Source organism: Apium graveolens, chromosome 9, assembly GCF_009905375.1.
Source record: "Apium graveolens cultivar Ventura chromosome 9, ASM990537v1, whole genome shotgun sequence".
Classification (NCBI taxonomy): domain Eukaryota; kingdom Viridiplantae; phylum Streptophyta; class Magnoliopsida; order Apiales; family Apiaceae; genus Apium; species Apium graveolens.
Genome location: NC_133655.1, coordinates 26,416,540 through 26,477,487, shown reverse-complemented (window position 1 = coordinate 26,477,487; position 60,948 = coordinate 26,416,540). Strand labels below are relative to the sequence as shown.

Genomic DNA, 60,948 nt, shown 5'->3' with positions numbered 1-60,948 from the left:
TTGTTACAAAAAAGCAGATCTTACTGATATTAGTCTTCATATAGTCTACCACAGGGTATCAATATCAATATCACAACTCTTATTCAGCAAGAGTGTGTAGCTTCTTCTTTATGTCACAAATTCTCAACTCTACCACAGGGTGCATAATTTCAAGTTTTAGAACCGTACTTATATCATTTAAATAGTCAACACCCATCAACCAACACATATATGTTACAAGTAATCGGAGGAGAGACTGAGACTATGACATAAATCATACCTTAGCACATGAAAAACCAGCCGTAAGAGTGTATCAATTCTTAGCTTCTCAATGTACCAAAAACTCCTAGCATCTACAATAAAAGATAAATTGAATTATGTAATTAAAAACCAAAGACAATCACCAAACCATCAGCTATTAGTAAAACAATACTTTACACAAGAATACTTTCAGTGTGATAAAGAAACTTGCAAGGACCTCTCTGAGTAGAAAACTCCTTAATAATTAGTACACAACTCAAGCAACCAACCCTATTACCCAAATCGACTGAAAAAATAAACAAAAAATTTAATTACCGAACTGAATACAAATCCCTAGCCAGTCAAATAAAAAAACAATTATAATCGAAGCTTGATGGGAAGGAAGATGCTAAGAAGTTCAAAGCCCTAAATATTACCTGCAAAATCAAACCAAAAATTAAAAGTTAGAAAGTCTATCGGGGAGAAGAAGATGTTGAAAAGTTCAATTATCGGGGTGGGAAGATGTTGGCCAAAAAAGAGAGATGATAAGGAGGACAGAGGATAAAGGTGAATGAGAGAGGCGAGGGTGAGTGAGAGAAAGGAAGGTAAGGAAGAGAGAGACTTGAGAAAAGGGGGTAAATATTGGGGTAAAAATTTTGCAGGGGAACCAATTTTATTAAAGCGGGAGAAATGCCGCCCAATATTTCACATACTAAAATCTGTATAATTTTTTATTTTTTTTCTTATTTAACTTTTTTTATTTTAATTAAAAACTATTATTTATTAAATAAATAACTGAAAAGAGTTTTTTATATTTTTATATAAAATACATTTTATAATTTATAAAATTTTATATTACATTCTTCCTTCATTAATTAACCAAAATATAATTTTAATACTAATTTATGATAATAATTTCACTTTAATATTTTTAAAAATTAAAAAAAGTACATAATGTAGCACCAGGTGCTTGTGTTACATGTTATGCAACACCGTCGTTTCAATGCACCACTAGCTTTATAGCTATTGTAACACTAATTGAGAGGTGTTATAATAAGACAAAAATTTCTTAGCTAATGTAACGCTACTTGTAACACTTGCATTACAGTAGCCCACTTATGGCGTAGTGTGATTATGTTCAAGATTTTGAATAAAATAATGATCTTGATAGAACATAATTCATAAAATAATATGATTTGTAATGTTTTTATGCAATATTTTAGTTGCAGAACATAAGTGGTCTCCAAGGTCTTTGATATGGATAAAAAATGCATCCTAAAGACACATTAAATGTTGCATTAATTGCACTTGGGCTTCTTGTCCGAAAAGTCCAATACAGACCTGTCTGGTCCAAGCTTCATAGCAGACCTGTCTGGTCCAAGGCTTCGTAACAGGCCTATGACGGCCCAAACTACCAAGGCCCACCAACAGGGGTCGTCCAAGTCCACGAACACGAGCTATTCACGGACTAGGCCCAATACGGCTAGAAGAGCAGATACATGTGTTCCAAACGGACTCAAAGTCCCACTTAGAAGGTTCTAGATCTTCTTCCTCAAGAGGACTCCTAATCACCATCTAAGTTGGAGACTTGTCCACCAAGTCTCCCAACAGAAGTCTAACCCTAGACTCACCTCTATATAAGGGGCTCTAACCCTCAATCTAGAACTACGTTTTTGGCTTGATTCTCTACAACACAGAGATACGTAGGCATCTTGCAAGGATCGATAGTCTTGAATGCAAGAGCAGTCATTAAAGCTCAAAGCTCACCAACCCTAGCATTCAATACTAAAGTACTCAGGTTTTTATTCCACAATATTTGGCGCCGTCTGTGGGAAACTTACAAAAACCATGGTACACACGGAGCAGAAACACTAGTGGGACATACACTCCTATCCAATCGCGAACAATCGCATCAGTAGCGGAAGTACCACCACACTCAACTTATGCCTCCACCCAAGGAGGAACCCTAGTAGGGGCAACTGAGGCTCAGCCACAAGGGACGAATCCCCCGGCTCCTCAAGGGACGAACCCCCAGCTTTAGCAGCTGCATGCACCTATGAACTCTCAACCCCTTGGGTATGAGTACTCGATAATTGTGACTACTAACCCCCCTTACGGGATGCCTCTATACCCCGAAGTTGGAGGGAGTGGACACTCTGGTAGGAGTGAAGCACAAGGGCGGATGCCCCAATAAATACGTGGCTTGGCTCCTATTCCGGAGGATCAAGAATTCTCTGGGCCTTATACTGAAAGAGACTCCAAGTCATCGGATGACGATGTTGCGCCAAGAAGGAGGCATGCTGGTAAGGAGCCGATGGCTGACACTGAACAACGCTCCAGGAGCACTAAAGGGATGACCAAGATGTTCAAGAAAGGATCAGGGCTCATGAAGAAGAGATCCGAAGGCTGAAGCGAGACCTGGAGACACATCTGGACCCAAGACCCCTACTCGCTCCAAGGTGGAGAAATCCTCCTCCAATCATAGACATGGATGGTCCAATACCAAGAAGGGCAGTTGCCCCAAGGGCTGATCCAAGTGATCTTATGCCCCTAGGAGATCCTGATAATCCAAACCCACCATTTACTGATGAGATAATGAATGCTCGTATCTCAAGGAAGTTCAAGATGCCCAACCATCAGAGTATACGATGGTACTAATGACCCCGCTAATCATGTTAGGACGTTCTCTAACGCCCTGTTGTTACAGCCCGTGAATGATGCTATTAAGTGTCGGGCCTTCCCTCAAACCCTATCGGGCATGGCTCAAAGGTGGTACAACCGTCTGCCCCAAAACTCTATTGGATTCTTTAAGGACTTGAGTCAAGCTTTTATTAAGCAGTTCATAAGTGGCAGAGTACATGAGAAGAGCTCAGCATCTCTCATGGGTATAGTCCAAGGAGCAAAGAGGTCCCTGAGAGAGTATCTGAATCGATTTACGAAGGAGGATTTGAAGGTCCCTGATCTTGATGATAAAGTAGCTATGATAGCCCTGCAGCAAGGGACTAGAGACGAGTTCTTTAAGATGTCCTTGGCTAAGCGCCCTCCCGAAAGCATGCTGCAGCTCCAAGTCAGAGCTGGGAAATATATTAAGGTGGAGGAAAGTATGAAGAAGATAGTTGTGAGTAACGAACCTAATGGGAACAAGAAGCGGAAGACGGATCAGGAGTATGATGTCATGGACAAGTATCCACAAATTGGCAAAAAATCTGACTCCTCCTCTTCTAAGAAGAATCAACAACCAAGGTTCGCTGAATATGCAAGGTTGAATGCTCCAAGGAGCCAAATCCTTATGGAAATTGAAAAGGACAAAGACTTTAAATGGCCGAAGCCACTAAGGGGAGATCCCGAAAAAAGAAACAAGAGTCGATATTGCAGATATCACAAAGATGTTGGTCATGACACTAACGATTGTAGACAAATCAGGGATGAGATTGAGTATCTGATCCGAAGGGGAAAGTTTGGACGTTTCACCAAGGGTGAAGAGGCCGGAGGCCAGAAGAAAGATAATGATCGAAGAGATGATGATTGAAGAGGTAACGACAGAGATCGCAACCCACAGCCCCAAGGGCCAGTAATTAATATGATCTTGGGAGGACCTACAACAGCTGGTACTACAAGGAACTCTTGAAAATCTTATGCAAGAGAAGTAATAAGCATAGTCAGAGAACCATCTAAGCATTCTAAGTCAGAGGTAACGCTTGAATTTGGTGACCCAAACCTTGAAGGTTTGAAATTTCCTCAGGACGATCCTCTGGTTATCAATCTGATAATTGGAAATTATCCTGTTATGAGGGTCCTAGTGGAAAATGGAGCTTCCGTGGACATTCTGTTCCATGACACATTCATAAGAATGGGCTACAATGATTCTCAGCTAACTCCATCCGATGCACCCATCTATGGGTTTAACCATGTGGAATGCAAAGTCGAAAGAGCAATACAACTTCCCGTAATTATTGGGGAAGAGCCTAGAGAGGCCACACAGATGTTAAACTTTCAGGTTGTCAAGGCAGCCTCTACTTACAATGCTATCATGGGTAGGACAGGGATCCACGCTTTTAAGGCTGTGCCCTCAACCTACCACATGGTACTGAAGTTCTCCACTAGAAATGGTGTTGGAGAAGCAAGGGGGGATCAAAAGATGGCCCGCAGTTGCTATATTGCAGCACTTAGGCCTGATGGTACAGGGGGGCATGTCCTCCCCATAGAAGACATGGATGTCCGAGAGAATGACGAACTACGAGAAAATCCAGTTGAGGACTTGGTCCCAATTCCCTTAGACCCAGAAAATGTCACATACGTCGGGCATCTTTGGATAAACCCTTAAGGGGTCGAATGACAACTTTCCTCCAGGAGAACAATGATGTATTCGCTTGGACAACAGCTGATATACCTGGGATTGACCCAAACTTTATAACTCATAGGTTGAACATTGATCCAACTTGGAAGGCTTTAAAGTAAAAGAAGAGAACTTATGCCCCTGATAGGCTGGAAGCCATTAAGCAGGAGGTCGAGAAGCTTTTAGAAGCTGGATTTATTGAGGAAGTGCAATTCCCTGAATGGTTGGCCAACCCCGTAATGGTTAAGAAGGCCAATAGAAAGTGGAGGATGTGTATTGACTTCACTTACTTGAATGATGCTTGTCCCAAGGACTGTTACCCCCTACCAAGGATTGATACCCTGATCGATGCCACTGCTGGACATGAGATGTTATGCTTCATGGATGGCTTTAGTGGTTACAATCAGATTAGAATGCATAAGGATGACACCCCAAAGGTATCTTTCATAACTGACTTTGGTGTATTATGTTATCTTGTTATGGCTTTTGGACTTAAGAATGCAGGAGCTACTTACCAAAGACTTATAAATAATATATTTGCCCATCTAATTGAGAAGACTATGGAGGTCTATATTGATGACATGTTAGTGAAAAGCCTAAGCAAGGCCGATCATATTAGTCACCTCAGAGAGGCATTTGAAGTGCTGAGGCACCATAAGATGATGTAAAACCTAGCCAAGTGTGCTTTTGGTGTTGGGTCTGGAAAATTTTTGGGTCATATGGTCTCTAAGAGGGGAATAGAGGCCAATCTTGATAAGATCAAAGCCATCCTAGACATGGAATCACCACGCTCCATCAAGGACGTTCAGAAGCTGACGGGAAGAATCGCAGCTCTAGGGAGGTTCATCTCCAAGTCAGGAGAAATATGTCTGCCCCTTTTTCAAAACCCTTAAGAAGGTGAAGGACTTTGAATGGACAACTGAGAGCCAAGAGGCCTTTGAACAGCTGAAAAAGTACATGACTGAAGCCCCTTTGTTGGCTAAACTAAGTCCGGAGGATACTCTTTATTTGTACCTCGCAGTATTTGAATAAGCCGTGAGTGCAGTCCTCGTAAGGGAAGAGCAGAAGCTCCAGAAGCTTGTATACTATATAAGCAAGGTGCTCCATGAAGCAAAATTGAATTATTCCACCACGGAAAAGTTCGCACTTGCTCTCATCACAGCCTCAAGGAAGTTGAGACCATACTTCCAGGCTCACAAGATCGAAGTCCTGACGGACCAACCTTTGAGGAACATTCTTCATAGCCCGAAGGCCAGTGGAAGGCTCATCAAGTGGGCGGTTGAGTTAGGAGAATTTGATATCAAACACAAGCCTCGAATGGCCATCAAGGCTCAGGCCTTAGCAGACTTCGTGGTCGAATACACCATTAATGACCAAGAAGTCGGGGGGCAAGAGATAGTAACCCCAGAAGGAGGAGAGAAGGAGAAGGAGGAATAAACAACACTGAAAGAATATCGGGTTCTCCATTTTGACGGAGCATCCAAAACAAAATCTAGTGGCACAGGCCTAGTATTGCAAAGCCCTAATGGGTTTATGATTGAGTATGCTTTGAAGTTGGATTTTCCAACTATAAACAATAAAGCAGAATATGAAGCATTGATAGCCGGCTTAGGATTGGCTAGAGTCGTGAGGGCCAAAAACCTGAAGGTATGTGGGGACTCGAGACTTGTAGTTGCTCAAGTTAATGGAGAGTTTGAGGCCAAAGATGATACTATGGCTAAGTACCTGAGAGCCGTGAAGGGAATACTAACTCAGTTCGATGAATGGTATGCAACACATGTTCCAAGAGAGGAGAACACTACGGCGGATGCCTTGTCTCAGTTCGCCTCGTCTGAAATCAAGAACTATCCGAGAAGTATTTACTTCCAGGTCTTGAAGACCCCTACTATTCATGTCATAAATCTGATAGCACCGGTTGGTGTGGCAAGCTGTTTGATAGACTCGATCAAGACCCACTTAGAAACTGGGTGGCACCCCGATGATGCCCAAGAGGCATGCAAGCTGTCAGTTAGAGCGTTAAGGTACTCTTTAATTGAAGGCCTTATTTACAAAAGGTCCTTTGTTATTCCGTACTTGAAGTGCTTAAGACCTCTTGAAGTAGAGGAGGCACTTAAAGAAGCCTATGAAGGGATTTGTGGAAAATACCTGGGGGCAGGGCCCTCACTCACAAGATAACTCGATTGTGGTTCTACTAGCCAACTATGCTGGCCGATGCAAAGGCTTATGTGAAGAGATGCGACAGATGCCAGAGGCACGCTCCGATAGTACGACAGCCCCCAGAGAGGCTTACATCGATCAACATGCCCATCCCTTTTGCAATATGAGGAATGGACATGCTTGGACCATTTCCTATAGCATCGGGATAAAGGAAGTTCATTGTGATAGCCATAGACTACTTTACAAAGTGGATTGAGGCTAAAGCACTAGCCAAGATAACCACCAAGAACATTACCCAAATTTTCTAGGATAATGTGATATGCCGATATGGAATCCCACGCATCCTTGTCACGGATAATGGGAAACAATTTGATAATATAGAGTTAAGAGAGTACTGCGACGATAACAACATAAAACTTTGCTTCACCTCCATTGCACATCCTCAGGCAAACGGGCAAGCGGAAGTTGCTAACAGAATCATCCTTGATGGACTTAAGAAGAGGGTTGAATTCTCGAGAAACACTTGGGTGAATGAGCTGATGCCTATACTATGGGCATATCGAACCACCTGCAAAGTGACAACTGAAGCGACCTCATTCATGCTGGCTTACGGAGCCGAGACAGTGGTGCCCCTTGAGATCACGCATGGATCCCTTAGGATCGAAGCTTACGAACCAGATACAAACGAAGAAGGCATGAGGCTCGCTCTCGATCTTATTGATGAAGTCAGGGATGAAGCCAATACCCGTAATGCAGAGTAACAATGAAGTGCCTCCCTCTATTATAATAGACGGGTTAAAGAAAGGTTCTTTCAACAGGGATATTTGGTTCCGAGGAATATTGAGGCATCAGGAGTAGGGGAGAGAGGAAAGCTAGCCCCCAATTGGGAAGGGCCTTATAAGGTTAGGAGGACACTGGGACGAGGATCTTACAAGTTAGAGACCCTGAATGGTGATGAAGTGCCTCACACTTGGCATGCTTCGAACCTGAAGGTTTATTATGTTTAGGACATTCACTACATGTTCCTAGTACTTAGCATTAGTTTTATAAATTAGGTCGACGAAACCATTTTATGTTAGGGTTGAACCCATTTCTTAGAGATATTATCTATTTATGCAAGTGTATTTCTATCATCTTGTCTACCAATTTATTTAAGTACGAGCATCCAAAGAATGCAAGTCCCGAAGGACCAAATGCAGAAAATAAAAGACAAGTATGAAATGAAATTAAACATAGTGCATAGATAGAAGATCCCGAAGGATCATAAGTTAAAGTCCCAAATGACCAATAGGTTACAAACCAATAAAAGTTCAAATAAATAAGTTCTGAAAATAAAAGCCACATACGACAATCAAGGCCATGCAAGGCCACATCATTCACTCGTCAGAAGAGTCCTCCCCCTCGCCATCCGAGCCTTCCTCAGAAGAAGAACCACTGCTCCCTAGAATCGGCTCCCTCATCTTCCCTCGAAGGGCTGCCATGGACTTGGGGCTACCCGAAGGGGCTTTGCCTTTAGAGCCGGAACCGGAACCCGAGTGACTGGAGCTCGACTGGGGCCTCAGGCGAGGAGTCGAGGGCACAGATCCGGAAGGATGCTCAGATAGGTCCATAACAGGCAGCTTCTAGGGGAAAGATAGAAGGCTTGGATCTACCACATCCGGCCACACGCCTAGAGCGTCTTTGACTCCCCTATTCCAACCTATCGCCATGTTAACAGGGCGCATCTCGTCATCGTGCTCACCCATCATTGTAGTGAACCTAATGGATCTGTGATAAGCAGCCTCGAGGTCCTTCCATTTCCTCTTCCTCTTCTCTTTTGAGCTAGCATATTTCTTCTCCATGATGGCCAGCTTGCCCTCCACCTCATGGGCCCTAGACTCCCACTCCCCTGAAGAGATAGTCATCTGCTTCATGGAAGCCTGCAGTGCATGGTAATTGCCTCTTATTTTCACAGCCTGAGTAGAGGAAGCTGCGAAATAGGCATTGGCCTGACAAAGAAAATATGAGTTTAATTAAGAAGGGTCGAGCCCCTAAGGAATGATTCCTATAATATTTTCCAAGTACTAAGGAAAAGAGAACTTAAGCGAAAATTTGCACAACTAGAAACATACCTGATAGAGGGCATGAGCTCCCAGCATCTCCGCCTCAAGGATTTCTCACCAGAGGACACGGACAAGAGGTCGGGAGGAGTAATGCAGTTTCTCGACCACTCGAGAGCAAGAGTCGGGTTTCCAAAAATGGAGTCGTTAGAAGAAATACCCCATCCGGCTCGAAAGGGGTCCTAGCACTCCCGTCAAAATACTTGGCCCTCTTAAGGCCAGATCCTGACGCCTCGAGGAAGGCAGGGACCTTAGGGATATGGTTGGCCTTCTTGATGGCATCTCTGGCCATCGTACCCGTAACAGCATCGCTCGTCTTGGCTTTGGCGTCAAGAGCCTTAACAACTGAAATAAGAAGAAAAGAAACAGATGTAAGAATAAACTTGAACAAAGAAAGGGTAAACACGGATAAATACCCTCTATAGAGAGGCAGCTAAGGCCAACCTCGACAAGCTTGACTTCCGTCACGAATTCCCAATAACGGGTTCTCCCGTCATTGTCAATAAGAAGATCTCGGGCATGAAGCTCAACATCAGAAAGGTTGAGAATGAAATGGGAACTATCGATTGGGCTACTAAAATCACGTCTGAAGTATGCCCCCCAGTCTCCATCCTTCCACTCAATGACCACGAACTTCTTGTTCCAGTTGTGGTTTGAGTTATTGAGGGAATTGGTGTTCACCATTTGAGGAACATGGGCTCGGTATTGAATCACTACCCAACCGGGCCGAGTCATAGGAGACGCCTTCCTCATGAAGATACTACGGAACATTGTCACACTTAATGGGATGCCTAAGTCATGGTATCTAACTATGAATAAAATGATGAAAGACACCCGTTAGGGTAGAGCTGGCATGGATGGATCTTGAGTTCGGCTAGAAGCCTCGGAATGAAGGAGTGCAGGGGGAACCTTAGCCCGGAGTTAAGGGCTACCTTGAACACAAACAACCTTTGGTGGAAAAGATTACAATCCCTCTCACTTGTCTTAGCTCTACGAACCCTTAAACAGTCGGGCCAGGGGTAAGTTAACTTAATCACCTCGACATCCTTCTCACGAAGCACACTTCGATGATGGAATGCATCGAAATGGACGGTACTAGGGTACGCGTCCGCTCTCTCATCCAACATACTCTTCAAACTGTTCGAGCAACGATTAATTGAGAAGGGGGAGACAAGAGCTATACCTTGGAGTGAGCGTAGAGTAGCCCTCTTATGCATAGCTTCCTTTTCGGAGAAAGAGGACTTAAAAGGGCCTTGTCCACCTGACATTCTTGAGAACTTGAAGAGAGTTCAGAGCTTGAAGCAGGTACCTCGTTGAAAGAACACCGGGTTTAGTGAGGAAAAATGATCAAAAGGCAATAAAAGATGACATAATAAGCGAGAAAAGTGATGCAGGACACCGCTTATCATATTAGTCTTCCGAAAAAAGCCTGGCTGAAACCAAATATAAGTCGTTAGTTAACTAAAGGATTATTATGTTAATCATTATGATTAGCAAAATTAGTTAATATTAAAATAAGATTAGCTTTTCAGCTGAACTCGTGAGTACGAGAACGAAACGTTCTCCTCCGTATCAGAGCCATGAAGACCACAATTTACGTTCAGGGAAGCCCCGGCCGACCAGGAAACAATTGGAGGCCTTTTGGCCTACCAGGAGCCTCTGTATCAGAGCCATGACGGCCAAAATTTGTGTGCGGGGAAGCCCCGGCCGACCAGCCAACAATTGGAGGCCTTTTGGCCTACCAGGAGCCTCTGTATCAGAGCCATGACGGCCACAATTTGTGTGCGGGGAAGCCCCGGCCGACCAGCCAATAATTGGAGGCCTTTTGGCCTACCAGGAGCCTCTGTATCCGAGCCATGACGGCCACAATTTGTGTGCGGAAAAACCCCGGCCGACCAGCCAACAATTGGAGGCCTTTTGGCCTACTAGGAGCATCTGTATCAGAGCCATGACAGCCCCAATTTGTGTGTGGGGAAGCCTCAGCCGACCAGCCAACAATTGGAGGCCTTTTGGCCTACCAGGAGCCTCTATATCAGAGCCATGACGGCCACAATTTGTTTGCGGGGAAGCCCCGGACGACTAACCAACAATTGAAGGCCTTTTGGCCTACCAGGAGCCTCTGTATCAGAGTCATAACGGCCACAACTTACCTCCAAAGTGGCCTTGGCCTACCAGCCAACAAATTGAGGCCTTTTAGCCTATTAGGAAATCCTGTAAGAGAGTCATGAGGCTTCAAAAGTTATCACGGAGACCCTCTAGGGAGGTTGTAACAACCCAAATCTGGGGTCAAGATTTGGTGTCACTAAACAATCTTTACATAAAATAAAAGAATATTTAATTAACCCCTTGAATCTGGATCGTTTACAGGTTATGGTATGAAACAAGAATCTAACCTTCTAAAATTCATAACAACTACAATACAAGTGTAAATACCTTTATGCTAACGTCCTTGTCATATTTTTCTAACATCTTCGTCCTCTCCAACGGAGATCTCTATAACTTCTGCTGTCTAACGAAAGCTATTCACTTTTATCCTTATCTGCTTCTGAAAGAAATAAGAATTTACAAAGCAAGAGTGAGCCAAAAATGCCCAGCAAGTATATAATTTGATTTTCAAATATTAATATCAAAGGAAAATTTCCAGACAAAAGCTTAAAACAATTGTAAAAGATTCTATTTATTTGAGAGAGTTGAGCGAATACACATTGGTTGTTACCAGCCTTTAATTATAAATCCAAAAATGACAAGCGATTTCCAGATTCATCTCCTGAATCTGGGTTTTGTCCGGCTTTTGGAATCATAAAACATTCGAGAGAGAATGCTGATAATAGCGATCAACAACAAATTAGACTGGACACTAGTTCGCACCTATATCCTGCTGATCAGCCATGATACAGTGCAGATCTATACCTACCTGTATAGATCTAGTCGGGTACCCAGGCTCTACGGCCCATCTCAAGGATCCGGTTATATCCCGGTCCTTAGGATTAAGAACACTTAATCCCACACATCACTATCCATCCCGTGGAGTAATTTGATGTCAAATCATTTTGAATTCAAAACATCCCAATTCAGGGTTCGCAAATAACCCGAAAGAATGGGTATTTGCTCAAGAGAGCAATCGATAATATAGGAACAATAATGTTAAGAACATGCATAACAAGAGTAATTGCAGCGAAATATAAAACATTTACCTATTGTGAACTTAGAATAGGAACGAAGAGAGGCGATGGTGATTGACCCTGTGCGTGTACTTGTGTGGTGTTTTATTATTATTTTTCTTTCTTTCTTTATTTTCGTTGTTATTTCGTCTTGTTCCTGGACCGCGAATGTATCATTACGCATCGCGTGCAAAAAATATTCATCGGAAATATATATATAATAATTCAAAATGCTTCTAAATATTTCTTAAAATCTCCAAAGATTGAAAATTAATAAAATTACATTTTTAAAACATTTTAAAATTGCACATCAGACCCGCGTTTAACAATTTAACAAATAGATGTGTGGGTGAATAAAAGCCAGAAAATTGTTGGAATAATTTTAAAACTTTCGAAATATTTAAAGGTTAATAAAATAAAATTTTCATAATTTTTGAAGCATTTTGGAATTAAATATGGATTTTACAATTAACTGAAATCAGAAAATCATTTAAAGATAAATAACAAATAAAATGTCGGTTTCTAAATTTTATAAATTCCCAAAAATAATAAATAACATTATGAAGCAGTAAAATAATTTTAGAGATACTTTTAGCATTTATAAGAATAAATATTCAATAAAATCATTTTAAAAACAAAATAATACCATACAGTTTAATAGTTAATTATACAAATAAGGTTCACATCCAACAATTACCCAGAATTAACAATAAGGTAACACACAGCTAACAGACTCATCACATATTTTATTTATTTAGTAATTCGAGAATTACATTTACGTATCGGATCCGAAAATAGGTTACTTAGCCGCTAAGTAAGTAAAAAGACGATACGATTTTAATACCAGACTTGGATAATTATCAAAACAGAGCTTCCTATAAAACACTTTATACGAAAATAAGATAATAATATCTCGCCTTTTGGGAATACGGATTTTTATCGATCTATAAAATGATTAGCGTATCAAAATTTTTACACCGGGACTCATACAGGTCAAACCGTATCCCGGATTGGAAAAGTCAAAACATGAAAAGTGTTCAGAATTATCAGATTATGTTATGAAGGAGTTTTCGAAAGAGTTTCGGGTTGTAAAAACGCAGAAACGGTTGAAGTGGAACGATTTCTGATTCTAAATAGTAATTTTATAATTACGTAAAAATAATCATTATTAATTCTATAAATTCTTATAAAATCATATAATAATCTAAAAATTACCAGAACAATACCAAAATGATCTATATAGAATTCTGGATAATTAAAAATTAAAATATCCTAATTCTATCATATATCAACACCCAAAAATTTATATTAATCATCAAATAATTTACCAAAATTCACATGAAAAATCACATAATAATTATTTATTGATAAAAGTAATTACATAATATTTCCCAGACATTACAGAGGGCCTTGGGAAATTTCTTGAAAATGATAATTCTTAGCAGAACCAAGTTTCGTGAAGATTAGAACGTCTACGAGAACGAGTTAATTGAGGTGTATAACATCCTATAAGAGAAGTTTAGACAAATTTAATGGAGTACAAGACTTCCTACAAAGGGAAAGTTCAGTAGAACACAGAGTGTTCCGCAAGAACGAGTACAGAACGTCCATCAGGATGAGTACAGAACATGCGCTGAAACAGCCATTGCAGAATCCTGAGGAACTCAAAGGCAACTTTGAAATTAATTTCATGGACTATCAAGGACCACAAGAGCATAGTAAGGTGAGTAGAAACCTATAACTCTTAGTGAGAAGATAAAAAAAAAGTGGGGGGCAGGAACCCCTGTGCAACCACCTCCAGGCCAACCAAGAACTGGCCGACCAAGAGGTGGTCGACCAGGAGGCTCTCCTCCAAAGTGGCCGAGTAGCCCACAATTGGGGGCTTGAGGCCGAGCAGAGCCTCCTGCCCCAGGAGGTTCTGCTCGACCTCGAGACCCCCCTTCGAAATTTTTTGAAAAATTTCGAAAAAATTGAAAAAATCAGAAAATTTTTGAAAATTTTTAAATTTTCAGGAATTTAAGATTAAGAACAGATTAGGGCCAATTAGTGAAATTAAGCCCAGATTAAGGCTGATTAGTGTATATTAAGCGTAATTAACCCAAATTAGGGATAATTAGTGATTTATGTGATGAAATTAGCCTAGATTAGGGCCGTTTAACCCATTCACTCTTGTAGTTAGTGTGAATTAAGGATACTTAGTGTCTTATGCATACTGATTAGTCTTAATTAGCCCCGTTTAGGGCATATTAGCCTCGATTAAGGCCAATTAGTGCATCATAGCTTAAAATTAGGCTCTTTTAAGCCTAATTAGCAACCTGTACATAAAAATTAGCCCCGATTAGGGCCAATTAGCAGTTTTCACCCTATAATTAACCTTGACAAAGGTTAAGGGGTGATAAACGTTCACTTTATAGTCCCGATTAGGACCATTTAGTGTTGAACACCATCCAAATAGCCTCTACAGGGGCCTTAAGTGTGACTACTCACACTAATAAGCCGTTGTAAACGTGTAGGTCGCTCCATACTTTACGATAACGCGGCGATACCCATGAAGGGCCAATACCCATGAAGGGCCGATATCCATGAAAGGCCGATACCCGTGAAGGGCCGATACCCGTGAAGGGCCGATACCCGAGAAGGGCCAAAAGTACCCCGAGTCGCGATTAGACCATTATAACTTCCACGAAAACTCGAGCAGTATTCACGGAAGTTGGGGGCGAATGATATGGATAGAAAATACATCCTAACGACACATTAAATGTCGCATTAATTGCACATGGGCTTCTTGTCCGAAAAGTCCAATACAAACATGTATGGTCCAAACTTCATAGCAGACCTGTCTGGTCCAAGGCTTCGTAACAGGCCTATGACAGCCCAAACAACCAAGGCCCACCAGCAGGAGTCGTCCAAGTCCACGAACACGAGCTGTTCAGGGACTAGGCCCAATACGACTGAAAGAGCAGAGACATGTGTTCCAAACGGACTCAAAGTCGTACATAGAAGGTTCTGGATCTCTTTCCTCAAGAGGACTCCTAATCACCATCTAAGTTGGAGACTTGTCCACCAAGTCTCCCAACAAAAGTCTAACCCTAGACTCACCTCTATATAAAGGGCTCTACCCCTCAATCTAGAACTACGTTTTTGGCTTGATTCTCTACAACACAGAGATACGTAGGCATCTTGCAAGGATCGATAGTCCCGAACGCAAGAGCAGCCATTAAAACTCGAAGCTCACCAACCCTAGCATTAAATACTAAAGTACTCAGGTTTTTATTCCACAATAGTCTCCAACAAAAACGTGGTCTCAATAAAATTTGATATATGTATATATATGTGGGGGGGTCCACTCATGTGCTATTATACATAATTCTCGGCACTCATAACATCTTTCTATTAATTAATTATTATTTTAGTATTTAAAAGTTTATGGCACAACACTCTAATTGCATGTCAACCCTGTGGCACGGTACTCTGATTGCATGTAAACCCGTGTACAATTACTGTCTTTCTGTCCTGAACTAAAAACACAACACGGTCTATCATTTTGAAGTATCGTAAGGGACCATTATTTTGGCCTTTTACATTTTTTGTGCTATATAGGTCATTTTGTCATAAAAGAACTGATATCGAGAAATCTTATACGAAATATAAAATTAAAAGTTTTGGAAGTTTAACTACTACAAATTTTCACTGTAGTCACATCATAAAATTTTGTAATAGATAGCCACAAATTACATTAACACAGTAACACAAGATGACATATACACAATAAATTTGCTAACTACACGTCATCACAATGAATTTAAGAATGACATTTAATGCGAGAACGCTGAAGTTAGACCGAGACATTGTCAATTCCATATAGAACAAAGTTCAATCATCTTACAACCATAAATATCAGTTCTACACAAATTACAATGAACATCATATTTTTAACTCAGAGATCATGTAGAACCAAAAAAAGAATCATCAAAGTTAGAAAAAATAATCAAATATGACACGTCTCAACAATCTAAACAATCATCGAGTGTAAATGCTTTTACTGATATTTTTCAAAAACTTTAACTAAATTATTAGGAATAATGCATTTTATTTCTAACAAAATACGTGCAAGTTAACATTTCAAAAACTACGTACAATTTTAAAACATTACTAGAAAATAGTTCATCTCGATTTAAGCCATTTTTAGCGTAGAAAAATGAAAAATAATTAAGTCTATGTTTTCGAAGGTAAGGAACTAAGGAAGAGATAAGATAATCGTTGATGAAATGAGACGCTGATTAATTTTGAAAAATCCCAAATCAGCAGGCATCTCCGGCGCAGTTATGAGCATCAAGCGTGTGGGATGGATCGGTACAGGCGTAATGGGTCGTTCAATGTGCACTCACTTACTCAAAGCCGGCTACAATCTCACCATCTTCACTCGCACCAAGTCCAAAGCCCAACCCCTACTTGACCTCGGTGCCAATTGGGCCCCATCTCCCTCTGTTGTGGCTTCTCTATCCGACGTCGTTTTCTCCATCGTCGGTTACCCTTCTGACGTCCGCCATGTCATGCTCCACTCTACTTCCGGCGCTCTCTCCGGCCTTAATTCCGGTGGAATTCTCGTTGACATGACAACCTCTGACCCCTCTCTGGCCGTTGAAATCTTAGATGCTGCAGCCGCCAAAGGTTGCTTCTCAATCGACGCTCCGGTCTCAGGCGGTGACCGCGGTGCTCGTAACGGGACTCTTTCGATATTTGCCGGAGGCGATAAGAAGGTTATAGATACATTATGTCCTATTTTTAATCTTCTTGGTAAAGTTAATTATATGGGTGAGTCTGGTAAAGGTCAGTTTGCGAAATTAGCTAATCAAATTACAATTGCATCTACTATGGTTGGTTTAATTGAAGGAATGATTTATGCGCATAAGGCTGGTTTGGACTTGCCTTTGTTTTTAGATGCTATTTCGACAGGTGCTGCTGGTTCCAAATCGCTGGATTTGTATGGGAGTAGAATTCTCAACAGAGATTTCGAGGCCGGGTTTTATGTTAATCATTTTGTTAAAGATTTAGGGATTTGTTTAAGGGAGTGTCAGAATATGGGTATTGCTTTGCCCGGATTAGCCTTGGCGCAACAGCTTTATGTTTCGCTTCAGGCTCACGGGGAAGGTGATTTGGGTACTCAAGCCTTGATTTTAGCCATGGAGAGGCTTAACAATGTCGAGCTTCACTCTGTGCCTGCTTCAACTCAAATGCCTTAGATCTGTAAAAATTGAGAAAACTAAAGTGTTGTACTATGCTTACTCAAATGTTTTTGCTGGTGGTAGATTTGAAGTGGTAATATTACTAATTTTCAACTACTTTGTACCATACACTACTGCCGTTTGCGGTTTTCTTAAGCAATAAGATGTTGGTTGGTTGTGTGCATCTTGTTATCTTTGTTACAGTTGAATTTCAAGTTAAGGATTTGCTGGCTTATTTAATCTGATTTTGGTGTAATTTTAATATTTTATACTACTGCTGTGTCTCATAATATCGTTGTGATTTACTGGCTTGAAGTTTTTCTTGATGTGTTGAACATGGCTGTTGAAATTGGACCAGGACTAGTCATCAATTAGTCGCAAACTAGTTGGCCTTACAAGTTACAAATGTTTCAGCTTCCTTGACAGTCAGGTCTTACAAGATACGACCTGACAGTAGTAGCAACTTCTATTGGTATATGAATTAAACAAGCCAACAACACAGAATGTAAATTTGAGTATTACAGTATTAAGTATACAACCAAAATACCTCAGTACACAGAGTAAAGCCCAAAAAGATTTACTGAGAGTGTGAGAATCCTAAATTCTCCTGGTATTTACTAACAAGAAACTGGTTCATGATTACAATGTTATGTTTCTGTGTTTCCACTTTTTAAGATAAATACAATCTACTCATTAGCGGTTTTAGCTGTTTGCTTGCTACTCCTACATTATACTGGTTATAAATCGGTACTTGCTCCTTTCCTTGTTAGATATGATGACTTTCCTTATTCCTAACAGTTGTCATATTGAAGCACAGGAGTCAGCCTGGTTTCAAGGACTGATCCTGAAGTTACCCCTTGCCTTCATTATTTTTGCCTCCTAGATTTCTCACAAGGCTTTAATCAAATATGTTGTGTTTAGAGCAGCTGCAACAAAGTTATGGTACATGACATGACACCCTTATTGGTTGTTTGGCTCTTCTCTAAGCAACAGGATGAAGAAGGAACACATGTCCAGGAGCACATGCTCGCAGAGGAAAAGCAGGATGAATTATTGGAAACTAATTTGATTAACTTTGCCGTAATTAAAATTAGTTTTTGTCAAACTATCAAGAAAGCAGTGTTAGATTGAAAGAATCACGATATACGATGATGATTGAACCTCCAGATCAGTGGCCTTTCCCTGTTCTTTTAATGCAATTGAAGGTTTCCCGAATTCGGGAGCAACATAAATGACAGCATAAAGCAAGAGGTTAGAATTCAATTGGGCACATATGATCTAAATTTGTTATTCCTTTCATGATGAGTTGATTCCATTGATTAGGTTATATATAGACTGCAACCTCAGACACTATAACAGGGGAACATTGAGTTTATGGTAGTACTAAAATTTGTCGTCTAAAGTCTCACACAAAAATACACTATTACACAACATAGTTGTATACAGTTCCACAAGCAAAAGTCAACAACGAAAAAACAAAAAAATATGAATTGAATGAAAGAAAATCAACAAAACAACCGGAAAAAACATCTTTACAGAAGATTGTCACTCAAGATATCCACTTGACTGCTAACTCATGCCAGATGCAGAGGTGTTGCCATATCTTCTTCATCCGCATCACTATCACGTCTATAACTCTTGTTTGTTGTCAATCCAGATAGCAACTTTCTTGGTGATGCAGGCGTGTCCTCGCCAAGTAAGAGGGATACCACTTGTCCCATGTCCGGCCGTAGAGTAGGCTTGGGGTTACAACATGCCAATCCAATTTTCAGAATTGATTCCATTGCTTCCTCCTCATACTCCCCTCTAATCCTCTCATCTGCAATCGCCAGTAAGTTCCTTTCCTCGTATTTATACTTCACCAAATCAACCAACAACAAGTCATTATAACTATCGGGCCTCATCTCTATAGGTCTTTTTCCAGTCATTACTTCCAAAACAAGGACACCATAGCTATATACATCACTTGCAGCTGTAGGAGATACTGAAGTTGCCAGCTCCGGAGCCATGTAACCTAGGGTACCCACAACACGTGTTGTGTGGGGCGCCTCACCATGTGCATACAACTTTGACAGCCCAAAATCACCCAATCTTCCTTTCATCTCACTATCTAACAAGATGTTACTTGACTTTATATCTCTGTGCACGACCAACTGATCCCAACCTTTGTGAAGATAATTTAAACCCTCAGCAACATCACCAAGAACCCTCACTCTCCCTTTCCAATCCAAAAGCTTATTAGGCCTATCAAATATCCATCGATTAAGACTTCCATTAGGCATATAATCATAAACAAGCATCAGTTCATTAGCCTTCCTACACCAACCTCGCATAGGCACTAAATTCTTATGTTGAAGCCTCCCAATACTTGAAATCTCAGCCATAAACTCTCTCAATCCTTGCTTGGAGTCATGATTCACACACTTCACCGCCACTTCTGTACCATTCTCCAACACACCTTTATACACTTTTCCAAAACCACCTGCGCCAATAACCGCATCCCTAGAAAATCCATCCGTACCATTATGAAGCTCTTCATAAGAAATCCTATGCGGCCAATACTCCAACTCCCAATCCTCCACCTCATCTTCCTCAATCTCGACATCCCAACACTCCCTCCAAATCCAATACAAAGCCCCCAACCCTACACAAACAAAAACAACACAACCAACAACAATCCCCACAGTAGCACCCGTCGACAACTTAGACTTACTCGGCCAATCATTATCAAATAAAGGCAAGCCCGTCGTATTAATATCCCTAGCAACACCCGTGTCACTAAAACTCCAAGCCAGAACTCTCTGACGTTCAACCCAAGTAGTCTTAGAAGCCGAAAATCCAACATACATTTCCCTAGTCAAATATTCCTCAATCCTCCAATTCCTATAACTCAACAAAGGCCTAACAGGCTTATCCAATCCAACAGGCGCAATCGTAACATTAATCTCAAACTTGTCCCCACTAAACTCAATCCAGGTACGAATATTGTTTCCATTCCTCATATTAACAGCTACAAACGTCCCATTCCCATCATAATAACCACCCGTAGCTGTCTTCACAGACTGAACATCATTCAAGTCAATCCCGACATGATTCCCATCAGGATCATTAAACTCATCATTCTGTCCAGTATCAAACTCCACAGCAAAGATTGGTCCAACAGTAGGCACAGAATCATTATTAAACATCCCAAAGTACTGTCCAGAAAGTGCACCAGGCGGATTCGTAGAGTTCGACAACGCGAAAACCAGGCCAAAACCAGGGCTGGACACAATTTCAGGTATTATAGAGAACACGAACTGAGTTGAAAATGATGTGACATTGCTGGCGGGTTTTACTGAGATTGGTGAAGGGTAGAAGCAGCGACCGATGGAGAACTGGTCGGAGTCGTTGGTGAAGAGGATGGCCGATGAGTCGAGACGTGCGTCGTCGTATAAACGGAGGTTAGTTGTGGCATTGAAGGAATTATAGAGAAAGTCAAGGGTAGAAATGGGAGAGAAGGAAAGGAAGAATAGGAGGAGCTGGAGAAGAGGGGTCATGTTGTGAATGTAGCGACTTCTGTCAATGTTTGTGTTTATTTGTGTGTTTGTGTGTGGGGCTTGTGCTGTATTTTTAGTCAACTATCCTACTTTTTATTTTTTGTGAGATGGTCAATGGTTTAGAATGCTCATTAGGCGGCTAAACTCAAATTTATCTGCTAATCAAATTATTTTGGTTAGTATCGACTTCAATTCTTACGGATACAATCATATATAAATATTTTAATCCTTCCCGAATCTAAGAAAATTAGTTTCAAAAGTAGCATATCTAGATTTGTTTGGTCTTATTTAACGATATTGTTGAAATACATGCAAATACAATGCATGTGATTTTTTTACAATTAGACGTGTAAATATATTGAGACATATATTAACACATATACTAATTATTTATTATGATATCATTTTTTAAATAAATATTATAATTAAACTAGTACCTAAAGGTAATACCAACATGTAACTTACCGACCTCTTCACATATGGGATTAAAGTCTCTATACCAACAAAAATTATAGGTATTTAGAACTAAAATATTCCTTAATTGTACTTGATTGTTACAATTTAAGGTTAGATATATTTAAGTCCAGAATAAGAAAAAAAATTAAAATTTAATTATAATCACTTTTTAGATAAATATTCAGTACGCAATCTGCTACCAATTTCGTTGACATATATTTTTGAACTCATTTTCAACTTCAACACGTATCTATAAAATTTATTCATATTTCGATGACACCATAATCAACCTCCACCGGATAAGACCACGCGTTACAAAAATAGAGAAAGAGAATATTAAAAAGTTTTTTAGGCTCTTCCCCTGTATAGATATTCATTACGTAATCTTTTACATGTTTATCTTGATCTATTAACCGCAACCTATATTTGACTACAACACGTATTGGTGTGTATATGTTTATACATTATATATATATATGCATATGTACACACACATTATACATATGGTATATAATTTTAGACAGATAAGCGAAGTATGTGTAATAGTTTGTATTCGTGCGAAACGGAGAAATGCACAATGAAAATAAATAAAATTAAACAAAAATGAACAACAAATAAAGAAATGATTTATTAAATCTGAACTTCAGTACAATATTGTCTTCTTAAATTTATTTGTCCCTTATTGTATGTGCAAGATGAATGTCTATCAGGATAAGACGAATTATAATATTTGTTAATCTCAGAATCAACAATTAAACATGATAGTTTGTAGAGGGGTTGAACAAAAGTTATAAATTTTCAAATTGACTAATTATAAAATTTATAACTTAAACCACAAAATTGATTTTTTTTTGAAAAACAAGAAAAGATTTTATTACGATAAATCAGACATCAAGACATTCATTAAATCGATAAGAACATTCCTCCTATCAATTTCTCGACCTGGATGTGAACAAGTATTCTTGGCTAAATAGTGAGCCACCATATTTGCAGATCGTTTAATAAAAAATAACGATATATCGTTTAGACTTTGCATAAGCTCCTTACACTTCTCAATCACCATACCAAAAGGAGAAGACATAACAACCTTACTTCTGATTGCTTGTATCACTGCCAGGCAATCAGACTCGATCACCACTGATCCTCATTATGTCGATTCAATCCAGCTTAATGCCTCCCTAAATGCCATCGCTTCCGCTAACACATGCGAGATAACTCCATAACATTTCATAGATTTTGCCTGCATCAGACTTCCTTCACGATCCCTTGCCACCATCCCCATTCCATAAGCCAGTTGATCTTTGAAAATTGCAGCATCGATTGTCACCTTGATATAATCTACCTGAACCACAAAATTGAAATTTAAACAAAAGAGATCATTCAAAAACCTTGATATAATCTACCTGAACCACAAAATTGAAATTTAAACAAAAGAGATCATTCAAATTTTTTAAATGATCTTGTATAGTTTCACGTGAGAATTTTATAATTATATGTTAAAGAATCTGTATTATAGTAACATAGTTGCTATCTTTCAAATTTTTTGCTTTTACAAAAGATTCTAAGTGTGTGTAATAGTTTGTATTCGTGCGAAATGGAGAAATGCACAATGAATATAAATAAAATCAAATAAAAATGAACAACAAATAAAGAAATATTTGTTAAATCTGAGTTCGGTGCAATACTTCTCCTTAATATTTATTTGACCCTGATTGTATGTGCGAGATGAATGTCTATCATGATAAGACGAATTATAATATTTGTTAATCAAATTGACTAATTATAAAATTTAAAAACTTAAATTGTAAAATTGAAATTTAAACAAGAGAGATCATTCAAAAATTTTAAATGATCTTGTGTAGTTTCACCTGAGAGTTTTATATTTATATGTTAAAAAATATGTATTAGTGTAACATAGTTTTTATATTTCAAGTTTTTTGCTCTTACAATAGATTCTAAGTTAAAATTATAAATTTGTTCGACTAATAGAAAAAACACATATGTACAATATATACACTAGAGTTAACCTTTATCCATCTGTTAGATAATGAATCACACACAGAGGGGGGTGAATGTGTTTTAGTATTTTTCTGTTTTTCTTGAATGGTTTAAAGTGGTGAACAAAGTAAATTAAATCTTGTAGTGAAATGTGTTAATACTGAAATTAAACAAGTAAGAACAGTGGACACAAATCTTTCAAAACTCACTTAATTTTATATTAAAAATTAAGAATGTTTTCCTATAAAATTTCTAGGCTCTTTATTGATAAAGAGTTTAGCTTCTTTCTTGAGAGAATACAAGATTTTTCTTATCTAAATTGTTACAACTAAACAAAGCATCCAGTTTTTACTTTATAGAACAGTAAACACTGGTTATTACACATCATGCAACAACATGTACTAAACCCTATTTTTAGATAATCAAATCATTCTATTTCTGACTTAGTGTATCTTTGCTAATCTTGCACGTATGTGACTTTACTTTGCCAGTTAATCTTGGCCTTTGATCTTATACTATTCAAGCTGCTTTTGTAGACTTGTCAATCCAACTGATTAGATTGTTTGTTGATTGATAATCTTGGATATTGAATTGGTCTGTATTTTGTACTTTGAGTTTTACCTTGAGATCTCTAGTTTTGTATGTAGAGAACTTGACATCTCGATAAGTATATTGGCTTATCGAGATCTCTAATCACTCTATAGATGTTTTGACTTATCGAAGTCTCTGAGTTCTCTATAACAGAATTTGGCTTGTCGAGATCTCACATCTTCATGCCTTCACTTTGACTTATCGATAACTCTGAGTTCTCTAGTGTCAAATAGACTTATCGATATCTCAAAGTTCTCTAGTGAAGAAATGACTTGTCGATATCTCCAATCTTTATGTCTTCAATTTGGCTTGTCGATATCTCTGAGTTCTCTTGTAGCTTTTCCTGACTTGTCGATATGTCATTCTGGAGTTCTCGAATGACTTCTCAATAATACTTAATTTGTGACTTGTAGAGATCTTGACTTAGAATATTTTTCCCAAAACAGATTTATTCAACTCCAAGATTCTTCACAATTCTTCTGAGGTATGATCTTCTTGATCTTCTTCCAGATAGAATTCTTAGACTTGATACTGTTTACAGAAAAAGACTTCAGTCTGCCCTTGAATATTTTTACAGACTTAAGGATTACAATACATAATGCAAACATAGATTATCATACAACTTACTTAAGGTTGTCATATTTACTTAGTCTTGTTATTGTACAGGCATGTCTTGCACAACAATCTCCCCCAATTTGTGAGAAGATTGCTTAACACAAATTCATGCATGTTAACAAGACTAACCCCAAGCTACAATGGAAAATAAGACTAATACATAAAAATTGACATAATTACAACATTTATACATTAGGTAAAGACTATTTTTGCTTTTGTTTCTTCTCTAATAAGGTCTTTTAAGTAAACAAGAATTTCAAGTTCTTCTATTATTGGTGTCCTTCTAGAGCTTCCACAAGTTTGAGTCTTTCTGGATTTGGATAGCCATTTAGCAAGTCAATCCTAAATTTTGTGAATTTTCTAGCTTTTACATTTATAAATTTTACATCCTTAGAAATTATGCTCATTCCTTTTGCCTTGAGTTCTTCTGATCTTTTAATATACAATTCAATCTCCTCATCATACTTCTTTATTTTCTCCTCATATTCAGCTTCATTCATTGCTCTTCTTTCCTCCCTTATAATCAACCATTCAACCAACACATATCTCCATGCTCTTGTAGCAGTATCCTTATCCTTCAATAAATTTATCACTCTCTTGATTTTTGTGCGGGAGAGAGAGTCCATTAAGTTGCAGCCAAGAATTGTGAAGGATCCATCTTCATAGTAGATTCTTACTTCCCTTAGAGTTACACCCAGACTCTAACTATTTCCCCAGCTAGTTGTTGAAAATAATCTTCATCTGAGATGCACCAATTTAAAGGTAGAAAATCATTTTGCTTGAAACAATTCCAGATGGCCCTTTTAGTGACTTCCACTTTTTCAGTAGGATTAGCCTTCTTAGTTTTCCTCCCAATAGAATTGTAGTTAATTTTGAGTGATGGCTTTACAGAGGGTAGGTTTAAGATTTTCTTGAGAAATGTTTGGCTTGAGGTGATTGGTATCTTTAGAAGGGTGTTGGCAGTTTGTTTGTAAAGGAATTTAGGCTTAGAGGTTTGAGGTGGTTTGATGTTGGAATTTGTTGGCTTTGAAGGTTGAGCTTGAGTTGTTTGGATTTTTAGGGTTTGTTATGGTTGTGGTCCTGACTCATCTTGCTTTTTATTCCTTCTCCTTTCATCCCCTTTCTTCTTCTCATCATCCTTTTTCTCTTCTTGCTTCTTGTCCTTGCTTCCAGTTGCTTTAGAAGATTGACTTGGATTTGATCCAGAAGGTTTTTGTTTGTCATCCTTCTGCTCATCATCATCCTTGTCATTTCTTAAATTGTATTGAGTATTTGGAAACATGGTGCCAGCATTTACAAGATATTTGTCTAAGATCTTTATCATCTCCACATCCTCATACTTCTTGCTCCTTATGTACTTTAGATAAGACTGCAAAGTCATGATCAGCCTCATATTTGATCTGACACAGTGTTTATGAACAAGGAAGTGTTGCTTTGTTTGGTTGTTGGACATATGTAGACTACTCCTTTGTATAGATATAGATAGGCGTCAGGAAAAGCTGCTATCTGTGCATTTTTGATCTCATGGAGAAGTTGAGTGTCTTCTTGAATAACTGGATTTACTTTCTCAATCATTACATCCAGTTCAGATGCTCTTAAAGTTTTGAGATTTGGAAGAGACACCTGAAGACACCTGTCCACACCACTATTATTGATATTCACAACAATTCTCTTCTCCAAGAAGTTATCAATTCTCACAACCGCTGCCCTGATGAAATTGATGTTCTTGGCCAAAGCTTTCTAGTAGGTCATGTAATTGTTTTGAAGAGATATTCTTAGGACTGCAAGAAGTTCACTAAATTTCTAATCTTGATTGGGTCCTTCTGCATCCTTTAGAAGTCTTTCTTTTCCAACATCAGCTTAAGTACTTGAAAAGCTTTGACCAACCTGAATAGGCTCTTTAGATTTAGATTTAGCATCTCTGGATTGTTGAATCCTAGCCTCAATCTCCCCCTTAGTCTTGGTGACAGGCATGAGTAGAGGACTTGGTAATCCTGACCTTATTTCTTTAGGTAGAGAGGGCAATGGTATGTTGAGCATCCCCATGATGGCCCCCAAAGTAACATAATTCTGCATTTGGAAATGCTTGTGAGAGTCCACCAGGGTCTTGATACCTGATTATTAACTTTTGACTAGAGAAGTCAAAGCTTGGACTTGAGCATTTAAAGAAGCATTTGAGGTCTCTAGTGAGGCAATCTGTGCCTTGAGATCTTGAAAGTCTTGAGAAGATGAACCTGAAGTAGAGATAGAAGTAGATGGTCCAAATGAAGCTTGCACATGCTTCTGAATTTCATCAACAACCAAAGGGGAAGGAGTGTATCTTGCAGTATGCATTTGATCGAGATTCCACCTTATGTCATTAGAGTTTGTGATGTGATCTTGAACTACCTTGTGCAAAGCTACAGAAGAGTCTTTCAGTTGTGTAACACTCTTGTCAATCCCACTGAGATCATACCTAGACAGTCGTTCTGAAAAAGTTTTGAATTGCTTCTTGATCTCAGTCTGAGAGGGGATGATTTGATCTATCTTTTCTCTAACCATCATAATCTTTTCTTGATGCCCAGTGAGAGTAATTTGATGTTCTTTTCCAAAGTTATGTAAAGCCTTAATTTGAGCCTTGTATACTTTATTCACTGCATCTTATACCTCCTGTGGGGTTAAGGATCTAGCATTGCTCCCCAAGATGGTTAGATATTCTTCTCTGAATTGGGCTAGTACAACATCCATTTCAATAGCAAACTCCTTATCCAGCCATTTGTCACAGTTGGCATCCTCACCAGCTTCATCAACTATTTTAGCTTGTTGTTCCTCAACATCTATCTGGTAGGATAAAATAATGTCTTGGTAGTCCTGGTTTGACATGTTGGATGTGAGTAGCTGTTGTGATATTTGTGCAAAGCCTCCAAGCTGATCAATTCTAAGATCTTCAATGGTTGAGGGTCGATCTGTAGTTTCTTGGGGCCATTGGGAAATTAGGTGAGGTTATTGAGGTTGAGAGGTTGAGGGTTGAGGGTCAGAATCACCTGTGACAGAAGTCACAGTTAGACTCACATATTTCTCTGTGTTTGTGATAAGTTTTTGTTCCTCACACATAGTGGGAACCTCCGATTGAATTGGAGGGATTTGACTGGGTTACTGTCATGTGCACCAGTCTCAAAGCCTTGTGTGTCTTGCACCACACTGTCACCTGAATGTGTTATTCTTGCCTCCTCTATGACAGGATCATTGGCAATTATACTCCTAGCATCAATTGTTAATGCAATCTCTGCTAGGGTTTTGAGGGGAGTTGTTTCCTGAACAGGAACCTCCAATTGAATTGGAGAGGATTTAGATAGCTCAACCTCAGGAGTATTACCCTCAAACCTAACAGTCTGTGAAGGCTGATTTGCACATGAAGGTGTATTTGTAACATCCATGGGGTCTTCAGTAAAAACTGATGAATCCCCCATGGTTTTGATGGTGTCATCAAGGTCTACCCCAACTACCTCTCACCATCTGAATTTAGTGTCTGGGTGGTGAGCAAGGTTTTTTGAACCAAGTCACTTGATTGGGGTAACACTTGAGGAATTGATTCAAGTGATCCAATGTAGGAAAAAGAAATATTATAAATAAGTTTTTGAAGCTCAGGATTGAGTGTTGGCAGCTCCCCCTGAATGGACGAGGGAGCTTCAAGGGATGTGCTCACCTTGTGTGTGCCATCCTCATTTCTCCTACCATACACTTGGATTTGTTCAAGTGTTGGTTGTGTAGACTCTTGACAGGATGCATTGGGGAGAATGCTCTTTTCAATAGAAACATCATGTTGAAAGGATATCTCTAGAATCTGTTTTGGCCCCATTTGTAGAACTGCATCCTTTTGGGAGGATACAGAGGTGGTTTGAGTGGTCAACTCAGATTTCTTAGCCTTCTTTGTCCTTTTGACCAATGGCGACTCAGGTTATGTATGTTCCTCACCACTCTCATTCATAATAGTAAGCGTTATCTCTTTTCTCTTCTTTTTACTCACTTCACCCTTTTGAGATGATGAAGTGGTTGGTTTCCTAGCTGCTACTTGGTTTGAAGAAATGGTCTCGGCTTTGGAAGGTCCCTGTTGGTTTTCCTGTATTTGTACTTCTACAAGTTCAGGGACCATAGCTGTACTAGCTTGTACATTTGATCTCATGTTAGGCATTGGGTAAGGGTAAGTCCTAAACCTCTCCATCATGAATGGAGTGATTTTCAGACTTACATTTACCTTGTTCTTTGTAGTAAGTGAACCAAATATTATTTAGGACAATTGCTTACAATTGCCTATTTTAGTGCTATCTATACCATTCAACAAATGTATGTCTGTTACTTTATAATTTAAAGTAGACATAATGAATCTAGGGAAGAAAATTTCCTTACCTCTAGTAGATTGGGGCATTATTAGCTTGGGTGCAAGTTCTTCCAGGATCAATAGACCAACATTCAAGTGTCTGTTGTGGGCTATTGAGAACACAAGCTTGTGCACCACACTTGAAATGTTGTTATACCCTATCTTCCTACATGTGAAGGCCCTTACTATAGAATCAAACACAAAGGACCATTCATTCCTAAAGTTTGTTCTATTCAAGCTTGCCAGATTGATTCTTCCACCATAGTTGATGAAGTCCATAAACTCTGCAAGCTCCTCTTGGGTTGGCATCTCCACTAGATTTGAAGTTGAAAGACCCAAAGATGCATTCACATCTAGCTCATTGAACTCTATATGTTGGCCTCCTATTGTGCAAGTTACCACCAAAGATACAGAGTTGTCATTCATAATAGTTCTCACCACAGCTATTACCCAAAACTCATGTAGAACATCCAACTACAAGACCGGGTTAGCAATTAAAGCTCCTGCAAGGTAAGATTCAGACAAGAATTTTATAAACCCCTTGAAACTATCAGGGGCTTGTTTAGCATCGTAAAAACTAGGTAATTGGTTCCTTTCTCTGGGATAGTAGCTATAACAATATTGAGTGCCATTGTTGTTTAGTGATAGTGAATGGGTAAGAAAAATTAGTGAGAAAGGAGTTGAAACGAGAGAGAAAACTATTTTGGATTGAAAAAGCTAGGTCGCTTAGAGTTCTCGAAGGTGCAAGTATGTATATGTATCGAGATGTCTGGGTATTTATAGTAAAAGCAAATGACTTGTCGAGAAGTCAAAAATAGACGTTTGGAGTATACTTATCGAGAAGTCATTTTGAAATATGAAAAACATATCGATAAGTCATTTTATTTATTCTTGTGGCTAAAAATAAACTTATCGAGATGTCAAATAAATACCCAGTTTGTCCAAAATAGACTGAATTGTTTCCAATTTTTATTTGAATAAATCAGAATAAAATCAGAATAATTTTGCCAAAAGTATTTTACTAAAATAATTTATTAAATTAAATTATTTCAATTTTGAGTTATTTATAAGTCTAAAAGATACTTGTAGAGAACTCTGCAAGTTAACACTTATAGAGAACTCTACAATGACTTGTCGACTTATCGAGAAGTCGGTAAATTGACTTATCGAGAACTCACTCGAGAAGTCTTAAAATGACTTGTCGATAAGTCAGTTAGACTTATCGAGAACTCAGTTCTCTATATATTTTTGATCACTTTGATTCTGCCTTCTGTTAATTTTATATATTTAAGGATGTAAATTCATAGCTAGACAGTTTTCTTAGAATTTGAAAGATTCCAAGCTGAATTTTCATTTGAAAAATAAATATGCAGAGATTTATGAAATATTTATAATTCATATTTCAATTAATTAGTTAAATCAAATTAATTCTGATTTACTAGAACTTAATCTGCTGTAAAATATTAGCTGAGTTCTTGTCTTAGGATGAAGAATTAAGCATTTTAATTTCACCTACAAGTCTAGTGAAAGTTGCTTCATCCAAAGGTTTAGTAAAAATGTCAGCTAATTATTTTTCAGTTGAAACAAAAATGAGCTCAATGGTACCATTTCCAGCATTTCTCTAATAAAATGGTATCTTACATCAATATGTTTTGTCCTAGAATGATTAACTGGATTAGCAATAATAGAAATAGTACTAGTATTGTCACACATAATTGGAATTTTGTGTAACACTAGGCCATAGTCCATTAACTGATTTCTAATCCAAAGCACTTGAGCACAACAACTTTCTGCAACTATGTATTCAACCTCTGTTGTAGAAGTTGACAAAGATTGTTGTTTCTTGCTATACCAGGATACAAGTCTTTGTCCAAGAAACTGACAGCTTCCACTAGTACTCTTTTTGTCAACCCTGCATCCAGCAAAATATGCATCTGTGTATCCAACAGCTTCAAAGCCAGTTCCCTTAGGATACTATAATCCCAAGTTTGGAGTCCCTTTCAAGTATCTGAAAATCCTCTTCACAGCCATCAAATGTGATTCTTTTGGATTGGCTTGAAATCTTGCACACAGACATGTAGAAAATATGATGTCTGGTCTACTTGCAGTTAAGTAAAGCAATGATCCAATCATCCCTTTATAGCTTGAAATATCTATACTTTTGCCCTTTTTATATTCATCCAACTTTGTTGCTGTAGACATAAGTGTAGATGCAGGTGAACAAACAACCATGCCAAACCTTTTCAATAAATCTTTGACATACTTAGTTTGGCCGATGAAGATTGCATCACTTCTTTGACTAACTTGAAGTCCAAGAAAGTAACTTAATTCCCCTATCATACTCATTTCATATTCACTTTGTATAAGCTTAGAGAATCTTTGACAAAGCTTCTCATTAGTAGAACCAAAGATGATATCATCCACATAAATTTGAACTAGGATCATATCACCACCATGCAGCTTGAAGAATAGTGTCTTGTCTATTGTTCCTCTAGTGAAATAATATTTAAGTAGAAAATATGTCAGTGTGTCATACCAAGCTCTAGGTGCCTGCTTTAGTCCATATAGAACCTTGAGCAGCTTGTACATAAAATCTGGAAATTCAGGATCTTCAAAGCGAGGTGGCTGTTGCACATAAACTTCTTCTTCTAACTCACCATTTAGGAAGGCACTCTTGACATCCATTTGATATACTTTGAAGTTAGAATGTGCAGCAAATGCTAGAAAAATTCTTATTGCTTCAAGTCTTGCAACCGGAGCAAAAGTTTCATCATAATCAATTCCTTTTTCCTGTGAGTAGCCTTTTCCAACCAACCTTGCCTTGTTTCTGGTAACTATACTATTTTCATCCATCTTGTTCCTGAACATCCATTTTGTTCCAATTACACTTCTGTTCTTAGGTACAGGAACTAACTCCTAAACTTTGTTCCTTTCAAACTGATAGAGCTCTTCTTGCATGGCAGATATCCAATCAGGAACCATAAGAGCTTCTTCAATTTTCTTGGGCTCTACTTGAGACAGAAAGCATGCATGTAGGCACTCATTAGCAGTTACACTTATAGTCCTTACACCAGCATTAGGATCACCAATAATTGCATTTTGATTGTGACTCTTATCCCATTTTCTGGTATGAGTTTGTTGACTGGTGCATTCATCATTTTCTTCATTATTTGTATGACTGGTAGATTATTCTTCTCTTTCTCCCCTCCGAGTTTGTGCTATAAAATTCAGGTGTATGAGATGAGCTTCTATTTTCATGATTTTCCTGTTTAGTAATATCTTCATTCAACATCTGTTGTGCATTTCCTTCATCCTCTTCATCAGAATCACTGTTAATGTTGAGATTTTCAAATGCAAGGACTTCAGCTTCATTTTCATCAAGGCATTATAAGCCTGGAAACTTGTCATCATCAAAAGTCACATATGTGCTCTCCATGATTTTCTTTTGATCAATTACATAGACCTTGTAGGCAGTTCTCTCCAATGAATATCCCAGAAAAATTGCTTCAAAAACCTTTGAGCCAAATTTTCCCACATATTCAGAGTTGTCTTTTAAAATGTAGCACTTGCTTCCAAACAAATGAAGATGCTTTACAGTAGGCTTTCTTTTAGACATGATTGAGTAAGATGATTTTCCATGAACCTTGTTAATGAGATATCTGTTTTGAGTGTAACATGCAATGTTTACAACTTCTTTCCAAAAACTAGTTGGCAGATTGACATCTTGCAGCATTGTTCTTGCAGCTTCTACTAATGTCCAGTTCTTTCTCTCAACTACTCCATTTTGTTGAGGTGTTCTATCAGTAGCAAACTCTTGAATAATACCTTTGTTTTTGAAAAATTCACTCAATGTTGCATTTCTGAATTCTATTCCATTATCACTTCTCAATCTCTTCACACAGTTTTGATCTTCAGCATGTTTCTCTATCTTCTTTATGTGCTCAATTATGATGTGTGGAGTTTCATCTTTAGAATGCATAAATTCTACCCATGTGTATCTTGAGTAGTCATCCACCATCACAAGTGCATATTTGTTCCTTGGAATTGATGTTGTGTATATGTTGTGTACTTGATGATTTCATGAACAAAACATCTTGGTAGATTTTACTTAGTGAAATTATGTAGCGCTCGACGGATAAGGTTTATAGTCTCAATATAGTCCCGACGGATGATGACTTATTATCCATCGAGTGAGTAGTTTATGTAACAATAAGTCTGTAGCACATTTCTGCATACACATTGTTTAGAATCTGTAGTAGTATTTGAGTCATGTTGACCTCAGTTAGATATGCAGAATAGGTTGATTAATTGTACATAGATGATGTCTTGTAATTATGTATAAGTGAAATAAAGTCAAGTGCCTGATTGCTACCCGACGGATAAACAACAATGAATTCGACGGATGATCAACAACCCGACGGATGATCAATAACTCGACGGATGATCAGGAACCTGACGGATAAAAAATTCAAATATCTGTTGACAGTGACAACACAGTCACATGCGTCGAGTGGATGCAAATAGAATGTGATAGCCTATTCAACTGGGTTTTCGAGAATAAAGAAGCATTGTCATTTCCATGCTATTATGAAGATATTCAAAGATGCTGGAATAGAGTAATTAAGTAGCATTATAATAGACTAGATAGTTTTTGTTTTATTATCCTGTCTCATTACTTTGTAATCTTGGTGATACATATATATAAACCAAGAAGTAGCAACTAGGGAATTATCTAAGATACAAGCAGAGAAATATTTGTAAGCAGAATTCTTAGCATTTCTCTGTACTCTTAGTTGTTCAATATTTTTAAGCAGCTGTGAGCATTTTGCATACAGGGTTCTCTCGATATATAATATATATCTCTGGTGGAATCATTCAAATCCACCAAAAAAAATTTAAAGACTCTTATTTTTAATTACTTGTGTTTTGATTCATTTAAGTAACTATTCCGCATTGTGCTAATCAATTCACACTTATAGATATATTCGAGTTAGAACATTTTTATTTCAAGAAAAAGTTTCAAGAATTCCATTCAACCCCCCTTCTGTAATTCTTGTCATATTGTTAAGGGACTAACAATTGATAATACATTCACTGTCCCAAATAAGTCCATGTGAATAAGTTGCAATGGTACATTTATGGAAATCACAGTTTTTGACTTGTGACTTGATCTTTTCATTTTTCCTTTTTGAAAGGCTTCATAAACTTCAACTTGAGCAAACTCTAATTTTGGCATATCTCTCACCAACTCTTTCTTGACCAGAATGTTGATTTCCTTATAATTTAGATGTGAGAGTTTCTTATGCCATAATTTGCTTTCCTCTATGGATGCCTTGGTGTAGAAGCAACGGATTCCATTCTCATTTGTTGAGCCCAAGTCTGCAACAAACAAGCTTCCTTTCCTTGCTTCTTTTAGAGAAACTTCATTGGTTTTCTTGCTGATGAAGATACATTCTTCTTTGTCAAATAGAACTTTAAAACCTTTATTTGCAAACTGGCTGACACTGAGAAAATTTACTTCAAGACCAGCTAACAATGCTACATCATCAATGATAACAATTTCAGAAACAATCTTGCCATATCCCATTGTGAATCATTTGCTGTTGTCTCCAAAGGTCACCAAAGGGCCAGTCTTCTCCTCAAATTGTGATAACAGGGCCTTATCACCTGTCATATGCCTGGAGCATCCACTGTCTATGATCCATATGACCTTCTTCATTTTACCCTGCACACAATAATTTTTAAGTGTGTTTAGCAACCCAAGCAGTGTTGGGCACTTTCTTCTTGTTAACTGATTTAGCAGAAGTAGAGTTAGAAGTCTCAAAAAGAATAGTATTCATAGATGTTTGTGCATTTTCCCTTGTAGTTGTAGATCCAATACTGACTTCTTTGAGATCTACTCTCAGCTTGTGGCAACTTTTAATTACTTTTAAGTTACAGGAAATGGAGTCAAACTTATCACAAAATGAATAGGGATCATTTGCCTTGGCTTCATTATACTTGCAGGCTCCTTCAAATGGCTTGCTAACAACTTTTTTACAAAGGTGAGTTAGGTGATTCACAGAGCCACACTTTTCACATTTCTTCCTTGAAGCATCTGCAACATAAGCAAAATTGTTGTTTTTGTTTATCCCAATCTTCCCATTACTATTCTTCTTCTTCTTTCTTGCATCTTCAGTTTTTGTTTCCTTGACAGGTATCTTGGAATCTTGGTTATCCATGAGCTTCTTTTCAACTTTTAAAGTTTGAGTTGTTTCTATATTTTTCTTCTTATTGTCTTCATCAGCAATTTCTTGCTTTATGATCAACTCCTCTTCACTGAAATCTACTTCACATGCTTTGAACATAAGTGAACCAACCTTTTTCAGCATAGCTGGAACACCTTCATTTTCATTTGCTTTCCCTTTTTCACCTACAGCTTTCTTCTTGTTGTTCAAGGCATCATAATCAAGACCAATAGCAATATTTGCACATGGCTTATTTTTCTCATGGTATTGTCCAACCAACTCAGATGTTTTTTTTGAAAGATTTCAACTTGACTTCATTCTTTTCTAACTTTCCCTTAACACAGCTTCAATCTCATTTGCACACTTGAGCTTGTTCTTTAGATATGCATTTTCTTGTTTCACAGCTTCAAGCTCTACCAGCAACAACTCAGTTTCTTGTTTCTCATTTGCAAGGTTCTCATTTATCTTTGTCAGTCTGCTAACTTCTTCATTAGCAACAACCATAGTTGTATGAATGTGAAACATTTCTGTGGTCATCTTTTCTACAGTTTTCTTATATTGACTCACATTTAAATCAATGGTGGTAAGAGTTGGTACCTGTGTTTTTGATAAGGATGACTCTCCTTACTCCAAAGCCATTAATGCATAATTTCCAACTTCCTCATCTTCATCATTATCAGAATTATCCCAACTCTTTCCCTCTGCAATATAGGTTTTGCTTTGTTGTTTCTTCTGAAGAGCTTCATACTTTGCTTCTAGTTTAAGATAAGCTTTGTCTTTTTTTGCTTTCTTGGGTTTCCTATATTGTGTAGCAAAATGGCCTTGTTCATCATAGTTATAGCACCTTATCTTTGATCTGTCAACAGATCCAGTTTTGTAACCATTTTTGCTATCGGATGTGTACTTCCCTTTTTTCTTTCTAGCTGATGTCTTTATTGAATGATTGTCCTTTACCCTTGAAGAATCTTGGCTTCTTTACTATAATGTCAGATAACTTTCTTTCCAGATAGGCCATTGACTGATCAAGCTCATCAAGTTTATCCAGGGTGTAGAACTCATCTTCTCCCAATTCCTGTATGACTTGTTCCTGTGAATCATTGTTTCTTTGCTCACTTGTGGAGGCAATTGGAGTCTGTGATCTTGGCTCATCATTAGAGGTCTGGCTTTCATTGACAATTAGAGCACTTGAACCATCTACAACATGCCCTTGATCAGCTCTTACTGATTTTCTTTGAATCATTTTTAATTCATATGTTTTTAAGATTCCATATAGAACTTCCAGAGTTATTCTGCTCAAGTCTCTCCCTTCTATAATTGCTGAAATTTTCTGTTCCAAATGATCAGGGAGTGTAAGCAAAAACTTCAAATTCACTTCTTCAGCTTCATAGTATTTGTCATGCAGCTGCAAGTCATTAATCAGCTTGTTAAACCTTTCAAACACATCAGTAATCCTTTTTTCTGGCTTAGCCATAAAACCCTCATACTGTGAAATCAGTATCCTTATTTAATTTGACCTAACTTCCTCAGTTCCTTCACATAATATCTCTATCTTTTCCCAGATCTTCTTAGCAGTGTCACAGTTGACAATATTGTTGTACATTACATTGTCAAGTGACTCTATTAGGATCAACTGCAAGCCACTGTCCAATGAGACTTTTTCTTTCTCAGGCTCAGTATATTCTGAAGGGTCTTTATGAGCATAATGAACTGGAATGACCATATCTCCATATGTAGATTCCTCAATTCTTACCATAGGAGTGAAAGGCCCATTTCTGAGAATCTCAATATATAATGGATTGGTCATCCTGATAAATAGCAAAATTTTCTTCTTCCACAGAGTGTAGTTAGTCTTATCAAAAGTAGGGATTTTGATGATACTGATTTTTTGTGTATTCATTCTTCCAAGATCTTGAATCGGTTTACTTTCAGATTTTGCTCTGACACCACTTGTTAGATAATGAATCACACACAGAGGGGGGTGAATGTGTTTTAATGTTTTTCTAGTTTTCTTGAATTGTTTAAGATGGTGAACAAAGTAAATTAAACAAGTAAGAACAGTGGACACAGATCTTTCAAAGCCCACTTAATTTTATATTAAAAATTAAGAATGTTTTGCTATAAAATTTATAGGCTCTTTGTTGATAAACAGCTTAGCTTCTTTATTGAGAGAATACATGATTTTTTTATCTAAATTGTTACAACTAAACAAAGCATTTAGTGTTTACTTTATAGAACAGTAAACACTGTTTATTACACAGCATGCAACAGCATGTACTAAACCCTATTTTTAGATAATCAAATCTTTTTATTTCTGGCTTAGTGTATCTTTGCTAATCTTGCACGCCTGTGACTTTACTTTGCTAGTTAATATTGGCCTTTGATCTTGTACTCTTCAAGCTGTTTTTGTAGACTTGTCAATCCAACTGATTAGATTGTTTGTTGATTGATAATCTTGGCTATTGAACTGGTCTGCATTTTGTACTTTGAGTTTTACCTCGAGATCTCTAGTTTTGTATATAGAGAACTTGACATCTCGATAAGTATATTGGCTTATCGAGATCTCTAATCACTCTGTAGATTTTTTGACTTATCGAAGTCTCTGAGTTATCTATAAGAGAATTTGGCTTGTCGAGATCTCACATCTTCATGTCTTCACTTTGACTTATCGATAACTCTGAGTTCTCTAGTGACAAATAGACTTATCGATATCTCAGAGTTCTCTAGTGAAGAAATAAGTTATCGATATCTCCAATCTTCATGTCTTCAATTTGGCTTGTCGATATCTCTGAGTTCTCTAGTAGCTTTTCCTGACTTGTCGATAAGTCATTCTGAAGTTCTCAAATGACTTCTCTATAATACTTAAACTGTGACTTGTAGAGATCTTGACTTAGAATATTTTTCCCAGCATAGATTTATTCAACTCCAAGCTTCTTCACAATTCTTCTGAAGCATGATCTTCTCGATCTTCTTCCAGATAGTTACCTTAGGCTTGATACTATTTACAGAAAAAGACTCCAGTCTGCCCTTGAACTTTCACTACACCATAGATGGCCTACAGCAACACCCAAAAAATATTATAACAGGCCAAAAAAATGTTACCATAGCCACCCAAAAGACCTAAGGTAACATAAAATTTAAGTTGCTTTTTTTCGAGTTACCTTTGGCCCCTAAGGTAACATTTCCTTTGCCCTGGTGCAACATGGACTTTTGTGTTACAATAGACACCAAAGGTAACATCCATGTATATCTATGGTATCACATTATGTATGTTACCTTTGCACTTTGAATTAACAAAAAAAATAGGGCCCACTTGTGGGCCCCATTTTTTATAATGATTTGTATTATATTAATTTGATAGGATTTGTTTGTAAATAGAACATATATACCATTAACATATTTTTCATACATAAAAAGCAATACTACATGAAATTATGCTATTCGAAATCGACAATCCCAAAATATCATTACATACCACAAAATGTATTACATCAAAACTAACTCAAACATTCAAACCATCACATGTCTAAAACTACGACAACAACAATTATTTTAACTAAACAAAATAGTTCAGGTTCTTTACTAAACATTAGGAAAAAAAGATAAACTTAAATAGTTTGATGATGTCCATTGATATGTCAGCAGGGAACTTGACACCGCGATCAATCTGTAAAGTAAAGACTTAAATATTAGATGTGTAGGGAGCAGAGGAAATTGATATCCAATTAGGTGAGTGTGATTGATTGAATGTTGTGTGCTTTCTGGCAAGGGCACAACTCGCACAAATGGTTATACAGAAGTGTAAACAATGATATGATGACTGAGAAAGTAACTTTAGATTAAGGGTTCAGTATTTATGGTGGACTTACTAATGAAGCCGATATTGGTTTGTGTAATGAACTTTTATAACCTCTAACTGCAAATTTCTCTGCCATTTGGAGCCGTGATAGTCTGTCTGGCCCCCCAACATTCAGAACCAGTTGCATTTCATTACATCTTGGACATAACACAAACATAGTGTCATAACAAACATAAAGATAATAAAAGAATGAAACAATGGAAAATGGACCAATTGAATCATATGCACGAAGGTAAATGAGTGATGTTATAGTGAATTGTGACTAAAATTCAATGCAAGTTATATAGTAATATTTTAACAAGGCATTTTCATGTACAATAACCACATTATCAATCAGATTAGCTACATGTACCATATAGTCCATCACCTAATACATTTCCGTACAATAACAACATTATCAATCAGATTAGCTACATGTACCATATAGTCCTTCACCTAACAAGGCAAATAGGTTATTTCCGTGTAACTCAAAAAATTGTGGAACTTACAAATAGAAATCAAAGTTAAGCAAAAAAAACTCATGCAACCACCTTTTTCTATAAATTTTTCATACCTGGGAAAAATTCAGCAGATGGGGAAGTAGACTTTTGTTAGGATTTGTACTTGAATATTATCTGCATTCTAAGAACTGAAACTTTTAAAGAAGCTAATATAGAAAGTCCAACAAATATTTAAGTACTGTAAAATATAATTTGGCACTAAAGCCACTATTTTACACAGTGCAGGTTTGATTTTTTGTGTAATCTAATTACCTCCTCTATAGAAGTAAATGTTCTGATGTCCCTTCCCTGAATCCGTTACAACCCCCACCAAGTTTCTCTTTTCCAAGTACAACTGTAGAACATATAAGTATTCACTGAACTTTTGTCTATATATGTAAAATTTCTTTAAAATACTTTACATATAACAACAATTTGGGTCTACCGGAGCAATTTAGAAGTTTAAGTTTTAGAATCACTTTAATACTAAATAATATAAATTGTCAGAAGTATACTCTTACACCAGTTCAAGATGGAAGGTATGTTGTATACCAAAAATCCCCCTATATCTTTCTAAATAAGCAAATATATGAAGAGATGCATGTTGAAAATTCTACAGACAAAGGATACAGAAGACCAGTTTATTTTTTATTTAGCATCATTTATCTCTAAAAGTCAGCTCATCACCTAACTTACCATTTAGTTCTTGAAAATTCCCAAAAAGGGTCAGACTTGCGCACACAGGTAGTACACGCACCCATGCAGTGCACACACAAAGAGAGAGAGGATCTATTCACAGTTTACTTGACTAGAGAACAAGGTATGGCTCAATGAATAAGGTTCTGTACACAAAATTATACTAGTACTTCAATAAGAAGTCAATTAAACTGTTTAGCTAATATTACAGCTGTCATAAATACCCGTTCATGTTTGTTCTCCACAAGATGTATTTGTTGTTTCTCTAGCGAAACAAAACTGGGAGCAATGATCTTCATATCAAGAGGTCCTTTTCATTTGTTCTGAATTAAAAGTGCGAGCTCCAGAGATTCTGAAACACGGGAAGGAGACATCAAATAATGAACAAATTTCAAGCAAGGGACTAGATAGTAATAAATTGCAAATACAGAAAATACAAACACCAATTTTGAGAGCATGAACGAGAAAACCGTCGCTAAAGGCCCACAAATAAAACTGATCCATCCATCTGCCAAGCAACCGGTAGAACTGGTCAATTGGATGAAATTATTTAATTTTGCTAACCCACTCCTATTAAATCATTTTATACTGGAAAAGATGCAATATATGACTGCAGGGTAATGGTAGTATCTAGGTTAAATTTTATCTAGAAGATTAGAAAAAAGTTGGTAAATACAGACTAAGGGGTGACAGACCAAGGGATGAGGGGTCTCCACTTACTAAATACTTCTAAGCAACAAGGTTTTATGAAAAAAACTCAGTTAAATACTTTGAGTAATAAGTAATAACTAACAAGCATCTACAACAGACAACTAGTCACAATTAAAACAGCAGGTTACTACTCAGGGAACATAGAGTAAAAACATTCATACAAGATGCTGTAAAATTGACTGCTAAGTTTCAATAAAATTAACAGTATCTCCTTGTAGATTAGCTCATCTTCTCCACATTCTTGTATCTGCATTCAATTATTCAAATAGATAGTTATAAAATTGTCCATAGTCCCGATGTCAGGTATATATGTTAATCAACAAATAGTCTTCAAATAAATGTACCTAAACGTCGGGTGTACCTCCTTGAAATCAATGTAACTGTTGCAGGTAAATGTTTAAGCTTCAGCTTACCAGTCTGGAAACTTAGATTAAGTCAAGTAAAATACCATTATATTAGGTTAAGAGAGCATAACTATTAATCTGATTTATCTACACATTATCAAGCGCACACACAACTATAAAATTATTAAGGATATTCCCTTGTAGTAGAGGCATAATGAACCCATCAAGCTGCAATAAAAAGGCATGATACATTAAGAAAGAGCTGAAGTTTACAAGTCAACCTGGGAAATTAGTAGAGCTCTGTTTAGATGATTTAAATGCATTACAAAACTCTTGCAAGATACTTTTTTACAAATAAAAAGAATATCTAACCTTATTTTCAATAAGCTCCTCTATAATGTATCTGTTCCAAACATATTGTGGATCAGACTGAAACACACATATGGACCCCAAATTAGAAGCCTGTTTGAATATATGATTAAAGTGCTAGCCTGGTAAGAGAATAGATGTTTAAAAAATAGTCCAAGGAATGGGAAACTCAATATGCAAATTACGACCAATGAGAAATCAATAAACCAAGGAACCTCTACACTACGCCATAGATGTAGAGGTTCATTTGGGAAGTTCTGTGTGCATTTTTCTTAACTTTCCTTGTTATGTCACCTGATATTTACCTAATACATATATCCCTGAGGATCCTCCAATTGAATGAAGTGAAGATAGTGGTGGTTTTCCTGCTCTTAGAGGAGAAATGCTGAATTGATGAACTGAACAAAGAAAAAGTAATATTAAAAGATTGTAATAACATTGCAAATAACCATGCAGAACTGTTCAACATATCATACACGTAAATCTGTAGAGGTGTTGCAGGAAGAGCAAAACTTTTTTTCTGCTCTGCATCATTCTGGACCGTATTTAGCAATAAGCTTCTATTTACAGCTCACTTTTCCTGTCCAGCTTCTCCTTCTTCTAGTTCAACTTCTGTTTCTATTAAAGTAAAGCCTATGTCAGAACTCAGATACAAAAATCAGTAATATACTAGGTTATGCATATCACTGATTTATGTCAACATGGCACAAAAAGGAAAAAAACCAGGCAAACTATTATTTTTAAGTAATGAACTGATCAATGAAGGGGATCAAACTGAACCATAACTACTCAATCAAATATAAAAAATGAATAAATTTATAAAGCACTTAGCTCTAGGGGCCACCACAATATGCTTCAAACAGCTGAACTGGTATGTGTTGTTTCATTAAACTCCATTCTTGAAATAATAAGTGCAAAACATATAAATACTAGGGTTTTGGCCTTCCTGATAGTTCAAATTTCATAATTCCCTAGATATGTTACTCTTACTGGTAATTTTGATTTCGATACTTAACTGCCATATCATATTAATGTACAAGCTACCAACAACTTTAAATGCCAATAGTAAGCTAGTATCTCCTCCCTGGCTATGGGTAATACCTGTCTAACACAAATTGCAATTGTTTCCATTTTAGTGATCTCAGCATTATGGCCTTTACAGATATATGTAGAGTAAAGTCACATAGGTATCTACAAATAATAATAACAGATTAAAAAGATTTATTAAGTTTTGGAATTAGTTGTAAAACATTACTCCTTACATTCTTGTCATGCCCTGCACCAGCTAAAAGCTTCCCCTCTGGAAAAAAATGGCAGCATGTAACTTTGTTTCTGGTCCATATACAGCCAAATTCTTCAAATGAGAATCTTGAAAATAGGGGTGAAAACATGATAGAGTCAACAGCATTATGCAAAACAGTTCACTTAATAGAAGTATAAAACATATTCAACAAGTATATCATTACCTTTGGAAGACTCGGTTTAGAAAAATTAATAAATTTAACTTGTATTATCCAATTTTATAACACAAACCCCAACATCATAAAGCAACCAACTGCTTGAACCTAACAATTGACCAACGTCTATAAAAAGCTTAATTACAATCATTACTCTTATACTTTAAAACAAGCACATTAGAAAACAAAAATAAATCAAATAAAAAACTATAAAACGAAAAATTTACAGAATCTAAATAGATTTATATATATAACAACAATCCTAACCTAAAATTTAGTAGTTTGCAGGTCTCTTAACTAGTCATCGACTCGTACTAGTTATTTTAAAGAGTTAAAGTTCATAAAGTTATAAGTGTAATTACAGAGTTCTTTTGACTGCAAGATACAAACACATAACATAAAGTTTAGAAATCGGCAAAATAGACATGGGAGAGCAGGGAAGAAGGGAGAGAGGGGGCAAAGGTAGTATATTCATATACACATAAAATGAGAGAGAGAAAGAGAGGTAATACCTTAAAGTAGAACCCCAATTCCAATTTAAAACCCTAATTTTGTTTGAAACTCGAATTTGTGAGATTTTATCAATATAAAATCCTAGTTTGAATAATCGATCTCTGAGGCAGTAGTTTAGAATGATTAGATTCGATTCAATTGAATTTGAGAGAGAGATAGCGTGTGAGAGGAGAGAGTGACCGAGAGAGAGAGGGAGATTCTGGAAGCTGAGAGAGTGTTTTGACTTGTCTACAAAATTGCCGCTTCTCCAAAAATTTTAAGCCTATTTTAGCCCGCCTGATGAGAGCTAAAGCCCAACATTGCTAATTTCACTTTATTTTTATTTTTTTAATAAATTTTTAAGTTTAAATAGTGTTCAAATTTTTAATTAATAAAAAATTTGAGTTACTATATACTACAGTTTAGAAAATATAACAAAAAGAAAATATTTAATCAATCTTAGCTAATATTAATATTAATGGTTAATTATATTATCAAATTAAATTAATTTTGAAGTCAAATAATTATATATTGTTAATTTTTTGTAAAATGTTACTTTTTTATCCATTAACACCCTATTGTAACATAAGTTTTCACATGTTACAGTATGTAACACTTTAGAACTATAGTAACAAGTTACAAAGGCTATGATAACATTAAAAATACTATGTTGCGGTAGGCTAAGATGAACATAGCTAAGGTAACATAATTTTGTAACATGCATGATTAAACCATTGCGATAGGCCATCTATGGCGTAGTGTTTTTAACAGACTTAAGAATTATAATACATAATACAAACATAGATTATCATACAACTTACTTAGGGTTGTCATATTGACTTAGTCTTATTGTTGTACAGGCATGTCCTGCACAACACCATCTTCTCAAAATTAATCAATTACACAAATTTTGTTCACATGTTTATCTTTGTTTTTATGCATTTTGTGAAGTATGTTTGATACTTAATTGCTTTTCAAAATACTCCAAAATGTTTCATTTGACTATGCATGGACAATTTTTAAAGCAATGACTCAGTTAATTAATTCTTACTTAATCTTAAAGTTGATCGCGACTTCGGTAAACCTGCTGTATCATTTGATCTTATTCTCCAATGACTTGTTGCAAATAAATGATAATTAGTTGTTAAGATTATCAGTTGATAAATCATTATATTTCTATTCATTGTGGTTGTTAACTATTTATCGAAACTTTCTTGTATCTTTTGATACAATTTTTTTCACTTCACTTGAAAGAATTATATGACTTCATCAAATTATAATTTATTACTATACTCTTCTGTTGGATTTTTAATCGCAGCGGAGGCATGGTAAAACACTTTTACACATATAAAATCCAAATAAAAGCATATAAATCGTGATTAAAACATATGAATCGATTACTAACCTTTAATAGCGATCCAAAAGCAACGATCGGAGATCCTTAGCAGCTGCTCCTCAAACGTGAAGCACTCCACCGGTATCCACCAAGAAAACGATGCTAAGGAGGAGGAGGAGGAGGTGGAGAGAATTTGGTTTTCTAAAAACTTTTTGGGTTGGATTCGGGTTGGAATAAAAATAGGGTTTATAATAGTATATTTATAGGCAAAATTTTCAGCTGAAATTTTCCCATAAAATATTATTATTATTAACCCATTTATTATTCTCATTAATAATTAAAACACCTTTTAATTATTAATCCTTTTTCTAAACACTTTAGAAATAATTCTTTATCTTGATTTAATTTCTAAAAATTAAATTCTTAATTAATAATATTAAGAACTTTTCTTAATTAATTTATAATCAATTAAATCTAATTTAATCAATTATTAAATTTGCCAATTAATTATTTATTTCATAAATAATTAATTATTAGCCATTATTAATTAATTCCTCCACCATTAAATCATTCTCTTTTTATGGTGTGACCCTGTAGGTTCAATATTAAGCCGGTAGTAGAAATAAATAATAATAAAACTATTTTATCATTATTTATATAAATTCTCTAATTTATTAAATATGATTAATTAATTAATCATATTTATTCTACATCGTGAGGGACACTTCTCAGCATATCGCGACTATCCGTATAATACAAATTCACTGCTTAGAATACCAAGAACCTATTCAGTGAATAGTTACCGTACAATAAACTCCTTCTACCCTACAATGTCCTGATTAAATACAAGGCATGGATCTCGTGTCAAGCCTATCTAATTTAATCACTTGCTTACCATTTACTATGCTTAGTTCTATGCAAATTAGAAACTCCTTTCTAATTTCATTCACTCTGGCCAGAGATTCCTGAACTAGCATACGTGGATCAGCTTTGAACATTCCCTTCCTTCACTGGAAGGGGTAGATCCTTTATTGATCATACACTATCTTCGTGTACAAATTCCTATACCCAGTAGAGCCCTAATAATTGTCCCTGGAGACTAAGAACTAAACCAAAGCATATTTCAGTGTACACAAGATGACTATGATGACCTCAAGTCTAAGGATACTTGTACAACTATCACTATGTGAACAACTGCTGAACGTGAGTGAACTCCATCAGTTGTTCAGCTGTGCGAGTCATGTTCAGTGAACTTATTCTATAATAAGCACCTACATACTAGCTATAGTGTCACCACACAAATATCTATGAGAACAGATATCCTTCAAAATGAAGCAAGCATAGTATGTACCGATCTTTACGGATTATTAATTACCAGTTAGTAATCCTATGACCAGGAACTATTTAAGTTTAGAGTTATCATCTTTTAGGTCTCACTATTATGATCTCATCATAATCCATAAAAGCTTTACTCTAAACTATGGTATATCTTATTTAAACACTTAAATAGATAGAGCCCGTAATAAAAACAAAACAAGTCTTTTATTAATATCAATGAAATCAAAACAGATTACATAAAAGTTATTCCTAAATCCTAATACATGATTGGACTTAGGACATATTCCTTTCAATCTCCCACTTGTACTAAAGCCAATCACTCTGGTATCTAATACCCATCTAGTCTTTATGACGATCAAAGTGACTTTTATAAAGTAGCTTTGTGAGTGGGTCTGCTATGTTGTTATGTGTGTCAACTCTATTTCAATACAACACAAGAAATTGTAGGAAAAGAAGAGAGCAAACCGAAAAGAACTTGAGAGAATGAAGGAGTCGTGGCGTGAATTAACACTGCCCTAAAGTTGAATTTGCCCCGCTACGTACACACGACCTCTTGGCAATCAACCTCCAAGGTTACACGACTTCTATTTCTTTGGTGTAGTACAAAGAAATAGATTGAAAACACTCTTGATCATTGCCCGGAAAAATACTTATATCTATATGAGAGGAAAATTGTTTTGTGTGTGCAAACATGAGGGGGAGACCTCCTTTTATAAGAGCTCAAACTTGTAACTCCAAGAATGGCCAAAAGACACCATTAATACAAGGAGGTAAAAAGGCTCCAAAGTGAAAAGTCACAAACTAAAAAGTCTTGAAGATTTTTCTAGAAGTCTTGAAGATTTTTCTAGATTTTTCTTTTAAAGCAAACTATAGAAATAATATTTATATTAATATTAATTCTAACATTCCCCCACATGCTGCAAAAGAAAAATAATTTAAGTAATTTAATGGGCAATGGATAGTCGGTTTCTTAAGCACCAATGTCTTGTGGACTTGAATTGATACCGGTGCATACAAACATGCCTCAAAACCATGTGAGGTAGAAAAATCCTTGAACCTCTCACGGAAGTCAGTGAAAACATATTTGCGCACTTTAACCTTTCTCAAATCAAGAAGTGATTTCGCAAATTATATTTTTATATAAGTGCCCCCACATTGTACCTGGATTTTCGTGAACGCTCTAGAGGTCCTTCGCCAAAGGACTCTCATAAGGGGTTGGGCAATAGCCCCACATTCACATAGGTAAGTTCATCAAGTTTGTATTGTCGCAAACCACCTCTTACGAGACTATGAACTTATTAAGAGCATTAGCTCATCCTAACACATGTGACAATAATAAAAATACTACATCACTTTATTAATAGGAATGGTAGTAGTATATAAACATGAGTTCTTTTATGATTTCGTTTGACCCATTGAACTTAAACAAGTTTAAGATGGGTGTCCATCACAATTCACTCCACAATAGGCTTTAAACCCATTCCTTGTGCTGACTCCAACACTAATTTTCTACAAAGGCCTTTGGTGAGAGGATCTGCAATATTCCTCTCTGATTTTACATACTCGAGTGATATCACATTATTTCTGATCAGACTTCGAATTATAGCATGCCTCAAGCGAATATGTCTTTTCTTCCCATTGTAGAGTTGATTATTCGCTAGTCCCATTGCAGCTTGTGAGTCACAATGCATTGAAACTGATGGAGCTGGCTTCCCCCACAAAGGAATATCAGCAAGTAAACATCTTAGCCATTCAGCTTCTTGACCAGCCAACTCCAACGCAATAAACTCAGATTCTTGTGTGGATTTAGCATGACAAGTTTGTTTTGAAGATTTCCAAGATATAGCAGCTCCAGCAAGAGTGAATACATAACCACTAGTAGATTGAATCTCATCATTATCCGACACCCAATTTGCATCACAATATCCTTCCAAAACATGAGGACTTCTTTGATAATGCAAACCCCAATTTATAGTACCCTTTAAATACTTCAACAATCTAATCAAAGCACCCCAATGATCACGATTAGGATTGTGAGTGTATCTACTCAGTCTACTAACAGCATATGCTATATCAGGCCTGGTATGATTCATCAAAAACATTACACTTCCAATTATCTTGGCATACTCTTCTTGGGAAACACTATGACCTTTATTCTTTTTCAAATGAATACTAGGATCATATGGTGTCTTCACAGGGGTACAATCAAATTGATTAAATTTCTTTAAAATTTTCTCAACATAATGAGACTGGTTTAACGACAACCCATATGAATTCCTAGTAATTTTTATGCCAAGAATCACATCTGCCTCTCCTAAATCCTTCATATCAAAACAGGAACTTAGGAAGGCCTTGCTAGTATTTACCACATCAATATTGGTACCAAAAATTAACATATCATCAACATATAGACATATGATCACACAACCAAATTGATCAAATTTAGAATAAACACATGCATCAGAATCATTTACTTGGAAGCCATCAGAGATGATAGTTTGATGAAATTTTTCATACCAGTCTTTCGGAGCTTGTCTGAGGCCATACAATGATCTTATAAGCCGACATACCTTGTCTTCATATCCCGGGACAACACATCCTTCTGGTTGCTTCATGTATATCTCCTCATTTAAATCTCCATTTAAAAAGGCAGTCTTCACGTCCATTTGATGCACAATGAGATTATGAATAGATGCAAGAGCTATTAAGGCTCTAATGGTGGAAATATTTGCTACGGGAGAGTAAGTATCAAAGAAATCAACACCTTTCTTTTGTCGATGTCCACCAACCACTAACCTGGCTTTGTATTTTTCAATTGATCCATCAGATTTATATTTCTTTTTAAAAATCCACCTGCTTCCCAGTGCTTTACAACCTCGAGGAAGATCACATAAAACCCAAGTATTATTATTCATAATGGACTCAATTTCACTATTAATAGCCTCTCGCCAAAAATTAGAATCAATTGATCTCATAGCCTCCTCATAGGTTTTAGGGTCTTCTTCAAGAATGAAAACATTTATCTCCTGCTCACCTACAAACTCTTTTTCAGTCAAAAAAGTAGTTAGAAAATCAGGTCCAAAGCTAGTCTCGACTCTAGCTCTTTTACTCCTTCTAGGCTCATGATTTGCATCGGTAGATGTAATATTATGATGTGACACTGATGAAGAAGATCCAGATGCTAAACATGATTGCACATTAGCTTTCATAGGAAAAATATGCTCAAAAAATTCAACGTCTCTTGACTCTTTAAATGGACCAAAACCATATGCATCTTTAAGAATAAGTCTATATGCACCACCATTAAAACCAACAAAAATACCATCAACAGTCTTGGGACCAATTTTACTTCTTTGAAAATCTGGGAGCCCAATTTTTCCCAAACACCCCCACACTTTAAGGTAACTCAAGTTGGGCGCGAAACCCTTCCATAATTCATAAGGAGTTTTATCAGATTTTTTATGCGGCACACGATTAAGCACATAGCAAGCATATAAAATAGCTTCACCCCACATATTAGAAGGCATTCCTGAACTGATAAGCATAGCATTCATCATATCTTTAAGAGTTCTATTTTTTCGTTCAGCTACCCCATTTTGTTCAGGCGTATATGGTGCTGTAACCTCGTGAATAATCCCATTAAGTTCACAGAATTTCTTTAGAGTTGCTCCATCATATTCACCACCCCTATCTGTTCTTAACCTTTTAATATTTTTATTCAATTGTTTCTCAACTTCAGCCTTATAAATAAGAAATTTTTCTTCGGCCTCATCTTTCGAACTCAACAAGTAGAGCTTGGTGAATCGTGAAAAGTCATCCACAAAAGTAATATAATAACGTTTACCTCCTCTACTCATAGTGTTCTTAAAGTCACCTAAATCACTGTGAATTAATTCAAGCAATGTCGAAGACCGGTTTCCGATTTTATTAAAGGTCTTTTTAGGGTGCTTTGCTTCAACACATACTTCACATTTATCAAAAGATGTATTGTTGAATTCAGGGATTAGCCTAAGTTGTTTAAGCCTTTTCACAGAAGCAACATTTACGTGACCCAGTCTAGCATGCCATAAGGTAACAGATTCAGCAATATAAGCAGAAGCAGTAGCAATTTTATTATCTGTCAAAATATCAAGTACAAACAGCCCACCATTACAAAAGCCTTTGCCCACAAAATCACCATTTTTAGTAAGAACAAGTTTATCAGATTCAAAGGTTAATTTAATACCAGCTTTGTTCAATAAGGCTCCAGAAATCAGGTTTCTACGAATATCAGGGACATGCAAAACATTATGCAAAGCAATAGTTTTTCCAGAAGTAAGTTTAAGAGAAACCTTTCCCTTTCCAAGTATACTCACAGTGCTTGAGTTGCCCATGAAGACACATTCTCCATCAGATGCTTTATCATAGTCCTGGAACATATCCTTATTTGAACAAATATGACGAGTTGCACCAGTATCCACCACCCATTCAGAAATATTGCTCACCAAATTTACTTCAGATATAACAGCAGCTATGATTTCTTCAGTGAGATTGGCCTGAGTCTGAGATTTGTCTTCCTTTGTTTTTGAACCAGGTCCCTTTCCTTGCCTACACTCCTTTGCGGCATGCCCGAATTTTCCACAAGTGAAGCAATTTCCTTTAAACTGCCTTCTCCCTTTGAAGTTCTTATTTTTCATTTTAGTGCCATGGAACTGATTTGGACCTTTACCTTTTGGTCCTTTCGTATGACCTGCATCTTTTGACTCAACAAGATTAGCAGTAAATGAAGAATGACCAAGTGTTGTTTCATTTGTTTGAATTCGATTTTGTTCCTCAATCTTGATGTGAGACACTAACTCTTGCAGAGTGAAGTCCTTCTGTTTGTGCTTCATAGAATGAACATATGTTTGCCAAGATGGTGGTAATTTTTCAAGAAGACAATTAGCTTGAAACATTTCACAAATTTTCATTCCTTCAGCAATAATATCAGCACATAAATATTCATACTCATGAACTTGTTGAAGAACAAGCTTATCATCAGACATACGAAAATTTAGCCAACGACTACATGCATATTTCTTAGTCCCATAATCATCAGAACCATACTTGGTTTTTAAAGCATCCCAAATTTCTTTGGCCTTTAAGGACTTGCTATAGATTAAATATAAAGCAGATGTCATATAATGCAATAACATTCCACGACAAGTCTTATTATCCTTCTCGAAATCTTTTCCAGAATTTTCAGGGGCTGAGTCTTTAGTGAGACAATAATCTACTCCAATTTGACTCAAGAAAAACTCCATCTTATCGGACCACATTTTATAATTTTTCCCATCAAAAGGGTCTAATTTAGACATATCAGGAATAAAAGTATTGGAATTCATGGTGGCAGATAAGATATATGCTAACACAAAATTCAACTTTAGCATGTAGGAAAAGAAGAGAGCAAACCGAAAAGAACTTGAGAGAATGAAGGAGTCGTGGCGTGAATTAACACTGCCCTAAAGTTGAATTTGCCCCGCTACGTACACACGGCCTCTTAGCAATCAACCTCCAAGGTTACACGAATTCTATTTCTTTGGTGTAGTACAAAGAAATAGATTGAAAACACTCTTGATCATTGCCCAAAAAAATACTTATATCTATATGAGAGGAAAATTGTTTTGTGTGTGCAAACATGAAGGGGAGACCTCCTTTTATAAGAGCTCAAACTTGTAACTCCAAGAATGGCCAAAAGACACCATTAATACAAGGAGGTAAAAAGGCTCCAAAGTGAAAAGTCACAAACTGAAAAGTCTTGAAGATTTTTCTAGAAGTCTTGAAGATTTTTCTAGATTTTTCTTTTAAAGCAAACTATAGAAATAATATTTATATTAATATTAATTCTAACAGAAATGTTATCGCGCTCCCACTAACCCTTTTGTAGACACATGGTTCATCTACGTTTTTCATAAAACCAAACTCTTTGATTGTCTCATCAAAACGGATATTCCATCTACGAGAAGCTTGCTTTAAACCACATATGGTTCGCAGCAGCTTACACACTAGGTTTTCATTTCTCTTGGAAAGAAAACCATCTGGCTATTTGCCAGATATCATAGTCGTAGTAAGTAGCATTCGCAAGCAAAATCCGAACTGATTATAACAGGGCTACAGGTAAAAGGTTTCATCAAAGTCAATCCATTGCCTTTATTTGAATTCTTTTGCCACAAGCCTGGCCTTAAAGGTCTCCACCTGGCCCTCTGCTCTAATCATTCTTTTGTATCCCGTATACATAGATTTCATTCCGGATTTCATGGCACTATGCCATTTCTCTGGGTCAACACTACTCATAGCCTCATTATAGGTCACAGGGTCGTCATCATCAATGATCGACAACTCATTGTCATTCTCAATGACAAGGCCATATTACCTCTCAGGTTGGCGAGACACTCTCCCTGACCTACGAATGGGCTGTTCCACAGAAGGTTGTTCAGTCAGAACAGGTGTTTCCACTTGATTCATAGTAGTTTGTGCTTCTTGAACTTCATCAAGTTCAATTTTGCTCCCACTGTTTCCTTCAAGGATAAACTCCTTTTCCAAGAAGGTAGCATGTCTGGAGACAAACACCCGATGATCGGTGTAAAAGTAATACCCTAAAGTCTCTTTAGGATATCCCACAAAACTACATTTTACGGATCGATATTCCAGCTTATCTGGGTCAACTTACTTGACATAAGCTGGACATCCCCAAATCTTAACGTGTTTAAGACTCGGTTTCCTTTCTTTCCATATCTCATACGGAGTTTGAGGAACAGATTTGGAAGGCACCTTATCCAGTAAATATGTTGAGGTTTCCAATGCGTAACCCTATAGGAATACTGGAAGATTCGCATAGCTCATCATGGACCGAACTATGTTTAACAAAGTTCAATTTCTCCTTTCAGATACCAATCTGGAGGCGTCCACTGGGAGACTATACCATTTACTTTGAGATAATCCAGAAACTCTCCATTCAAGTATTCACCACCTCGATCTAATCGAAGAATTATAATACTATGTTTGGTTTGTTTCTCCACTTCATACTTATACTCTTTGAACTTTTCAAAGGCTTCAGACTTGTGTTTCATCAAACACATATCCGAATCTAGATCTATTATCCATGAAAGTAATGAAGTATGAAAATCCACCCATGGCTTGCGTAGACATTGGTCCACATACATCTGTGTGTACCATTCCTAGCAAATTTGCAGCCCTCTCTCCATGTCTACTAAATGGAGACTGCAGTGCCACAATGAAGTAAGATTTTCATCATCCCTTTTCTTTTATTAGTTTGTTCAATCTGAAGTAAATTATGTCACATTTATACATACCATTATTTAAAGTACCACGTCCATAAAGAATATTATCTCTAAGAATAGAACATTCATTATTCTCAATAATAAATGAAAATCCAGCCAAGTCTAACATGGGAATAATATTCCTCACAATCGAGGGAACAAAATAACAATTATTTAAAAAACAATAGTCTTGCCCGTAGGCATATGTAAATGAAATGATTCTACATCTTCAGCAGCAACTCTTGCTCCATTTCCCATCAGTAGAATCACCTCCTCTTCCTCAAGAGTCCTACTTCTCCTTACTCCCCGCAACAAATTGCAGATATGAGAACCACATGCGGTATCTAATACCCAAGTAGAAATTTGATTTAATGACATATTCACTTCTATCATGAACATACCTGAATCAGAAGCGGTAGTCTCACTACCCTTCTTCTTCTTCAATTCTGCAAGGTATACCTTGCAGTTCCTCTTCCAGTGCCCCACCCTGTTACAGTGAAAGCAAACAACTTTGCTCTTGGGGTCTTCATCTTTTGGTGGAACCGGCATTTTCTCACCTACTTTCTTCTTCTTGGAAGGGTTCCTCTTCCTTTTTTTAGGATTGGAACCTTCACCAATTTGAAGAACAGAACTCTTCTTAGGGGGAAAATTCGATTCCGCGCTCTTCAACATGTTGTGGAGTTCAGGTAGGCTGACATCCAACTTATTCATGTGAAAGTTCACAACAAACTGTGAGAACGAACTCGGAAGCGATTGCAAGACCAGGTCTTGGCTCAGCTCCCCATCCATGGCAAAACCAAGTTGTCCAAGACATTCAATCAAATTGATCATCTTAAGTACATGGTCATTCACAGATGATCCCTCAGACATCCTACAACCGAACAGCTCCTTCGATATCTCATATCGAGCTGTCATCCCTGTCACATCATACAACTCTTGTAGATGCATGAGGATAGTGTGAGCATCCATATGCTCATGTTGCTTCTGTAGCTCAATGTTCATGGAAGCTAGCATGATGCATTGAGCAATATTTGCATCATCTACCCACTTACGATACACAACATGTTCATCATTATGTGCATCACTAGCAGGTTCAGTAGGCTTAGGTGAGTCAATCACGTATTCCAGCTTCTCAATCCTGAGAATAATTCTCAAGTTTCGAAGCCAGTCAGCATAATTAGGACCAGTCAACTTGTGAGCATCCATTATGCTCCTGAGTGATAGTGCAGAAGACATAATATATATTGTAAATCTGTAAATGATAAACACATAACAACACTTAGCAAATATTCGATTTCATTTTAAAACACTATATGAATCGGGTCTTCATTCATAAGTGGCTCCCACTAGTTTACCTAATTTATTCAACCCCCTACATGAAAAATTAAGCATTCATAATGCTAGTGGGAATAGGGATCCTACATTCCATTACACAACCCCGGCTGTAGCACGAACCGCCATGTAATGTTCAATAGGCAGACAACTCTTGTCAGTTACATCTTATGTTATTCCCTAATCAAACTTTAGCCTCTTGAATAATTGAGTCACGGTTGTGGCACGACAAACTCAATATTCTAAGTCAAGTCTAACCCAACATTCCGTACAATTGAATCAGTCCCCAAAGGCCCACGGCTGTGGCACGTACCGACCTTTAGATTCTTATTCAATGTACACATCTCTATGTAATAGACAAGTATTTCTTATTTCGAAATCAAAGCCCTCGGCTGTAGCACGAACCGACAATGATTCAAAACTAAGAACTACTTTTCTATCATGTTGGAAGGCTATGACCGACACAAGCCCGTTGTGTCATTGGCCAATTACTACTTGATATTATTTAATTTTAGAGGGATTATATTACGTTACAATCATAATCATATTATAAAGAGATTCTACCTTTTAAATTAAATATTTCAAATCAATAATCAATAATCAGATGATTCCCAGATCGGGTGGAGCATTGTCAAGAGGCGTCACTTAATAACCCTTTCTTATAGATAGAAATCTGTTGTTGACAGAATCATCCTTTCTCTCATATCGAAAATTCATATTCAATTACGTGTTTCATAAATACAAGAATCTCATGATTGTATTCATAATATTATTATTAAGGTTATGAAACAATTTCACTATACTAGGTTGTCTAACAAACGCCTTATGTTCATTTAAGTTCACCTAAATCTATCATCGCATGATAAACTAAGCATATATCATATATATCAACATGAATAAACATCAAGTTAGGCATGTTACATCATCTAGCATATTGGTCTAAGCATTATACATCTCTATGTATCACATGAAACATTTAAAAGCAGTTAAAAACAGCTTTAAAATACTTTCGGAAATATAAATAGTTCAAAAATTTTATATAAACTAAAATTTGATCACTCCATTAGATCCGTCTCGGAAAAACGAATCCAATGATATATTGCACGCCCAAAATGGAGTTAAGAAACTCCCAAAAAATCAAATTTAATGTGGACAGTCGGGCTGTAACGCATTACAGGAACGCGTTACAAGCCCTGTAACGCATTCTGGTGATGCGTTACAACCCTTTTAAGCCATTAAAAGGTGTAACGTATTATGTGAATGCGCCACAGGGTGTAACGCATTCCCGGAATGCGCGACACCCCCCCGCGCGCGCGTGCGTCACACGCGCCTGCAGCAGCCGCCGTTGTTTTTTTTTTTCTCGCACGGATTTCCGCGCCTGACATTCTTTCTGGTGTCTCTTCCTTGAAAGCTTCTTTGCTTCCGTGCCAACAGCATCAAATTCAACACAGCAAATAGCAGACAACAACAGATATATACATACTAACAATATACATATGATTATTTAATTACGAATTTTAATTGCAAGATCTTCAAAAATTTATAATAAAAAATCTATACATCAGAAAATTATAAGAAAAATACCCAGACGATCTACAACACTTGTAGAACCCAGATCAACATTCAAAATTATTCTGAGAAATGATTTCTCATCAGACAAAATTAATCCATAATATAACTTGTAAAAATCATAATTAATTCATACAAGCACATAAAATTCTGAAATTTTTACAACAGATCTATATGCATACAACCTATGCTCTGATACCATTGTTGGATTTTTAATCGCAGCGAAGGCATGGTAAAACACTTTTATACATATAAAATCCAAATAAAAGCATATAAATCGTGATTAAAACATATGAATCGATTACTAACCTTTAATAGCGATCCAAAAGCAACGATCGGAGATCCTTAGCAGCTGCTCCTCAAACGTGAAGCACTCCACCGGTATCCACCAAGAAAATGATGCTAAGGAGGAGGAGGAGGTGGAGAGAATTTGGTTTTCTAAAAACTTTTTGGGTTGGATTCAGGTTGGAATAAAAATAGGGTTTATAATAGTATATTTATAGGCAAAAATTTCAGCTGAAATTTTCCCATAAAATATTATTATTATTAACCCATTTATTATTCTCATTAATAATTAAAACACCTTTTAATTATTAATCCTTTTTCTAAACACTTTAGAAATAATTCTCTCTCTTGATTTAATTTCCAAAAATTAAATTCTTAATTAATAATATTAAGAACTTTTCTTAATTGATTTATAATCAATTAAATCTAATTTAATCAATTATTAAATTTACCAATTAATTATTTATTTCATAAATAAATAATTATCAGCCATTATTAATTAATTCCTCCACCATTAAATCATTCTCTTTTTATGGTGTGACCCTGTAGGTTTAATATTAAGCCGGTAGTAGAAATAAATAATAATAAAACTATTTTATCATTATTTATATAAATTCTCTAATTTATTAAATATGATTAATTAATTAATCATATTTATTCTACATCGTGAGGGATACTTCTCAGCATATCGCGACTATCCGGATAATACGAATTCACTGCTTAGAATACCCAGAACCTATTCAGTGAATAGTTACCGTACAATAAACTCCTTCTACCCTACAATGTCCTGATTAAATACAAGGCATGGATCTCGTGTCAAGCCTATCTAATTTAATCACTTGCTTACCATTTACTATGCTTAGTTCTATGCAAATTAGAAACTCCTTTCTAATTTCATTCACTCTGGCCAGAGATTCCTGAACTAGCATAAGTGGATCAGCCTTGAACATTCGCTTCCTTCACTGGAAGGGGTAGATACTTTATTGATCATACACTATCTTCGTGTACAAATTCCTATACCCAGTAGAGCCCTAATAATTGTCCCTAGAGACTAAAAACTAAACCAAAGCATAGTTCAGTGTACACAAGATGACTATGATGACCTCAAATCTAAGGATACTTGTACAACTATCACTATGTGAACAACTGCTGACACGTGAGTGAACTCCATCAGTTGTTCAGCTGTACGAGTCATGTTCAGTGAACTTATTCTATTATAAGCACCTACATACTAGCTATAGTATCACCACACAAATATCTATGAGAAAAGACATCCTTCAAAATGAAGCAAGCATAGTATGTACCGATCTTTGCGGATTATTAATTACCAGTTAGTAATCCTATGACCAGGAACTATTTAAGTTTAGAGTTATCATCTTTTAGGTCTCACTATTATGATCTCATCATAATCCATAAAAGCTTTACTCTAAACTATGGTATATCTTATTTAAACACTTAAATAGATAGAGCCCGTAATAAAACAAAACAAGTCTTTTATTAATATCAATGAAATCAAAATAGATTACATAAAAATTATTCCTAAATCCTAATACATGATTGGACTTAGGACATATTCCTTTCATCTTCTACATCAAGTATTATATTATATTGACTTCCACTGAGTCATAGAGCTTTTTAACTTTCGAGGCTTCTTTTGGATAATCTGTTAACAGAAAAAATTAATGAATATTTTGATTTTACAAGACTTGTTATAAATAAAAATACTAACTACATACTAGATATCATTCATGAATAGTCATTTTTACTTATTATATGAATTTACGTTTAGCTAGTAGAAAGTTTTTTAACCAGCAAATACTTACAAAAATAATATTAACTGACTAATAATAAAATTAAAATTAAATTGTAGTCTAAGTAATTTGCTATCATTATCATAGTACTATTGCACATCCCCTACGTTCACGTATGAAATGAAGCAATACCTTAATAATATATTTAAACACTACTTTATTGTTGTTTTATATAAATCAAGGAAGTATTTTTTTTCTTTTCAAGGTATACAATTTTTTACTATTTACGGACTATTATTGGATAATTATATCTCATTCTTTCATTGTCGTTTTGAGTAATTAAAAGTGACTCCAAAAATTTTTACGAATAAGAATATACTTCATGACTTGTTGCGCGTGCAACAATACCCTACTCAAAACAAGACTAAAATAAATATGATACTCAAAACAAGACTAAAATAAATATGATATTCTGAATCTAAAAATTCACATTTGTCAACAATAACCACTTATTATTGGTCACAAAATAAGCATCTAAGAACATTTGATTCGAGTCTAGTGGTAAAAAAAATATAAAAATAATTATTTTAATTTTCTATTAATAATCATGTTGCAATCCTTCGTTAACTCCATTCATTCTTGAAGTTTAATAGATAAGTTGTGAATATTGATGAAGTGATTTGATATCCACTAAATTCATAATTTGTAATAGTAATATAACAATTTATATACTAATAATATGGTTGTTCATGTCAAGTTACTAAAAAAAATTGGGACTGGAGACGAGTAAATCCTACTTGTGAAAAACCTTTCTGATAGAGATAAATAAATTATGATTGTATAATTAAATACTGCATTAATTGTACAAACTGTGGGCTGCTAGGCCCAATAAAAAGATATATGATACTCAGACCAGAAAGGTTAAGCCTGATGGACCAGATCAGGCCTGATGGAATAAAAAAAGCCCAAAAGCCCTGATTATTAATTAATTTCGTAATTAATTAATAAGGGACAAATCAGATGTTGAAAAGAGTCCCGATAAGGATATAAATCCTTGGAAATTAGCCTCAAGGGGACCTAAAAGGATAAGGAATAAGTTTCCTACTATCTAGGACTCCAAAGTCCATTCTAATTATGAGACTTGCCCACCAAGTCTCCTATACCAAGTCCAATTCAAGGACTCCCAACATCTATATAAGGGGTCTCACCCCCACCAATCAGAACTACGTTTTTTGGCTTGATTCTCTAATTCACAGAGATACGTAGGCATCTCGTAAAGGCAGATCGAGTCACGAAACACGAGAGCAGCCATTAAAGGCCTTGAGCTCCCGAATCTTAGTATTAAATACAGCAAGTAATAACCTTGGTTTTTTATCCATAACATTTGGCGCCGTCTGTGGGAAACACAACAACAACCATGGCGAGAACACGGAGAACAATTGGAGCTCTAGAGGAAGGAACACCATTAGAGGCAACCCAGGTGATTTCATCAACCGTAGAGGTTCCTCCCCATTCAACTTATGCATCTACTCAGGGGGAAGCCCAGACAGGGGCAACTCATCCTCAGCCACAAGGGACAACTCCCCCCACTATTCAAGGAAGCGGATATGCTGGGCGAAGCGAAGCACGAGGGCGGTCGCCCCCCTATATACGAGGTTTAGATCCTATCCCTGAGGATCGGGAATTTTCTGGTCCATACACTGAGAGAGACTCCGAATCTTCGGATGATGAAGTGGCCCCGAGAAGGAGGCGTCCTGGAAAAGAGCCAATGGCCGATGGAAGGCAACGCCCCCAAAGCACCCCAGGGGCGAATCCCCAAGAAGTGCAGGAAAAGATCAGGGCTCATGAGGCTGAAATCCAAAGGCTGAGGCGTGATTTGGAGGCTCACCAAGCCACCAGACCCCACATACCTCCTAGGGGGAGAAATCCTCCTCCTATCATAGACCTGGATGGTCCGGTAAGAAGAAGGGCTGCTGTCCCAAGAACTGATCCAAGCAATCTCCTTCCCCTTGGAGATCCTGATGATCCAACTCCACCCTTCACAGAAGAAATAATGAATTTCCATATCTCAAGGAAATTCAAGATGCCCACTATCAAAGCCTATGATGGCACGGGAGACCCCGCTAATCATGTTAGGACATTCTCTAATGCACTGCTGCTGCAACCCGTGAATGATGCTATAAAATGTCGGGCCTTCCCTCAAACCCTGTCGGGTATGGCTCAAAGATGGTACAGTCGCCTACCCCCAAATTCTATTGGATCATTCAGAGAATTAAGTCAGGCTTTTATTAAGCAATTCATCAGTGGAAGAGTCCATGAGAAAAGTTCAGCATCTCTTATGAGTCTTGTACAGGGAGCTAAGGAATCCTTAAGAGATTACCTGAATCGTTTTACAAAGGAGGCTTTAAAAGTCCCAGACCTTGATGATAAGGTAGCCATGATAGCACTGCAACAAGGAACTAGGGATGAGTTTTTCAAGATGTCTTTGGCCAAACGACCCCCTGAGAGCATGTTGCAGCTCCAAGAGAGGGCAGGGAAGTATATCAAGGTTGAAGAAAGTATGAGGAAGACCGTAGTAAATAATGAGCCCACTGGAGGCAAGAAACGAAAAACTGATTTGGAGTATATTGCTAAGGACAAATATCCTAGAACCGA

The 60,948-nt window shown here is 36.8% G+C and overlaps 5 protein-coding genes across 5 annotated transcripts; 4 read left to right on the top strand and 1 right to left on the bottom strand.

The window, feature by feature from the left end:
- Positions 1-2,977: 2,977 nt before the first annotated feature.
- Positions 2,978-3,748, top strand: LOC141685150 (uncharacterized). The gene has a single exon (XM_074490271.1). It carries the CDS (start codon positions 2,978-2,980, stop codon positions 3,746-3,748), a length of 771 nt encoding a protein of 256 aa, XP_074346372.1.
- A 2,340-nt stretch (positions 3,749-6,088) lies between these two features.
- On the top strand, positions 6,089-6,730 carry LOC141685149 (uncharacterized). The gene has a single exon (XM_074490270.1). It carries the CDS (start codon positions 6,089-6,091, stop codon positions 6,728-6,730), a length of 642 nt encoding a protein of 213 aa, XP_074346371.1.
- Positions 6,731-6,797: 67 nt separating this feature from the next.
- On the top strand, positions 6,798-7,473 carry LOC141685148 (uncharacterized). Its single transcript, XM_074490269.1, has 2 exons — positions 6,798-6,926; positions 7,021-7,473. Exons 1-2 carry the CDS (start codon positions 6,798-6,800, stop codon positions 7,471-7,473), a joined length of 582 nt encoding a protein of 193 aa, XP_074346370.1.
- An 8,672-nt stretch (positions 7,474-16,145) lies between these two features.
- LOC141684765 (putative 3-hydroxyisobutyrate dehydrogenase-like 1, mitochondrial) lies at positions 16,146-17,381 on the top strand. Its single transcript, XM_074489883.1, has one exon. It carries the CDS (start codon positions 16,298-16,300, stop codon positions 17,213-17,215), a length of 918 nt encoding a protein of 305 aa, XP_074345984.1. The 5' UTR covers positions 16,146-16,297; the 3' UTR covers positions 17,216-17,381.
- Positions 17,382-18,471: 1,090 nt separating this feature from the next.
- Positions 18,472-20,736, bottom strand: LOC141685147 (L-type lectin-domain containing receptor kinase S.1). The gene has a single exon (XM_074490268.1). The coding sequence runs from the start codon at positions 20,734-20,736 to the stop codon at positions 18,772-18,774; it is 1,965 nt and encodes a 654-aa protein (XP_074346369.1). The 3' UTR covers positions 18,472-18,771.
- Positions 20,737-60,948: the final 40,212 nt, after the last annotated feature.

Coding starts and splice junctions, on each gene's coding strand:
- LOC141684765 (XM_074489883.1), top strand. CDS start 16,298: ATGAGCATCAAGCGTGTGGGATGGATCGGTACAGGCGTAATGGGTCGT.
- LOC141685148 (XM_074490269.1), top strand. CDS start 6,798: ATGCCAGAGGCACGCTCCGATAGTACGACAGCCCCCAGAGAGGCTTAC. Junction 6,927..7,020: donor ATAGCATCGGGATAAAGGAA/GTTCATTGTGAT, acceptor CAAATTTTCTAG/GATAATGTGATATGCCGATA.
- LOC141685149 (XM_074490270.1), top strand. CDS start 6,089: ATGATTGAGTATGCTTTGAAGTTGGATTTTCCAACTATAAACAATAAA.
- LOC141685147 (XM_074490268.1), bottom strand. CDS start 20,736: ATGACCCCTCTTCTCCAGCTCCTCCTATTCTTCCTTTCCTTCTCTCCC.
- LOC141685150 (XM_074490271.1), top strand. CDS start 2,978: ATGGCTCAAAGGTGGTACAACCGTCTGCCCCAAAACTCTATTGGATTC.